This window comes from Rhinoderma darwinii (assembly GCF_050947455.1).
Source record: "Rhinoderma darwinii isolate aRhiDar2 chromosome 2 unlocalized genomic scaffold, aRhiDar2.hap1 SUPER_2_unloc_45, whole genome shotgun sequence".
Taxonomy (NCBI): domain Eukaryota; kingdom Metazoa; phylum Chordata; class Amphibia; order Anura; family Rhinodermatidae; genus Rhinoderma; species Rhinoderma darwinii.
Genome location: NW_027461713.1, coordinates 36,246 through 108,334, shown reverse-complemented (window position 1 = coordinate 108,334; position 72,089 = coordinate 36,246). Strand labels below are relative to the sequence as shown.

Here is a 72,089-nt window from a genome sequence, read left to right as displayed (position 1 = left end):
CCAGGTTTACCACCTCTAACTGGATAATTTTTATACCAGCGTCCTACTCTTCAAGTGCCTCGCTTCCAGAAGTACTGTGGCATGCGGCACTGCTAGAAGAAATCGGAGAGGCCTCCTGTGAAGGATTTGCCTGACACAGCTTCTGTGTCAATGCCCGTGGTTAATAAGCCTGCATCTGTGTCTAGGTCTGCTAGAGTGACTCGATCTGCTACCACTCAGGCTGGTAGGCTGAGGAGTGGGAGAGCCTATCGCAGCCTGGCCAGACGGTTCTAGCTCCCGCCCTTGGTCTACTTATAACTTCATTTGATGCTTGTCCTTTGCCTGTGATTCTCTTGTTTCCTGGCTCTGCTGTTTCTGCTGTTACCATTGACCTCTGCTTCATATTGACCCTGGCTTGACTGACTATTCTCCTGCTCTGCATTTGTTAACACGTACACTCCTGGTTTGACTCGGCTCATCCACTACTCTGTTGCTCACGGTTTTGCCGTGGACAACTGCCCCACTTCCCTTTGCTTTTGTGTACCCTTGTCTTGTTTGTCTGTCGTGCACATATTGAGCATATGGACCGTCGCCCATTTGTACACCGTCGCCTAGGACGGGCTGTGAAAGTAGGCAGGGTCTGAGTGGCGGATAGATTAGGGCTCACCTGTCTGTCTCCCTATCCTGACATTACACCTCCCTAAGACACTGCTTGGGCAAACAAGAAGGGGTGGAAGCAGGGCACATTCTAGCAGCAACATATTGTGTGTTAAGTACAAGGACAAGAGAGATGTCGTTGTATTGACAACAATACATGGCCATACCAGTGCCCATGTACCTGTACGAGGTACCAGTACAGAGAACCCCAAACCAGACTGCATCCTGGACTACAATAGGTGCATGGGAGGGGTGGACTTGTCAGATCAAGTCCTGAAGCCCTACAGCGCCATGCGGTGTGGTATAAGAAGCTGGCCGTGCACATCATTCAGATTGCATTGTTTAATGCGTACCTACTACATCGATGTAAAGGCCAGATGGGAACTTTCCTGGAATTTCAAGAGGTGGTTATCAAGAACCTAATCTTTAGGGACCATGAAGGGGGGCACCAAGTACTTCTGGAAGCAAGGCAACACACATCGTACCAGGGCAATACTTTCCAGGAGGAGTTCCCCAAACTGGCAAGAAGGGAAAAAGTCAAAAGAAGTGCAAAGTATGCTATAAGAGGGGGATAGGGTAAGACACAATATATCAATATGACACGTGTCCCGAAATCCAGGGCTCTGTATGAAAGTGTTTTAAAATGTATCATACATCCCTTGATTTTCAATCTACCCCAGTTTTACTTACCATGATGCACTCCGCACAGCTTATCCCCCTCATCTTTACACTCTGGGCCCTGCTGTCTGCCCAGGCAGCTGTTAACATCCACATGTAGGGTATTGCTGTACCCGTGAGAACCCACATTACTGTTTATGGGATGTATGTCTCCGGTGGCGCATGCTGGGCACAATATATCGGACACTGAAATGGCATATATGTATAGAAAATTGCAAATCTCACTCTGCACTATCTGCTGCGCATTATCTTTTACACAATACCTGTGGGGTCAAAATGCTCACTACACCTCTAGATGAATGCCTTAAGGGGTGTAGTTTTTAAAACGGGGTCACTTCTCGGGGGTTTCAACTGTACTGGTACCTCAGGGGCTTCTGCATACATGACTTAGTACCAGAAAATCCCCAGTAGGCCAAATGGTGGTCCTTTCCTTCTTAGCCCTCCCATGGGCCCAGTTTATCACACATTTTTTTTAATTCACAGCCCATTTCAAATAAATTCTGAGAATAAACTGTGGGGTCTAAATGGTCACAACACCCATAAATGAATTCCTTGAGGGGTTTAGTTTCCAAAATGGGGTCACTTCTGGTGGGTTTCCATTGCTTTGATACCTCTGGGGCTCTGCAAATTCGACATGGCACCCGAAAACCAATCCAGCAAAATCTGGACTCCAAAGAACACATAGCGCTTCTTTCCTTCTGAGACCTCCCATGGGCCCAAACGGCAGTTTATCACCACAAATGGGATATTACCGCACTCAGGACAAATTGGGCAACAAAATGGGGCATTTTCCATGCGAAAATAAGAAATTTTGATAAAAAATGACATCTTATTGGAAAACATTTCATCTTTTTAATTTCACAGCCCAATTCAAAGACGCTCTGTGAAAAAACTGTGGGGTCAAAATGGTAACAACAACCATAAATGAATTCCTTGAGGGGTGCAGTTTCCAAAATGGGGTCACTTTTGAGGGATTCCTACTTTTTTGGCACCTAAACACCTCTTCAAACCTGGCATGCTGCCTAAAATATATTCTAATAAAAATGAGGCCCCAAAATGCACTAGGTGCTTCTTTGCTTCTGGGGCTTGTGTTTTAGTCCAAGAGCACACTAGAGCCACATGTGGGACATTTCTAAAAACGGCAGAATCTGTAAAATACATATTTAGTAGTGTTTCTCTGGTAAAACCTGTGTTACAGAAAAAAATAGAATAAAATTAAATTCAGCAAGAAAAATGAAATTTGCAAATTTCACCTCCACTTTGCTTTAATTCCTGTGAAATGCCTAAAGGGTTAAAAAAAACTTTCTAAATGCTGTTTTGAATACTTTGAGGGGTCTAGTTTTTAAAACGGGAAGTTTTGTGGGTGTTTCTAATACATAGGTGCCTCAAAGCCACTTCAGAACTGAACAGGTACCTTAAAAAAAAGGCTTTTGAAATTTTCTTAAAAATATGAGAAATTGCTGTTTATGTTCAAAAAATCATGCCAATCTAAAGTAGAATTATGGGAAATGTGAACTAGTAAATATTTTGGTTGGTATAACCATCTGTTTTACAAGCAGATGCATTTTTTACTTTAGAAAAATTCTATTTTTTCTACATTTTCTCTAAATTTTGCAATTTTTCATTAATAAACACTGAACATATCAACAACATTTTACAGCTAACATAAAGCCCAATGTCTCACGAGAAAACATTCTCAGAATCGCTTGGATAGGTTTAAGCATTTCGACATTATTACCACATAAAGTTAAATATGTCAGATTTGAAAAATGGGCTCTGAGCCCTAAGTCCCGAACTAGGCTGCGTCCTTAAGTGGTTAAGCAACTATCAAATATATCAATGTTTTACATCTCCTAGCACTCTTTGTCCTAAAGTATATAATCCAGTACATATGGCGGCACGTTCCATACACTCTGTATTGTGTAAGTTGCAGCCGCGCACATAACAATTACCAGTCACACTTATGGATTGATGTTAATGATTTATTTAAGGTTTTTGTGGATCAAAATATATAATGGTAAAGATGACGGTAATACAAGATCCAGCAAAAACTACGGAATATGTCACAGTATATACTGTAGTATCAGTTAGGGGTGGAAAATCTGGATTCGACAGACACAAGAAGAGATGACATATTGTCCTGTTCTGAACCTGGTCTTCTGGGTGATATTGATGCCCTGGTGACCACATTGATGTCTCTTCTGTGACAGATGTTGTAGAAATGTTAAGTCTCGCCATTGGAATTCTTGTAAGATGGCGGATTCTGCCCTTGGTTGTTATTGGTGTTGATGTTCTGTTGATATCTGCTGACTTGTTCTGGGGGGAGAAGCACACAACCCTATTAAATATTGATCATTCAGGCTGCTTGATAAATATAGAGAGGGGACACATCCAGAGGAACTTACCTTTCTATCAGCATTGATGGTGGCTCCTCCGGTGACAGGGAGCGCTATTCTCGCCAGATGTACTGCGGAATTGATATTTATGCTGCAAGACAAATATTTGCTATTAATGTTCTATAATGTGTGTTTCTTAGCAGACACAAAATCTAGAAGACTTTTTAAGGTGATTTGAGGTAAATAAATTTCTTAATTGATCCTTGGCGTCACACTACAAACCTTGAAGATGGTTGATGCAAGCAGTGGGTCTGACCTAGAGCTGTGCTCGGTATTGGTTCAGAGTGCACAAGACCTATAGGAGGTGCACGAATAGGGTCCCAACCCAATCGTATGTAGAGAAGTATTCGGCACACAGACAAATATGATTCAAAACTTCTTTTGTTTTATTTGTATTGTATTCAAATGCCATGGGCGGAGTGCAACGTTTCGGTCCTAGAAGACCTTCGTCAGGCACTGGAACCCTGTTGGCGTGGATGTATCCTGCTGATGAGCACTGCTGTTCATATCGCGGCTTACCGCGCCAAAAACGAGCGGTAAGCCGCGATAAGAACAGCAGTGCTCATCAGCAGGATACATCCACGCCAACAGGGTTCCAGTGCCTGACGAAGGTCTTCTAGGACCGAAACGTTGCACTCCGCCCATGGCATTTGAATACAATACAAATAAAACGAAAGAAGTTTTGAATCATATTTGTCTGTGTGCCGAATACTAGAGCTGTGCTCTTCAGCATGTTACCGGAACTTTCTAATATTCCGATGTTTTATGCCCCGGAGATTGTAACTGTTCCTTAGGAGTCCTGCAAGATGCCAAGTAATGTCTTCCATCAATAGCAATGTTTCTTGTATCCATCATTTTTGCTTAGAAGCTAATGCATCATAAAATCCAGTTGTTCCATCCATTCAGATGACCGGTTCCTTTAGGAAACTCATTGTACTATACTACATACATGCTTACAGTTGGGGAAGTTGTTCCCCAAAGCCCACAACCTTCATTCAGAAATGAAAACGTGTCTAAATACAAGGAGTTGGAATTTTAAGATTGAAAATACTTATTTACACTTTAGTTAAATTAGTTGATAAAATAAATTACAGATACAGAGGAAAACCTAAGAGATGGAAGAACATTTTCACCGCAAACATAATAGACAACTACAAAGCTCTTACCTGTAAGGACATGAACAGATGCAGCTACTTTTTTTGTCCTTTCCTCCTAATGCCCGTTACATAGATTTTACGATCAAAGCGTCCACCAGCCAAGGGGATGCTGGAATGAGAAATATATTTATGTAAGACATATGATAATGTTAGCAGGTAACCACACTTTGCTTAGTTTCACATCCTATAATCCTCCAGTACTGTCACCAAGGTGTACAGCCACCTGCCCCAAAGTGTGAGCTCTGGCTATAAGGACCATGTAGTAATGACGGCTACTGAAAGTATCATACCAACAACATGGAGGAAAACATGACTTACTCATCTGAACCGGGCCTGATCTTTACTTCAAAGATGCCAAAAACAGGTCGGTGGTCTGAGGTCTTCAAAACAGGGCAAGAGTCGTATCTCAGGACTCGCACATCTCCCTCACATTGGCTTTTAAACAACACCCTGTCCTGTAGAGGTCATGAAAATAACAAATATCATTAGTGAAATCATATTATAATAGATTATTAAACTGCAAAACAACACAGACCTAAATGTTGGGCCTACTTTATTTATATTGCAAAATATTGAGACTTTATTGCATTTTAGGTTTGACTTGGTCACACAGATTTCATTAAATAAGTATCCTTGACCCATACTGGGCAACGACATATTACACTGGGAAACTGTGATGACAAACTCACTACATAAAAGTAAAATTAACTGAAAGCTTTGTTCATAAGAAATTACTCTTCCAGCTATAAAAATAACAATTCATTACATTGGGGGAGGGGATTCATTATATAATGGGTGCTCTGGCCCATGGATTCTATTGTCTCTCAAGCTCTGTAGACCTGGAAATAAGATATCTTACCGTATATGATGGAATTCTCTGCTTTGCTGATGTATCATAGGTGTCTGTGCCAATGTCAAACTTATATGTAGGAAGGAAATCAATGGTGTGCTCCTTGAACCCTAGAAATATGGACCCTTAAGTTGAAAGAAAAAAAAGTAGTCAGTATTAAAAAAAAAAAGGAGCAATTGATAATTTTAGCACTATATAAGAATTTGGGGAACATATCAACCATCATGTCAGTGATTTGTATTAATCTGTGGAAGTGGTTGTGGTATTAAAGGGGTTTTCCAACTTCTGACAACTGATGACATACTCACCAGATAGGTCATCAGTACATGATCTGTGGTGGTCCGACACCCGGACCCTGCACTAATCAGCTGGTCCGGTGCCTTTGAGCACCGGACGTACATGCCGGATGCAGTTGGCGCCGGCCACGGAATTGCAGCCGAGCTGCAGTACTGCAACTCTGCTCCTATTCAAGTGAATAGGAGGCAGACCTGCAGTTATGCATCATGGCAGCTATGCTATGTAAGGAGCCAACTGCTACCGGCTCCGTACATAGCATTGTGTGGCATAACATCCGGTGCCCGCAGGCCACTGGAGCAGCTTAACGGTGCAGCGTCCAGGTGTCGGACCCGCACCGATGATATACTGATGACCTATCCGGTGGATAGGTGATCAGTTGTCAGAAGGTGGAGAACCCCTTTAATGAAGGTTGAGGAGTGATAGAGATCTGTCTACTAGTAAATATACCATTGTTCTTGGCTTCATTCAGATGGTCGTGTTTGAGGAGACTGGACATATCTTTTCCTTCGATCTTCTGCAGAAGAGATTCCACATTTTTTCTGTCCTCTTTAAGTTGAAAATTGAGGTCTCCAAACCAAAACACCCGATCAAAGCGGCTGGTGACGTCCACTGTAGAATAAAAATAAATAAAAAAATTATAGCACATGACTGCATTAGACTCAACGGAGACAAATAGAGAGATAAAAGGATCCATAGGTTCAACCACATAAGTAATACTCACAGGCATTGGAGTTGATTCTTTCCGGAATAATTTGAGGCAGACGGAGACCCTCAGTAATGGTTTTATAGTCCTGGATCCTCTTGTTGACTGCCCCAACTGCCAACAAAAAAATACATATTAGCAGTGGCGGATGATCATATGGGCGGCCCCAATCGCATATTATTTTCAAAAAAACACATTGCAGCGCGCCACCGCCGCTAATGGAGAGGAGGGGTGGGTGTGAGGGATTATACGGCCGCACCGTCCGCCCTGCTGCCTCTCAGAGGGGGAGGCGGCGCAACTGAAACCAGCCGCCGCCACCCCCTCCTGCACTAATTGTACCTGCGTGTATCTGTATTACTGGCCACTCACAACATAGAATGAGATTGATAGATTAGAAAAAGTTTGATCAAACTGGAACAAACCTTTTATTTTTACCAAAACATTATTAGTACAGATCTCTTGATATCATCCCATATATTTCAGTTAATTATCAAATAGCAGCAATTTTATACAAAGTAAAACTGTACATGGTCATATATTAATATTGTAAATACTTACATCTCAGATGTGAATTAATAAAAAGGAAAGATGTTCCAAAGACGGTGAAGGCAACACCCAAGGCTCCTTTAGTTTTCACATGGTGGAATAGCCTGGTTGTTACATGGGTGTGCTCTACCTCTGTATAAGAAATTAAACACAAAAAGACGGGTCAGTGGTTAAGAGTACTACATGCAACAATGGAATAGAAATTATTTCCAATTAAACTATGGAAATATTACTAGAACATAATTTCATACTTTGTAACTGTGGTGTGAACTTTTAGATCTCCAATACTCAGAAGTCAAGAATCTGAGAGCCAAGCTCTTAGGCATCTAAGTCTAATAACTAAATAAGATGTTCCAGCTAATGACTACATTCAAGACTTCTTATGTAGACGTAGGAATGTGAATCTTACCTGAGCAGAACCAGATTAGTTCCCGTCGAACAAAGATGGTGAGATACAGGACTCCGAGCCCGGAGGAGTGGTATAATACATAGTGTGGTCCAAGGGTCTCCTGTAATTTTATCTCCCATTCCCGTCTACAAGAAGACACAATTTCAGATTTACATATTAATAAATGACACAAGATTAAGATACTCAACTCATCTGTATCAACACTCCATATAATAATAACCTCTGGGGATACATTTTGAAAATTAAGGAGTGATAATACAATAAGTAGAGCATTGAGAGAGAATTTGTATCAGCCGCCCTGCTGTCCATCTGCAGTCATAGGCTGGTGTAAGACAACCTGAGAAGACTTACCTGTTTGGACATCCTTCCTGAACGCCAATAACATAAATGTCTTTCGTATCATCTGATGGTAACAGCAGATCCTCCACATTTTGCGGGTAATCCTGTTCAAAATATACAAACATTAATATTGTATACAAAGAGCGCCAACTCAACTGACATAGGGTAGAATATAACCTGTCTATGTAATATTCAACTACAAACTAAAGAGACATGGTTACTGGCCCATTTCATCCAACTTGAGCTCGGGCACACTGATGGGTCACAATAAATATTGTACATTACTTCTCACCTTTCCCTCCATATTCCAGGTGGCAACATATAGTCTCAACCGTCTATCTGGGAAATAGCGATCCAGTTCTCTAGCGCCGATCACAGCGCTGCTGCCAAAGTTTCTGTGAAGATATGGGGAGAATTAAAGATCTAGTGACTGTTATACCACAGCTCTGGATATCTGAGCAATGTATGAGAATTATTAGTTACATACCTTTTACGGATATTTTTGGAGCGCAGGCGGGTCAGCAGGCTGAATGCGCTCTTCTTGGTGTTCTTTGATGTAATGTCACAATATTTGCTGTGACTAAGATCGCTGGATTTTTCATCTGCCATATCTTTGATGACAGAAAACTTCTGGAGCGAGATGTTAGGCTCCTCCATAGTTGGTATGTCTCCCATCAGATTTCCTTCATCAGGAATTTGGGAGACGTGATATTTCTTAGATTTTTTCCAAAAGGGCATGGTTGTTTAATGCCCGGGTGCAAAACTGCACCAATGTCCTTGGTAGAAAACCAGGAGACAGTCAAGATAGAATTTGACTAATCGCCTCTAGTTCTCCGAAAATAGGACAAATCGCTAACCGTATAAGCAACACAGTAAGTAACACAGTGTCAATCCAACAGCAAGACCTAGAAAGACCAGAAAACTATAAGGGAGTCGTTACTTGTGATGAAACTAGCTGGAAAAATTAGTTATTAAATAGGGTATTCCTATAACAGAATATTGTCAATCATAAGTGTCAGAGGATCACATGACTTGGGGTCTTGGACCTGGGAGCCCCTGTTGATAACATTGTATTAGGTTTGGAAGCTGAAACAATGTATTGGTTGTTAAATTGACCATATGGCATTTTAAAGGGTTGAATTTTTTTTAATATTAATTGATAACCAGAATTTAGAACCTAAGTAATTGGAGTTAGTAATAAATACTTTTTATTGTTATCTTTTTTATTGTTATTATTATTATTATTATGATTATATACATAATTATTAATTTCAATTGTTAATAAGGACACGTTTCCAGGGGATTAGCACTATCCTTCTACAATTTAGTCTGACGAATGCTATTAGGCTGTTTATTCCTGGACTTACTAATATTTTATTACTAAAAAAAATAAAAAATAAAAAAAAAGCAATACTCCTTATAATCATTTATTTATGTACATGATTCAAACATCAAATAGTTTAAATCTTGTAATAAAACCAATACTACCATAGACGCAGTAAGAAACACGGCTATCTAGACTCATCTCAAGACATCACAATAGCAGCACCTGATGTAGGTTGGTTGCATAGCCATACCAGCTAATATTCAGGATTGACCTGATATATAAATAGTATAGTCTACAGACAGAAAACCTAAAATTCATAAATATGAATTCCCTTATAAACATTTATTATGAGAATTACTGGTGTTATAAACTGGAGGGTGTGATAATAAGTTCCCAGAGATTCACATTCTTTGCTTTGTGGTTGCTTTATGAATCTACCAGCAGAATACAGACACCAATTTCTGTCTGCAATCTGCATTCTGTCTATGGAGCAGATGTGACAGGCCACAATATTGCTATTTAAGCAATTTCCTAGTGTATAAGTATGCCAAATAAAAAACACAAATAACACGACAAACACTAGAATTACATGTAAGAATCCAATATTCATAAAGAGACTGATAGATGAGACTGTTCTAGAGACGTAGCAATGATAAAGTACTTACCGTACCGATCACATCCACCTGATAAATGACAGCCCTCTGGCCAGCACTATACTTTATACCTAAGCTCGGTGACATCACAATAGATATACACTCGGTACACTACAGTATATGGCCAAAAGTATATGGACACCAATGGTTGAGACACTGATGTTGGGCAAAAAGGTCTGGCTCGCAATTGCCTTTCCAATTCACTCCAAAGGTTTTGTTGGGATTGAGGTCCGGGTTCTGTGCAGATACGCAAGTTCCTCCACATCGAACTTGTCAAACCATGTCTTTAGGGAGCCTCTTTGTGCACAGGGGCACAGTCATACTAGGACAGGAAAGGGTCTTACCCAAACTATTACCACAAAGTTGGAAGCATACAATTGTTTAAATAGTCTTATTAACCCCTACTGGAAAAATGGGGATTTAATCCAACCCCTTACAAACAATCCAGACCATTATACAAACTTCACTCCATTTTATAATAGGCACTATACAGTCCAGTAGGTAGCATTCTCCGGGCAGGCACAAAACGCAAATTCGTCCATTAGATGGCCAGATAGTGAACCGTTATTTATTACTCAACAGAACATGTTTCCCATGCTCCAAAATTCAACAGCGACGTGTTTTACACCCATCCAGCTGATTATTGGCTCAATAATTAGGAGAGGTGTCCAAATACTATTGGCCATATAGTGTAGGTGGATTACCTAACTACACTCGTTATAACTTACAGATCTTAATATGGCATTTTCAATGGCTTTTACATGTTTTTTTTATATTACTTGATCAAAATTCTGAATGTTATTACATTGTGTTAATGTGTTAATTTATGGAATTATTTTTAGGGAATTTACACTAATATAAGGACTTACTACATAACAGTCCCCTAATATGACCATACTGTAATTTATCCTTTACAATCGAGAGACAAAATAAGTTCTCAGGGCTGCAGGGAACCAAAATGATGTGCTGTTACCCTGCAAATCTATTATCGGCTGAATGTAGGCTGCCATTTCTTACAGCCTGTGTTCTTTCTATGATATTTAAGCAATTCAATTGTATAATGAAACAAAAAAAGATATTACAACCACTATTAAACCATAACTTGAAAACATGGATTCAATGTTCCTAATATAATGGATCGATCAGAGTCAGGTACAGATAGAGAAATGATAGAGAACTTACCGGTCACATCCAACTGAGTGACAGCTCTGTGACCAGCATCATTGCATATACCCAAGCTCTATGACATCACAATAGATGCTTTTATGACCTCACCCATAATTTGCATATTTCAATTATAGATTTACCATCATTAATAGTAGTGACATCACAATAGATATACCCGGCGTGAGCTGCTTTTATGACCACACACATAATTTGCATATTTCAGTATGGCTTTAACAATATTTTTAATGTTTGATTGTTATTTATATTTTGAATGTAGTTTCTATATTCATAATGTTTCCGTGGACAGACTCTTACCCAGTACTGCCAAGAAAGGAGATCAGGGATAGAATTAAAACCCATAATAAATTGTAAAAGTCGGAGATATGGTTCAGTCTTGGTGCATGGAACTTGTAATGTTCATCTCTCACAGTTGGTTTAGTGTGTGTCTAGTTATTACAATCTGGACGGATCTGCAGCTGCTGAACATCTGATAGATAATAATTTCTGTCTGTGTGACATTGAGGAAACAATTAATATTATATTAAAATACATAATCTTTGTAATAAATATGACTAAAAACCTGAAGACCCTCATAAGGTGCTGGGGCTCTGCACCAGTAAGAACATCCTACATGCTGCATCTCCTGTGCTCAGCTCTCGAGGGAATAAAGAGGTGGTAAGAATCGATCTATTCATCCTGAGAGGAGACGGTCAGACCTGATGTGAACGTATTCAGCATATATAGCTCAGAGATAACTGCACATAATCTCTGCCAGTTGCTCTCCTGTTCTAAAAAGTAGATCTGTGGCACCAGAAGGCGAATAACTTCGGGAACCAACTAAGTTGGAATAGTATATAGATCATAGGCCTCCCAAGAGGGGGTAGAAGACCAACACCCAGATGTATTCATGAAAAATGGCTGCATGATATTTTTATGGATACCACATTCTCTGCAGCATTTGAAGTCAAGAGGACCAAAGAATTCCTGCCTGGTCCCTTAATCCGGGTCACTCCTAAAACCATTGCTGGCCCATTAGGTAAACTGTAAAGACAGGGAGCGACATCAAGAAATGCTTAAGTGATTTACAAATGTCTCATGTCCTCATCATCCAATGGTTGCCAGTGAACCTCATATAACTACAGTATGTATGAAACCCATTAATACCTGAGAAATCCACAGCATGTAGAAGGTTCAAGGTGTTTCTTTTATTAGTCATTAATTAAGTGAATAATTTGTCATAATAATGTTTATCGGGCATAAATGTTTCTATATTTCTCAAGTTAGCGGTGTTATATGTGATCCCAGAAATGCACCAATTATCTTTCTAAGCCAAGCTCCGTTTTTCTGATAGAGAGTTTATTCCCTGCTTCCCTTTACACAGCTTTATTGAAATAATAAAATTCTGGGTGCCTGCAGGTACAACTAGGGCAGCTTTCTGTATATGGATTTACTGCATGTTGCATTGCACTAAGTGGAAGTTATATAAATTTATATACAGCAAACAGTACACAGAGACAGCTGCAGAAAGCAGGAATTTTATTATTCAAAGGGGTTATCTGGGTTTTTAAAACTGATGGCCTGTACTTAGGATAGGCTGTCAATATTAGAGCGGGGTGGGTTCGACTCTTGTCACCCTCGCCGATCAGCTATTTGAAGGGTCTGCAACCCTTGTATGAGAGCTGCAGCCTCTTCATTGTTTTCATGGTTTACCTTCTCATTCGTATTAGCACGTGCTGTTACATTTTTAGTGGCTGTGCACGGTATTGCACCCCTGTCCCATTAAAATTAAGGGGTCTTGTTAGTAATTGAATTATAAAAGCTGTAAGGTTTGGAATCTTAATTTATATAGGAGTCCTGTTTAAATTCTGAATTTATATAGGGGTCTGGTCTGGGGTATGAATTAATTCTTGTTACTTAAAATGCTGGGAATTGCTGCAGAAGCAATCGGCCAAAATAGTCTGGGCAGCAGACTCTGCATTTATTATGGCAAGTCGTCATAACAATCTTGGCTGGAAAGGGAAGAAAAGGAAAGAGAACGTCTACAATCAGCGAAGACGTCACCTGTGAGTCACTGGATTTAATGAGGACATGTCAATCCTCCAAACATGTCTATTTTAGCAAATGTTTGTATGCTTTTACCTATCCAAGCGATTGTAAGATTCTTCTCTCGTGACACATTGGACTTTGTTACTGGTAAAACTTGGTAGATACATTCAGTATTTATTTGTGAAAAACACTAAAATTTTGCGAAAATTGCGAATTTTTACAAATTTCTATGTATCTGTTTGTAATACATATGGATATACCACACAAAATAGTTACTAATTAACATTTCCCATATCTCTATTTTAGATTGGCATAGTTTTTTGAACATCCTTTTATTTTTCTAGGACGTTACAAGGCTTAGAACTTTAGCAGACATTCTCACACAAATTTCAAAAGGCTGTTTTTACAGGGACCAGTTCAGTTCTGAAGTGGCTTTGAGGGGCCCATACAATACAACCCCCCATAAAGCACTCCATTTTAAAAACAGTACCCCTCAAAGTATTCAAAACAGCATTTAGAGATTTTCTTAACTCTACAGACCTTTCACAAGAATTAGAGCAACGTAGGGGTGAAATTTACAAATTTCAGGTTTTTTTGCAGAAATACATTTTTAATCCTTTTTTCTCTGTAACACGGAAGGTTTTACGAGATAAACACAACTTAATATTTATTGCCCAGATTCTGCAGTTTTTAGTGTGCTAATTTACTGAAGCACAGGCCTGAGAAGCAATATAGTGCCTAGAGGATCTTGGGGCCTTCTTATTATTAGATTATATTTTATGTACCATGTCAGGTTTGAAGAGGTGCGATGCCAAAACAACGGAAACACCCCAAAAAAGTCCCCATTTTGGAACCTACACCTAACAAGGAATTCATCTTGGCATATAGTGAGCATTTTGACTAGAGATGAGCGAACCGGGACAACCGAACCCGGTTTCGGTCCGAACTTCTGGAAAAGTTTGGTTCGCAGCGAATCCGAACTTCACCGGGTTCGGCCGAACCCGTTTTGACCGAACCCGGTCAAAAATATTATACAAATCGGCAGCCACTTGTCTCTATCAATCACTGATAGAGAAAAGAGGCTGCTGATTAAAAATAAAATAAAAAGCATTTCATACGTACCTGGTCGTTGTCTTGGGGACGAGTCCCTCTTCTTCCTCCAGTCCGACCTTCTTTTCTGACGCGGCATCCTGTGATTGGCTGCAGCGCTCACATGGGCTGTATCGTCATCAAGGAATGTCGTGCCGGATGTCGAGAGGGACGCGTCACCAAGGCAACGGCCAGGAGACCGGACTGGAGGAAGCAGGGAGTTCCCGGTAAGTTTGAACGTCTTTTTTTTTACAGGTTACTCTATATTGTGATCGGTAGTCACTGTCCAGGGTGCTGAAACATATACTGCCGATCAGTTAACTCTTTCAGCACCCTGGACAGTGACTATTTACTGACGTCGCCTAGCAACGCTGTCGTAATGACGGGTGCACACATGTAGCCACCCGTCATTACGGGGCCTCATGCACACGACCGTAAAAACACCTGTTATTACGGGTCGTAATTACGACCCGAAATAGCGGGCCCATAGACTTCTGTTAGCCACGGGTACCTTCCCGTTTTCTCACGGGAAGGTGCCCGTGCCGTTAAAAACATAGAACATGTTCTATTTTTTCATTTTACAGGCCGTGCTCGTAATTACGACTCGTAATTACGAGCACGGCCGGGCACGGCCGGCCACGGGCAGCCGGCCGCTTTTGCGAACCGTGCTGTCATTATAATTATAGCAGCAAGGCCCGTAAAATAGAACATGTTCTATTTTTTTTAATGGAACGGGCACCTTCCCGTGAGAAAACGGGAAGGTACCCGTGGGTAACAGAAGTCTATGAGCCCGTTATTGCGGGTCGTAATTACGACCCGCAATAATGGGTGTTTTTACGGTCGTGTGCATAATGGGAGCACGGCTCGCAAAAACGAATGGCTGCCCGTGGCCGGCCGTGCTCATCTCCTGAAATACTCTGTGCTGCCTTAAACTTTGTGGACAGGTCAGGATCCTGTTTCTTTTAAATGCTGCTAGGCAACCCGCTCGATCCACTATATAAGGCTGCGCTACAGTGCAGCATTTAAAAGAAACAGGATCCTGACCTGTCCACAGAGTTTAAGGCAGCACAGAGTATTTCAGGAGATGAGCGTGCAGATTCAGTGCTGCTGTGAACTCTGCTCTTACCATTACGTAGCTCTCAGTCTGTTACCTCTCCTCCACTACTGTCCTCAATAACACCTTCATGATTGGCAAGTCACCACGTAACGGTAAGAGCAGAGTCCACAGCAGCACAGAATATTTCAGGAGATGAGCGTGCGGATCTTGTGCGGGGTGGTGACTTGCCAATCATTTAAAGGTGTTCTTGAGGACAGGAGTGGAGGAGAGGTAACAGACTGAGAGCTACGTAATGGTAAGAGCAGAGTTCACAGCAGCACAGAATATTTGAGGAGAGGAGCGTGCAGATTCTGTGCTGCTGTGAACTCTGCTCTTACCCTTACGTAGCTCAGTCTGTTACCTCTCCTCCACTCCTGTCCTCAATAACACCTTCACATGATTGGCAAGTCACCACCCCGCACAAGATCCGCATGCTCATCTCCTGAAATACTCTGTGCTGCTGTGAACTCTGGTCTTACCATTACGTGGTGACTTGCCAATCATGTGAAGGTGTTATTGAGGACAGGAGTGGAGGAGAGGTAACAGACTGAGAGCTACGTAATGGTAAGAGCAGAATTCACAGCAGCATAGAATCTGCACGCTCCTCTAATGAAATACTCTGTGCTGCTGTGAACTCTGCTCTTACCATTACGTAGCTCAGTCTGTTACCTCTCCTCCACTCCTGTCCTCAATAACACCTTCACATTATTGGCAAGTCACCACCCCGCACAAGATCCGCACGCTCATCTCCTGAAATACTCTGTGCTGCTGTGAACTCTGCTCTTACCATTACGTGGTGACTTGCCAATCATGTGAAGGTGTTCTTGAGGACAGGAGTGGAGGAGAGGTAACAGACTGAGAGATACGTAATGGTAAGAGCAGAGTTCACAGCAGCACTGAATCTGCACGCTCATCTCCTGAAATACTCTGTGCTGCCTTAAACTCTATGGACAGGTCAGGATCCTGTTTCTTTTAAATGCTGCACTGTAGCGCAGCCTTATATAGTGGATCGAGCGGGTTCCCCAGCAGCATTTAAAAGAAACAGTGTGTGTGTTTGTGTATGTGTGTGTTTGTGTATATATGTGTGATTGGGTATGTGTCTTTGTCTGTTTTTGTTTTTATATGTGTGTTTGTGTATATGTGTGTGTGTATTTATGTGTGTTTGTGTATATATGGGTGTGTTTGTGTATATGTGTTTGTGTATATGTTTGTGTATATGTGTGTGTATATGTGTGTGTATTTATGGGTGTATTTGTGTATATGTTTATGTGTAGATGTTTGTGTGTGTGTGTTTTTGTATATGTGTGTGTTTGTGTATATGTGTGTATATGGGTGTGTGTTTATGTGTGTGTGTTTGTGTATATATGGGTGTGTTTGTGTATATGTGTTTGTGTATATGTGTGTATTTGTGTATATGTGTGTGTTTGGGTATGTGTGTTTTTGTTTGTATATGTGTTTGTGTATATGTGTTAGTTCGTGTATATGTGTGTGTTTGTGTATATCTTGTTGTGTTTGTGTATAACTGTGTATATGTGTTTGTGTATATGTGTGTGTGTGTTTGTGTATATGAGTGTGTTCGTGTATATGTGTGTGTTTGGATATGTGTGTTTTTGTTTGTATATGTGTGAGTTTGTGTATATGTGTGTGTGTTTGTCTGTTTATGTGTGTGTGTGTGTGTGTGTGTGTGTGTGTATCTTGTTGTGTTTGTGTATATATGTGTGTGTTTGTGTATGGTTGTTTGTTTGTGTGTGCGTGTATATATGTGTGTAGGTGAGTAGAAGTATTGGTATTGTTCACATTGATAACTGTTTTTTTTATGTTGTTGCAGATTTTGATGTACCGATTGGACTACATCTTCGATTCGTTGGACTACTGCGTAGATCTACGTTTTTTCAAATTTTAATAAAATGGTTAACGAGGGTTTTGTTGGGGATTTCTTATTTCAATAAAAAAGAATTGTCTTTGTGTTTTTTTTAAACTTTATTAGTGCCTAGATAATGGCAGTTGGCTGATTGACAGCGTCCATTATTAAGGCGGTACTTAGTGTTAGCCGGTGCAGAGGCTAGCACTAACCACCTATTATTACCCCGGTACCCACCACCACCAGGGGTGCCGGGAAGATCTTGGTACGATCCAGTACCCGACCATCTGTTGTGATGGTCGGGTACTGGGGCGGCCGTAGGCTGGTATTATGAGGCTGGGAAGGGCCAAAAACAGTGGTCCTTCCCACCCTTGTAATGCTAGGCTGCTGCTGCTGTGTTGTATCGGGCTGGTTATAAAAATGGGGGGGACCCCCACGTCGTTTTTTTTTTTAATTTAACAAATTTAACAATAGACGGGTCCCCCACATTTTTAATAACCAGCCATATACAAGGCCGCAGCAGTCTAGCATTACATGGGTGGGAAGGGCCACTGGGTTTGTCCATTCCCAGGCTAATAACACTGTTGTATGTGGCTGGTTATGATAAATTGGGTGGAACCCCACGTCTTTAAAAAAAAATAAAAAATTAAAAAAAATGACGTGGGGTCCCTCCCACTTTTATAACCAGCCAGATACAACACAGAAGCAGCAGCCTAGCATTACAAGGGTGGGAAGGTCCACTGTTTTTGGCCCTTCCCAGCCTCATAATACCAGCCTGCGGCCGCCCCAGGGCCCGGCCATCACAACAGATGGTCGGGTACTGGATCGTACCTGGCTCTTCCCGGCACCCCTGGTGGTGGTGGGTACCGGGGTAATAATGGTGGTTAGTGTTAGCCTCTGCACCGGCTAACACTAAGCCTCGCCTTAGTAATGGATGTTGTCACTCAGACAGCGGCCATTACTAAAGTGGTAGTAATAAAATTTGAAAAGAAAAAGACAAAGATATAGATAAAATATTTTATTGAAATAAAGCACCCCCAACACAACCCTCATTAACCATTTTATTGTAGAAAAAAAAACCGTCATCTAAGTAGTCTTCGAAAACGACGTAGTCCAAACACCAAACCTGTCAGGCTTAGATTCAGTTTAATGTGTGATACTGACGGTTATACCATGTATAGAAGCCTGCCGCGAAGTTGACTTAGATACAGGGCGCCAGCAGACAGTATCATACATGGCCATACAGACATATATACAAACAAACATACATGCAAACATACATACATACATGCATATATACAAACATACATACAAGCATGCACATATATACATGCAAATATACATACATGCAAACATACACACATATATACATACATACATGCAAACTATCATACATACATACATGCATACACACACACACACATGAAAACATACATACATACAAACAAACATACATACATGCATATATACAAGCATGCACAAATATACATGCAAACATAAATACATGCAAACATAATTACATACATGCACATATATATATAAACATACATGCAAACATACATGCAAAAAAAAAATGCAAACATACATACATTCACATATATACATACATACATGACAACATACATACATACATGCAAACATACATACATGCAAGCATACATACATGCAAACATACATACATGCATACATACATGCAAACATACATACAAACATGCAAACATACATACATGCAAACATACACACATGCAAACATACATACTTACATGCAAATATATACATGCAAATATACATACACACATGCACATATATACATACATGCCAACATACATGCACATATATACATACATACATACATACATACATAACAACATACATACATACATACATACATACATGACAACATACATACATACATACATACATGCAAACATACATACATGCAAACATACATACAAACATACATTCATGCAAACATACATACATGCAAACATACATACATGCAAATATATACATGCAAATATACATACACACATGCACATATATACATACATGCCAACATACATGCAAACATACATGCACATATATACATACATGCATACATGACAACATACATCCATACATACATACATACATACATCTATGACAACATACATACAAACATACATAAATGCAAACATACATACATACATACATGCAAACCTACATACATGCAAACATACACACATGCAAACATACATACATACATATATATTCATGCAAATATACATACAAACATGCACATATATACATACATGCAAACATGCATGCACATATATACATACATACATACATGACAACATACATACATACATACATACATGCAACCATACATGCAAACATACATTCATGCATCATTGGGGTACAAACTGTATTCTGCAGATGATTTGCACCTAAATGGAAGGGGGTCCGCTGTGCTGGGGGAGAGAATTCTAGCTGGGGTGGCGGAGTATTTAAACTAGGGCTGAGGAGGGAGGCCAATGTAGGAAATAAAGGGGTAGTTAGGTTAGAGAGGGGTCAGACTATATTGGTGGGGGGAGAAACAGACGGTGGGGAGAGGACTAGGCAACAAGATAAGGAGATCCTTTCGTTACAAAACAGCAGTGAAAATAAAAAGGCCCAAATGTCAAATAATCACATTTCTGATACTGAAAGTGAAACATTTAAAGGCAAGTTAAAGAGGCTCTGTCACCAGATTTTGCAACCCCTATCTGCTATTGCAGCAGATAGGCGCTGCAATGTAGATTACAGTAACGTTTTTATTTTAAAAAAACGAGCATTTTTGGCCAAGTTATGACCATTTTTGTAGTTATGCAAATGAGGCTTGCAAAAGTCCAAGTGGGTGTGTTTAAAAGTAAAAGTCCAAGTGGGCGTGTATTATGTGCGTACATCGGGGCGTTTTTACTACTTTTACTAGCTGGGCGCTCTGATGAGAAGTATCATCCTCTTCTCTTCAGAACGCCCAGCTTCTGGCAGTGCAGATCTGTGATGTCACTCACAGGTCCTGCATCGTGTCAGACGAGCGAGGACACATCGGCACCAGAGGCTTCAGTTGATTCTGCAGCAGCATCAGCGTTAGCAGGTAAGTCGATGTAGCTACTTACCTGCTGATGCTGCTGCAGAATCATCTGTAGCCTCTGGTGCCGATGTGTCCTCGCTCGTCTGACACGATGCAGGACCTGGGGAAGTGACGTCACAGCGTGATCTCTCGAGAACACGCTGTGTCTGCACTGCCAGAAGCTGGGCGTTCTGAAGAGAAGTGGATGACACTTCTCATCAGAACGCCCAGCTAGCAAAAGTATTAAAAACGCCCCGATGTACGCCCATAATACACGCCCACTTGGACTTTTACTTTTAGGGTATGTTCACATGAGGGCATCCGTTACGGCTGAAATTACGGGGATGTTTCAGCCTGAAAACATCCCCGTAATTTCAGCCGTACCGGCATGTGCAGGCGCTTGAATGCCGTGTCCATTACGGCCGTAATTAGCGCTGCTATTCATTGGAGTCAATGAATAACGGCTCCAATTACGGCCAAAGAAGTGACAGGTCACTTCTTTGACGCGGGAGTCTATTTACGCGCCGTCATTTGACAGCGGCGCGTAAATATACGCCTCGTGTGAACAGACAAACGTCTGCCCATTGCTTTCAATGGGCAGATGTTTGTCAGCGCTATTGAGGCGCTATTTTCAGACGTAATTCGGGGCAAAAACGCCCGATTTACGTCCGTAAATAGGCCGTGTGAACATACCCTTAAACACACCCACTTGGACTTTTGCAAGCCTCATTTGCATAACTACAAAAATGGTCATAACTTGGCCAAAAATGCTCGTTTTTAAAAAATAAAAACGTTACTGTAATCTACATTGCAGCGCCTATCTGCTGCAATAGCAGATAGGGGTTGCAAAATCTGGTGACAGAGCCTCTTTAAAGTGTATGTTCACAAATGCCAGAAGTCTAGCAAGCAAAATGGGGGAGCTGGAGGCCTTGATACTGGAAGAAGATATAGATATAGTTGGTGTTGCTGAAACATGGCTGGACTCTTCACATGACTGGGCTGTAAATCTACAGGGTTTTACACTGTTTCGGAAAGACAGGGCAAATAGGAAAGGCGGTGGTGTATGTCTGTATGTGAGAAGCGATATGAAGGTGAGTGTAAATGAGACATTAGAGGGTGAAGACTGTGAGGAGGTTGAAACCTTGTGGGTGGAATTACAAAGGGAAGTAAACACTGAAAAAATTACTTTGGTGTAATCTATAGACCCCCCAATATAACTGAAGAGATAGAAGGTCAAATATATAAACAAATGGAGCGGGCTGCACAGGCGGGTACTGTTGTGATAATGGGAGATTTTAATTATCGGGATATTAATTGGTGTCATGGTTCGGCTTCAACTGCAAAGGGGAGACATTTCCTCAACCTGTTGCAGGAAAATTTTATGTGCCAGTTTGTGGAAGACCCGACTAGAGGTGAAGCTCTGTTGGATCTGGTCATTTCTAATAATGCAGAGCTTGTTGGGAATGTCAATGTTTGTGAAAACCTTGGTAACAGTGATCATAATATAGTTATATTTTACCTATACTGTAAAAAACAAACGCAGGCTGGGAGGGCAAAAACATTTAATTTTAAGAAAGCCAATTTCCCCAGGATGAGGGCTGCAATTCAGGATATAGACTGGGAAGAACTAATGTCAAATAATGGGACAAATGATAAATGGGAGATTTTCAAATCTACTTTGAGTTATTATAGTGCAAAATGTATTCCTACAGGTAACAAGTATAAACGACTAAAATTAAACCCCACATGGCTTACACCTTCTGTAAAAAGGGCAATACATGACAAAAAAAGGGCATTTAAAAAATACAAATCTGAGGGTACATCTGCAGCCTTTGTAAAATATAAAGAGCTTAATAAAATCTGTAAAAAGATAATAAAATCAGCAAAAATACAAAATGAAAGGCAGGTGGCCAAGGACAGTAAAACAAATCCTAAAAAATTCTTCAAGCATATAAATGCAAAAAAGCCCAGGTCTGAACATGTAGGACCCTTAGATAGTGGTAATGGGGAGTTGGTCACAGGGGATCAAGAGAAGGCAGAGTTACTAAATGGGTTCTTCCGCTCTGTATATACAACAGAAGAAGGAGCAGCTGATGTAGCCGCTGCCGGTGCTGTTAATATATCAGTTGATATACTGAATTGGATGAATGTAGATATGGTCCAAGCTAAATGAAATAAAATAAATGTACACAAGGCCCCGGGACCAGATGGGTTACACCCTAGAGTTCTTAAAGAGCTTAGTTCAGTTATTTCTGTCCCCCTCTTAATAATATTTAGAGAGTCTCTCATGAGTGGTATAGTGCCAAGGGACTGGCGCAGGGCAAATGTGGTGCCTATTTTCAAAAAGGGCTCTAGGTCTTCGCCGGGTGATTATAGACCAGTAAGCTTAACATCAATTGTGGGGAAAATGTTTGAGGGGCTATTGAGGGACTATATACAGAATTATGTGACAATAAATAGTATTATAAGTGACAGCCAGCATGGTTTTACAAAGGACAGAAGCTGTCAAACCAACCTGATTTGTTTTTATGAAGAGGTAAGCAGAAGCCTAGACAGAGGGGCCGCTGTGGATATAGTGTTTTTGGACTTTGCAAAGGCATTTGACACTGTCCCTCATAGACATCTAATGGGTAAATTAAGGACTATAGGTTTAGAAAGTATAGTTTGTAATTGGATTGAGAATTGGCTCAAGGACCGTATCCAGAGAGTTGTGGTCAATGATTCCTACTCTGAAGGGTCCCCAGTTATAAGTGGTGTACCCCAGCGTTCAGTGCTGGGACCACTATTATTCAACTTATTTATTAATGATATAGAGGATGGGATTAATAGCACTATTTCTATTTTTGCAGATGACACCAAGCTATGCAATATAGTTCAGACTATGGAAGATGTTTGTGAATTGCAGGCAAACAAACTAAGTGTTTGGGCGTCCACTTGGCAAATGAAGTTTAATGTAGATAAATGTAAAGTTATGCATCTGGGTACGAAAAACCTGCAAGCATCATATGTCCTAGGGGGAGCTACACTGGGGGAGTCAATTGTTGAGAAGGATCTGGGTGTACTTGTAAATCATAAACTAAATTTCAGCATGCAGTGTCAATCAGCTGCTTCAAAGGCCAGCAAAATATTGTCGTGTATCAAAAGAGGCATGGACTCGCGGGACAGGGATGTAATATTACCACTTTAGGCTATGTTCACACGGGGTCTTTTGCCGAGTTTATTGACGCGGAAACCGCGTCGCAAAACTCGGCAGAAACTCCCCGAGAACGCCTCCCATTGATTTCAATGGGAGGCGTCGGCGTCTTTTTCCCGCGAGCAGTAAAACTGCCTCGCGGGAAAAAGAAGCGACATGCCCTATCTTCGGGCGCTTCCGCCTCCGACCTCCCATTGACTTCAATGGGAGGCAGGAGAAAGCGTGTTTTCTGCCCGCGGCGCTCAATGGCCGCGGGCGAAAAACGGCGCGATCATTGCTATTCACACGGAGTATTTTGGGGGAGGAATATCTGCCTCAAAATTCCGTTTGGAGCTTTGAGGCAGATATTCCTCCCCCAAAATACTCCGTGTGAACATAGCCTTACAAAGCATTAGTGAGGCCTCATCTAGAATATGCAGTCCAGTTCTGGGCTCCAGTTCATAGAAAGGATGCCCTGGAGTTGGAAAAAATGCAAAGAAGAGCAACGAAGCTAATAAGGGGCATGGAGAATCTAAGTTATGAGGAAAGATTAAAAGAACTAAACCTATTTAGCCTTGAGAAAAGACGACTAAGGGGGGACATGATTAACTTATATAAATATATGAATGGCGCATACAAAAAATATGGTGAAATCCTGTTCCATGTAAAACCCCCTCAAAAAACAAGGGGGCACTCCCTCCGTCTGGAGAAAAAAAGGTTTAACTTGCAGAGGCGACAAGCCTTCTTTACTGTGAGAACTGTGAATCTATGGAATAGTCTACCGCAGGAGCTGGTCGCAGCAGGGACAGTAGATGGCTTTAAAAAAGGCTTAGATAATTTCCTAGAACAAAAAAATATTAACTGCTATGTGTAGAAATTTTTTACTTCCCCTTTCCCATCCCACTTCCCCTTTCCCATCCCTTGGTTGAACTTGATGGACATGTGTCTTTTTTCAACCGTACAAACTATGTAACTATGTAACTATGTAACTATATGCAAACATACATACATGCAAACATACATACAAACATACATTCATGCAAACATACATACATGCAAACATATATACATACATGCAAATATATACATGCAAATATACATACACACATGCACATATATACATACATGCCAACATACATGCAAACATACATGCACATACATACATACATACATACATGACAAAATACATACATGCAAACATACATGAATGCAAACATACATACATGCAAACATACATACATGCAAACATACACACATGCAAACATACATACATACATATACAGTGAAGGAAATAAGTATTTGATCCCTTGCTGATTTTGTAAGTTTGCCCACTGTCAAAGTCATGAACAGTCTAGAATTTTTAGGCTAGGTTAATTTTACCAGTGAGAGATAGATTATATAAAAAAAAATAAAAAAAATAACATAGTCAAAATGATATATATTTATTTGCATTGTGCACAGAGAAATAAGTATTTGATCTCCTACCAACCATTAAGAGTTCAGCCTCCTCCAGACCAGTTACACGCTCCAAATCAACTTGGCGCCTGCATTAAAGACAGCTGTCTTAAATGGTCACCTGTATAAAAGACTCCTGTCCACAGACTCAATTAATCAGTCTGACTCTAACATCTACAACATGGGCAAGACCAAAGAGCTTTCTAAGGATGTCAGGGACAAGATCATAGACCTGCACAAGGCTGGAATGGGCTACAAAACCATAAGTAAGACGCTGGGTGAGAAGGAGACAACTGTTGGTGCAATAGTAAGAAAATGGAAGACATACAAAATGACTGTCAATCGACATCGATCTGGGGCTCCATGCAAAATCTCACCTCGTGGGGTATCCTTGATCCTGAGGAAGGTGAGAGCTCAGCCAAAAACTACACGGGGGGAACTTGTTAATGATCTCAAGGCAGCTGGGACCACAGTCACCAAGAAAACCATTGGTAACACATTACGCCGTAATGGATTAAAATCCTGCAGTGCCCACAAGGTCCCCCTGCTAAAGAAGGCACATGAACAGGCCCGTCTGAAGTTTGCAAATGAACATCTGGATGATTCTGAGAGTGATTGGGAGAAGGTGCTGTGGTCAGATGAGACTAAAATTGAGCTCTTTGGCATTAACTCAACTCGCCGTGTTTGGAGGAAGAGAAATGCTGCCTATGACCCAAAGAACACCGTCCCCACTGTCAAGCATGGAGTTGGAAACATTATGTTTTGGGGGTGTTTCTCTGCTAAGGGTACTGGACTACTTCACCGCATCAATAGGAGAATGGATGGAGCCATGTACCGTCAAATCCTGAGTGACAACCTCCTTCCCTCCACCAGGACATTAACCCCTTCCCGACATTTGACGTACATGTACGTCATGGAAAGCATTGACTTCCCGCAAAATGCCGTACATGTACGTCAAACGTTTGGCACCGGCTCAGAAGCTGAGTCGGTGCCATCATCGTCGGATCTCAGCTGTATCTTACAGCTGACATCCGACTGTAACGGCGGGGACCGAAATTAGCTTCGATCCCCGCCATTAACCCCTTAAGTGCAGCGCTCAAACGCGATCGCTGCACTTAAGGTGTTTGCAGCTCATCGGAGCCCCAGCAATGAAATTGCCGGGGTTCCGGTGGCTGCAATGGCAACCGGAGGCCTAATACTGGCCTCCCGGTCTGCCTAGCACCGAAGCCGGTCAAGATCCGCCCGGCGGCGGAGCCTGATCGGCTTCCGTAGCTGCCGGCAAGATGGCGCCGGGTCAGGAGCTGATCCGGCGTCATCAGCGGTGGAGGTCAGCTGTACTGTACAGCTGACATCCACCTGTAATGGCAGGAACCGGAGCTAGCTCCGATCCCTGCCATTAACCCCTTCGATGCAGCAATCGAAAGCGATTGCTGCATCGTAGCGGTTACAAGCAGATCGCCAGCCCTGACAGGCAATCGGGACTGGCGACTGCTGTTATGGCAACAGGAGACACAATGGTCTCCTGCTCTGCCATTACGGAAGCCGAATTAGGCCCCGCCGGGAGGCGAAGCCTGAACGGCTTGCTGTCAGTGAATGACTGACAGATCTAATACATTGCACTACATAGGTAGTGCAATGTATTAGAAAAAAAAAAATCTGACCGTTGGACCTTCAAGTCCCCTAGTGGGACTTGAGAAAAAGTGTAAAAAAAGTATAAAAAAGTGTAAAAAAAAGTGCACAAAATAAAAGTTTGAAAACAATAAAAGTTTCAAGTAATCAAATAACACACAATCCCCCTTTTACTCTTATCAAGTCCTTTATTATTGAAAAATAATAATAAACCATATGTATTTGGTATCGCCGCGACCGTAACGACCGGAGGTATCAAAATATTATATCATTTATTGCACGCGGTGAACAGCGTAAAAAAAACCCGGAAAAAACGTTACCAGAGTTTCTGTTTTTTGGTCACTTTGCCCTACAAATATTACAATAAAAAGTGATCAAAAAGTCGCACGTATCCAAAAATGGTACCTATAAAAACTATAGCTCGTCCCGCAAAAAACAAGCCCTCATACAACTCAGTCGACAAAAAAATTAAAACGTTATGGTTCTCACAACTTGGCGACAGAAAAAATACATTCTTTTTACAAAAGTAATTTTATTGTGCAAAAAGTTGTAAAACATAAAAAAGTGCTATAAAATAGGTATCGCCGGAATCGTACTGACCCGCAGAATAAAGTTAACATGTAGTTTATAATGCGTGGTGAACGCTGTATAAAAAAAAACAAAAAAAGCTGTGCCAGAATTGCGTTTTTTTGTTTACCTGGCATCCCAAAAAATAGGATAAAAGGTGATCAAAAAGTTGCATGTACCCCAAAATGGTACCAATAATAACTACAGCTCGTCCCGCAACAAACCAGCCCTCATACCGCTACGTCTATGAAAAATAAAATTAGTTATGGCTCCAATAAGTCAGGAAATAAAAAAATATGCAGTTGTGCCCGAGGGGAACATTTCTTCTGTTTGAAGAGGCGATTTATCAAGGACCTAAAATTAGGGAACCAGGAAGGGGAGGGCCCAAACATATACGCTGGAAGCGACGGTGCCCGTATTATACCAGGATAATACTTTCCCAGCAAAATTCCCCAAACTACAAAGGCGCGGAGTGTGGACCAAAAGGGGGATAAGAAATGACACCATTTATCAGTGCGACACTGGCCTGTGCGGAAAGGATTGCTTCACAGCGTAACACACATCTATGGATTATTTTTATTTTTTATACCACCTGACTATGCCCCTTATATACTCCGCCCCGCTTACATGTACCCCCACATTATAAAACACCAGCAATACTCAAACAAATATAGTACCAAGCAAAATCCGCTCTCCAAAAGCCAAATGGTGCTCCCTCGGCCCTGAACCCTACAGCGTCCCCAAACAGCAGTTTCCTTCAACATATATGGCATCGTCATACCCGGGAGAACCCTTTTAACAATTTTTGGGGTGTGTGTCTCCAGCGTCATAAGCTGGGCATGACATATTTGCCACTGAATGGCATATCTAGGGAAAAATATTAATTTTTAATTTGCACCATCCGCAGCGCATTCATTTATGGAAAAGACCTGTGGGGTGAAAATGCTCACTTCACCCCTTAATTAATGCCTTGAGGGGTGCAGTTCCATAGTGGGGGTCACTTATCAGGGGTTTCTTTTTATTATTTCACATCTGAGCGTCTGCAGTTGTGAACCAATACTTAGTAAATCGCCAAATTAGGCCTCCACTCCGCATGGTACTCTTCACTTCTGAGCCCTGTCATATGTCCAGACAAAAGATTAGTGCCCCATGTAGGGTGTTTCTAAAACCGGGAAACACCGCATAATAATTAGAGAGCTGTCTTGTTATGGTGGCACAAGCCGGGCACCACATATTGTCATATCTATGGAAAAAAATCCCATTTTCACTCTGCAACATTGAGCGCACACTAATTTCTACAAAACACCTGCAGGGTTAAAATGCTTACTACACCCCTTGGTAAATGCATTGAGGGGTGTAGTTTCCAAAATGGGGTCACTTCTGGGGGGTTTCCACTGTTTTGGGCCCACAGGTGCCCAGAAACCAATCCAGCAACATCTGCACTCCAAATGGCGGTCCTTCCCATCTGAGCCCTGCGGTTTGCCCAAACAGCAGTTTATGACCACATATGGGGTATTGCCGTACTCGGGAGAAATAGCTTTACAAATGTTGGGTTCTTTTTTTCCTTTATTTGTTGAGAAAATGAAAAAATTTGCGCTAAAGCTACGTCTTATTGAAGAAAAAGGACTGTTTTTATTTTCACTGCCTAATTCTAATAAATTCTATGAAACATCTGTGGGGTCAAAATGCTCACTACACCCCTAGATGAATTCCTCAAGAGGTGTAGTTTCCTAAATGGAGTCCCTTTTTGGGCGTTTTCATTGTTTTGTCCCCTCAGGGGCTTTGCAAATGTGACCTGGCCTCCGCAAATCATTCCTGCTAAATGTGATCTCAAAAAGTCAAATAGTGCTCTTTCCCTTCTAAGCCCTGCCGTGTGTCCAAACAGCCGTTTATTACCACATGTGGGGTATTGTTTTACTCGGGAGAAATTGCTTTACAAATTTTGTGGTGCTTTTTCTCCTTCAGTCCTTCTGGAAATGAGAAAAAATTAGCTAAACCTACATTTTCTTTGAAAAAATGTAGATTATTATTTTCAGGGCCTACTTCCAATAATTTCTGCAAAAAAACTGTGGTGTCAAATCGCTCACTATACCCCTAGATAATTTCCTCAATGGGTGTTGTTTCCAAAATGGGGTCACTTGTGGGGGGTTTCCACTGTTTTATCCCCTCAGGGGCTTTGTAAATGTGACATGGCCTCCGCAAACCATTCCTGCTAAATTTGAGTTCCAAAAGCCAAATGGCGCTCTTTCCCTTCTCAGCCTCGCCGTGTGTCCAAACAGCCGTTTATTACCACATGTGGGGTACTGTTTTACTCGGGAGAAATTTCTTTACAAATTTTATGGTGATTTTTCTCCTTTAGTCCTTGTGGAAATGAAAAAAAATTAGCTAAACCTACATTTTATTTGAAAAAATGTAGATTTTCATTTTCACAGCCTACTTGCAAAAATTTCTGCAAAAAACCTGTGGGGTCAAAATGCTCACTATACCCCTAGATAATTTCCTCAAGGGGTATAGTTTCCAAAATGGGGTCACTTGTGGGGGGTTTCCACTGTTTTGTCCCCTCAGGGACTTCGTAAATGTGACATGGCCTCCGCAAACCATTCCTGCTAAATGTGAACTCCAAAAGCCAAATAGCGCTCTTTCCCTTCTCAGCCACGCCGTGTCTCCAAACAACTGTTTATTACCACATGTGAGGTATTGTTTTACTCGGGAGAAATTGCTTTACAAATTTTGCGGTGCTTTTTCTCCTTTAGTCCTTGTGGAAATGAGAAAAAAAATCGCTAAACCTACATTTTCTTTGAAGAAATGTTGATTTTAATTTTCACGGCCTACTTCCAATAATTTCTGTAAAAAACCTGTGCGGTCAAAAATGCTCACTACACCCCTAGATAATTTCCTTGAGGTGTCTAGTTTCCCAGACTTTTGGGGGATTTTGACTGTTTTGGCACCGCAAGAGCCCTTCAAACCTGACATGGTGCCTAAAATATATTCTAACAAAAATAAGGCCCCAAAATCCACTAGGTGCTCCTTTGCTTCTGAGGCCGGTGCTTAAGTCCAGTAGCATGCTACGGCCACATGTGGGATATTTCCTAAAACTGCAGAAACTGGGCAACAAATATTGAGTTGCATTTCTCTGGTAAAACCTTCTGTGTTATAAAAAAAATTGTATTAAAAATGTATTTCTGCAGAAAAATATGAAATTTGTAAATTTCACCTCTACTTTGCTTTAATTCCTGTGAAATGTTTAAAGGGTTAAGACATTTTCTAAATGCTGTTTTGAATACTTTGAGGGGTGAAGTTTTTAAAATGGGGTGACTTTTTTTGGGTTTCTAATATATAAGGCCCTCAAAACCACTTCACAACTGAACTGGCCCCTGTAAAAATAGCCTTTTGAAATTTTCTTGAAAATGTGAGAAATTGCTGCTAAAGTTCTAAGCCTTGTGAGGTCATAGAAAAATAAAAGGATGTTCAAAAAACGATGCCAATCTAAAGTAGACATATGGGTGATGTTAATTAGCAACAATTTTGTGTGGTATAACTGCCTGTCTTACAAGCAGATACATTTAAATTGAGAAAAATGCTAATTTTTGCAATTTTTCGCTAATTTTTGGTGTTTTTCACAATTAAATACTGAACATATCGAGCAAATTTTGCCAGTAACATAAAGTCCAATGTGTCACGAGAAAACAATCTCAGAATCGCTTGGATAGGTGAAAGCATTCCGGAGTTATTACCACATAAAGTGACACATGTCAGATTTGAAAAATGAGGCTCTGTCAGGAAGGTCAAAAGTGGCTAAAGAGGGAAGGGGTTAAAAATGGCTCGTGGCTGGGTCTTCCAGCACGACAATGACCCGAAACATACAGCCAAGGCAACAAAGGAGTGGCTCAAAAAGAAGCAAATTAAGGTCATGGAGTGGCCTAGCCAGTCTCCAGACCTCAATCCCATCGAAAACTTATGGAGGGAGCTGAAGATCCGAGTTGCCAAGCGACAGATGATCTGCAAAGAGAAGTGGTCCAAAATTCCATCTAACTTGTGTGCAAACCTCATCATCAACTACAAAAAACGTCTGACTGTGCTTGCCAACAAGGGTTTTGCCACCAAGTATTAAGTCTTGTTTGACAAAGGGATCAAATACTTATTTCTCTGTGCACAATGAAAATAAATATATATAATTTTGACAATGTGATTTTCTTTTTTTTTTTTTTATATAATCTATCTCTCACTGGTAAAATTAACCTAGCCTAAAAATTCTAGACTATGTAGAAATATCCGGCACACAAACAAATGTGGTTCAATTTTCCGATTTTATAAAATTTGATGCCATGGGCAATGTGCGTGCAACGTTTCGGTTCAACGACCTTCGTCAGGCACTAGATCCCACTTGGCGTATGATTCTTGAGTTATATCGAGCTGCAGTCAGTATGGCGGCTTGCCGCTTTGTTTTGAGCGCCAAAACAAAGCAGCAAGCCGCCATACTGACTGCAGCGCGATATAACTCAAGAATCATACGCCAAGTGGGATCTAGTGCCTGACGAAGGTCGTTGAACCGAAACGTTGCACGCACATTGCCCATGGTATCAACTTTAATAAAATCGGAAAATTGAACCACATTTGTTTGTGTGCCGGATATTTCTACATATACAGTTGGGTTGGGACCCTATCCGTGCACCTCCTTCTATCTTGTGCGCTCTGAACCAATACAGACTAAAAATTCTAGACTGTTCATGTCTTTGACAGTGGGCAAACTTACAAAATCAGCAAGGGATCAAATACTTATTTCCTTCACTGTATATACCTGCAAATATACATACAAACATGCACATATATACATACATGCCAACATACATGCAAACATACATGCACATATATACATACATGCATACAAGCGCCTCATGACTTACACACTATCCCTCCATGTTTCACACACTTGCATCCCATTATTCATTTATTTTTTAGGCACTTTACTCATTACTGCCCCCTATATTTCACTTACATTATTACACTTGCACATACACTATTCATTTATTATTTCTTACTACACATCCCATGCACCACATACCACTCCCCTCAAGACTAGTGGGAGTGGCTATTATTATTTAAAGCACCTGCTCACTCGCCTTCATCAGCGATTCTGACCTGGCTGTGTCCATTTGTAAGTATGGCCCTTTTCTGTGTTTTTGCATAAATGTCCTTGTTTTTATCTGTTTTGTCTGTACATCAGGAGCTTTTCGCTCCAGTTAGGGACTCGCAAGTCTGGGGATCCTTGTCGTGGATTGCGAGCTTGCGTCCTTTTGGCCAAAATGATCACTAATACCCCAGGTATTTTTCATTATTACTTATATTCGCTTCTTTTGGACACAGCCAGGTCTTTGATGCTGGGAGAGCATGGTGTGTTGTTGTTTGGCCTAGCAAGCAGGGTAGCCCGCTCTATGAATTATCAAGGTGTCACAAATAGGCTTCTACCTGGCTAGACACGTTGCGCCTCATGACTTACACACTATCCCTCCATGTTTCACACACTTGCATCCCATTATTCATTTATTTTTTAGGCACTTTACTCATTACTGCCCCCTATATTTCACTTACATTATTACACTTGCACATACACTATTCATTTATTATTTCTTACTACACATCCCATGCACCACATACCACTCCCCTCAAGACTAGTGGGAGTGGCTATTATTATTTAAAGCACCTGCTCACTCGCCTTCATCAGCGTTTCTGACCTGGCTGTGTCCATTTGTAAGTATGGCCTTTTTCGGTGTTTTTGCATAAATGTCCTTGTTTTTATCTGTTTTGTCTGTACATCAGGAGCTTTTCGCTCCAGTTAGGGACTCGCAAGTCTGGGGATCCTTGTCGTGGATTGCGAGCTTGCGTCCTTTTGGCCAAAATGATCACTAATACCCCAGGTATTTTTCATTATTACTTATATTCGCTTCTTTTGGACACAGCCAGGTCTTTGATGCTGGGAGAGCATGGTGTGTTGTTGTTTGGCCTAGCAAGCAGGGTAGCCCGCTCTATGAATTATCAAGGCGTCACAAATAGGCTTCTACCTGGCTAGACACGTTGCGCCTCATGACTTACACACTATCCCTCCATGTTTCACACACTTGCATCCCATTATTCATTTATTTTTTAGGCACTTTACTCATTACTGCCCCCTATATTTCACTTACATTATTACACTTGCACATACACTATTCATTTATTATTTCTTACTACACATCCCATGCACCACATACCACTCCCCTCAAGACTAGTGGGAGTGGCTATTATTATTTAAAGCACCTGCTCACTCGCCTTCATCAGCGTTTCTGACCTGGCTGTGTCCATTTGTAAGTATGGCCTTTTTCGGTGTTTTTGCATAAATGTCCTTGTTTTTATCTGTTTTGTCTGTACATCAGGAGCTTTTCGCTCCAGTTAGGGACTCGCAAGTCTGGGGATCCTTGTCGTGGATTGCGAGCTTGCGTCCTTTTGGCCAAAATGATCACTAATACCCCAGGTATTTTTCATTATTACTTATATTCGCTTCTTTTGGAAACAGCCAGGTCTTTGATGCTGGGAGAGCATGGTGTGTTGTTGTTTGGCCTAGCAAGCAGGGTAGCCCGCTCTATGAATTATCAAGGCGTCACAAATAGGCTTCTACCTGGCTAGACACGTTGCGCCTCATGACTTACACACTATCCCTCCATGTTTCACACACTTGCATCCCATTATTCATTTATTTTTTAGGCACTTTACTCATTACTGCCCCCTATATTTCACTTACATTATTACACTTGCACATACACTATTCATTTATTATTTCTTACTACACATCCCATGCACCACATACCACTCCTCTCAAGACTAGTGGGAGTGGCTATTATTATTTAAAGCACCTGCTCACTCGCCTTCATCAGTGTTTCTGACCTGGCTGTGTCCATTTGTAAGTATGGCCTTTTTCGGTGTTTATACATGCATACATGACAACATACATACATACATACTGCATACATACATACATGACAACATACATACATGCCAACATACATACATACATGCCAAAAAAAAAAAAATACGTTCATACTTACTTTCCTCCTGTCCGGCCTCCAGCGATGATGTTTCATCCATGTCGCCGCTGCAGCCTGTGATTGGCTGCAGAGGCGGTCACGTGGGATGAAGCATCATCCTGACGTGCGTGACCGCCACTACAGCCTGTGCAGCGGCGAAAGGGATAAAACGTCATCGCTGGAGTCCGGACAGGAGGAAAGTAAGTACGAACGTATTATTTTTATTTTTTTATTACATTAAAATTGTATTTTCCGCGCGCCGAGCATGTACTGTCAAGGTTGCTGAAAGAGTTAGTGCAGCCCATTAACTCTATCAGCACCCTGGACAGTAGCATGCTCGGCGCACGGAAGTGACAGGTTTGGTCCGAACTAGTTCGGTCCGAATCGAACTTTTTAGTGAAATTCGGCGAACTAGCCGAACCGAACTTTTGATAAGTTCGCTCATCTCTAATTTTGACCCCACAGATTTTATTAGAATTTGTATGTCAAAATAAAAAATGCATATTATTTTCCAATAAGATGTTATTTAGCTAAAAAGAAAATCAATTTCCACAAGGAATAAAGAAGAAAAAGCCACCAACATTTGTAAAGCAACTTCTCCAGTATGGAAATACCCCATATGTCGTCATAAACTGCAGTTTGGGCACATGGCAGGGCTCAGAAGGGAAGAAGCGCCATTTGGCTTTTGGAGTGCAGATTTTGCTGGATTGGTTTCTTGGTGCCATGTCGCATTTGCAAAGCCCCTTAAGGTAACAGTACAATGGAAACTTCCCAAAAGTGACTTCATTTGGGAAACTACACGCCTTGAGAAATTCATCTAGCATTTTTACCCCAAAGGTGCTTCATAGATTTTGTTAGAATTTGGACGTGAAAATAAAAAACTAATTTTTTTCCAATAAGATGTCATTTTCGCTGAAAAAAAAACGAGGAAGGAATAAAGAAGAAAAAGCCCCCAAGATTTGTAAAACAACTTCTCCAGAGTATGGAAATACCCCATATGTGGTAATAAACTGCTTTTTGGGCAGATAATATGCATTTTTATTTTTCCAAAGCCCCTGTGGGACCAAAACTTTGGAAACTTCCCAAAAGTGACTCCATTTTGGAAGCTATACCCCTTGACGAATTTATCTAGGGGTGTAGTGAGCATTTTGACCCCAGAGGACTTTTATAGATTTTATTAGAATTGGACAGTGAAAATAAAAATTTAATTTTTTTCCAATAAGACTTAGATTTAGCGCAACATTTTTATTTTCTTAACGAAAAATGGAGAAAAAACACCTCAACATTTGTAAAGCAAGTTCTCCCGAATATGGCAATACCTAATATGTGGTAATAAACTACTGTTTGGGTACATGGTAGAGGTCAGAAGTGAAGGAGCACCATTTGGCTTTTGGAGTGCAGATTTTGCTAGATTGGTTTCGGGACGCAATGTCGCATTTGCAAAGCCTCTATGGTACCAAAACAGTGGAAACCCACCAGAAGTGACCTCATTTTGGAAATTACACCCCTCAAGTTATTCACCTAGTGATGTAGTCAGCATGTTAGCCCTGCAGGTGTTTTCCAGAAATTAGTGTACACTCAATGTTGCAGAGTGAAAATGGCAATTTTTCCATAGCTATGCCAATATGTGGTACCCAGCTTGTGCCACCATGAAAAGACAGCTCTCTAACTATTATGCTGTGATTCCCAGATTTAGAAATATCCTACATCTGGCCCTAATCTTTTGCTTGGACATTCGACAGAGCTCAGGACGGAAAATGTACAATGCAAAATTGAGGCCTAATTTGTCGACAAAGTAGTGAGCATTTTTACCCACAGGTCTTTTCTATAAATTAATGCGCTACAAATGGTGCAAAGTAAAATTGCAATTTTTCCCTAGATATGCCATTTCAGTGGCAAATATGTTGTGCCCAGCTTGTGCCACTGGAGACACACAACCCAAAAATTGTTAAAAGGGTTCTCTCGGGTATATTTGTGTAAGTAAACTGCTTTTTGGGCACACTGTAGGGCTCAGAAGGGAGGGAGCGCCCATTTGGAGTTTTCTTGGTAGTAGTTTTGTTTGGAGTATTACTCGTGTTTCAGTTTATAACGTGGGGGTACATGAAAGCTGTGCGGAGTACATCAGGGCATAATAATTGGGTAAAAAAGAAAAAAACAATAATCCATAGATGTGTGTTACGCTGTCAAGTAATCTTTTATGCACAGGCCAGTGTCGCACTGATAAATGGTGTCATTTCTTATCCCCATTTTGGTACACACTCTGCACCTCTGCAGTTTGGGGAATTTTGCTGGGAAGTGTTCTGGTATAATGCAGGTGTCCTCGCTTCCAGAAGATATGTTTGGGCCCTCCCATTCCTGGTTCCCTAATTTTATTTTACTTTTATTAGAGACGTAGTGGATGAGGGCTGTTTTGTTGCGGGACCAGCTGTCATTTTTACTGCTACCATTTTGAGGTACATGAGACTTTTTGATCACTTTTTATCCTATTTTTGGGAGGCAAGGTGACCAAAAAACAGCAATTCTGGCAGAGTTTTCTAATTTTTTTTATGCAGCGTTCGCCATGAATTATAAATTACATGTTACGTTTATTGTGCGGGTCAGTACGATTCCGGCGATACCAAATTTATAGCACTTTTTTTCTGTTTAGTAAAAATATTTTTTCTGTCACCATGTTCTGAGAGCCATAACGTTTTCATTTTTTCGTTGATGGAGCTATATGAGGGCTTGTTTTTTGCAAGCTGAGCTATAGTTTTTATAGTTTTCATATCATTTTTGCATAAATGCGGCTTTTTAAGCACTTTTTATTCCAATTTTTGGTAGGCAAAGTGACCAAAAAAAAGCAATTCTGGCATTGATCTTTATGTTAATTTTTTACGGCATTCACCACATAGAATAGATAGAAACAAATCAGCAGCACAGGACAATAATTTCTCTCTTAGGTCACAGTCCAAGAGTGACCCCTCAGTCAGGATAGGAAGAAATTGAGACAGCACTCCAAAATATTCAAAAAATAAAGATCCTTTTATTCCACGTGTGTGCAACGTTTCAGCTCAGTACGAGCCTTTCTCATGCTTGAGAAAGGCTCGTACTGAGCTGAAATGTTGCACACACGTGGAATAAAAGGATCTTTATTTTTTGAATATTTTGGAGTGCTGTCTCAATTTCTTCCTATCACCACATAGAATAAATAACATAATATTTTTACAGTTCAGGCCGTTACGGACGCGGCGATACAAAATATGTATGGTTTATATATTTTTTCAATAATAAAGGACTTAATAAGGGAAAATAGGCTATTGTGTTTTATTTTATTACTTGAAACTTTTATTTTATTTTTTACAACTTTTTTTTAACTTTTTTTACATTTATTTTTAGACCCACTATGGGACTTGAAGGTCTAATTTCTGATTTATCTTCTAACACATAGCACTACCTATGTAGCGCAATGTATTAAAACAGTCAGTCGTTCATTGACAGCAAGCCGATTAGGCTAACACCCACGACTGATGACGCAGGCTCAGCTTCTGAGCCAGCTCTTTCTTCCCATCAGTACCGGAAGCCATTTAGGACCCGCCTCCAGGTGGGGCCTAGGAGTCTTCCGTACTAGGCAGATCGGGAGGCCAGTGTTAGGCCTCCGGTTGGCATTGCAGCCATCTGCCCCCTGGCAATTTCGCCACCTGGGGAGGCAATTGGCTACAAACACCTTAAATGCAGCGGTCACTTTTGACTGCTGCATTTAAGGGGTTAACGGCGGACATCAGAGCTAATTTTGGTCCCCACCATTATATCAGGGTGTCAGCTGTAACATACAGCTGACGATAGCACTGACTCAGCTTCTAAATCCGTGCCATCCATTTGTCATATGGATATGGCAATTTGCGGGAAGCACTGGCTTTCCATAACGTATCCATACGACAAATGTCGGGAAGGGGTTAAAGCTGTGATGATTTGGCAATATGGTAGGTATGTGAGAGATGTTGGTAGACTCTTGTCTTGATGTGGACACCTGAGATAATGCTGCACAGACTTTGTAAGTAGGCAGAGCTAATTCTATAAAAGGAGGTGATTTAGTGTGTGCCATGCTTCATTGTTGTTGTTGGCTGCAGAGAGCACGTCAGTGGAGAGTGATGGTCCTTGATTGAGAGAGTACAGTGGAGCATTCTGTCAACTGTGAGGATGAAATACTGCATGGGACTGGCGGCGGAACCGAAACAGCAGAAAGGATTTTGGAAGGAGTTAGTTGTGCAAGCTTTTATTGCTGTTAAGATCCTGCTGGGCGGTATGCACCAGTAACCTTGACCAAAACCGGCTGATCCGAGTGACTTTTGATTGGGAGATCTTGTGTCTGCTGCATGTGGTTACGGACCTCCTCCTAAGGGAAAGAGCTCCTGAACTAAGGCAGGTGGAGGCTGTGGATACTTGTCGAATAGAGAGTGGCCAGAAGCTCAGTCAAGGAGAATGTCTCACGTGTCGTGAGTCTGTGTAACGAAAATGAAATGAGTTGCGCCGTGCGCATTTACAGTTCAAAAACCGCCTGTACCACTTTGAAACTGTAACCGCCAAGGTCCGTTCCAGCTAAAAGACTGCAACCGATAAACCTGGTCCCATTTGTGTATTTAACTATAGTAACCCCATTTGGGAAACTACACCCACAAGAAATCTATCCAGGGATATAGTGAGCACCCCACATGTCTTTTGCAGAATTTATTGGAATTAGGTCGTGAAAATGTAACTCTACACTTTTTCCACTAAATTGTAGAATTTCTTCATTTTTACAATCCATAAAGGAGAAAAACCTCCCACACATTTGTAAAGCAATCTCTCCCTAGTACGGAAATACCCCATATGTGGTTTTAAACTGCTGTTTGGACACACGGTAGGGTACAGAAGGGCAGGAGCACTATTTTTCCTGCAGATTTTGCAGGATTGTTTTTTAGGCGACATGTCATATTTGCAGAACCATTGAGGTACAAGTACAGTAGAAAACACCGAGAAGTCACTCAATTTTTGAAACTACACTCCTCAGGGCATTCATCTAGGGGTGTAGTTAGCATTTTGACCCCACAGGTGTTTCCTAGGTTGATTAGAATTAGGCAGTGAAAATTTAAATTTTTATTTTTTCCAAAAATATCTAGATTTAGCTCCTAATTTTTCCTTTTCACAAGGGGTAATAGGAGAAAAACACCCCAAGATATGTTACGCAATATCTCCCGAGTATGGCAGTAGGGCACATGGCAGGGCTCAGAAAGGAAGGAGTGCTATTTGGCATTTGGAGCTCACATTTTACTGGATAGCTTTCGAGCGCCATACAATATTTTCAAAGCCCCTGAGGTACCAGAGTACAGTGATAAAAGCCCCGAGAAGTGAGCCAATTTTGGAAACCACACCGCTGAAGGCATTTATCATTTGCCTAGAAGTATGACAGGGCTCAGAATTGAAAGAACACCATGCACATTGGAGTTCTTTATTGGTTATTTTCACAGCAATGTTCCACAATTTCAGGGATCCGAGGTCAAATAGTAAAACAAACCCCCAAGAAGTGACCCAGTTTCGGAAACTACTCCCCTCTTGGCATTTATCAAGTAGGCATTAATGCGTAGCAGATAGTGCAAAGTGAAAATGGCCACTGATTCCATTTAAGTGCACAATATGTTGTGCCCAGTTTGTGCCACTGAAGTCAAATACTTCATAAACTATTAATCGGGTTCTCCCGGGTATGGCGATTTAATATATGTGGACGTAAACTGATGTTTGGGCACACTGTAGGGTTCAGAAGGGAGGGTGCACCATTTGGCATTTGGAGTGCAGATTTTGCTTGGTAGTTGTTCTGTTTGGAGTTTTTCTTTTTTGAAAAATCTCTTTTTATTAAACAGTAAATAATACATAACAAAAAGTTATTATTGTGCATGACCAGAAGCAGATAAACAAAGATTGCAAACTTTACATTGTTTAGCATGTGGGTAAAGACAAAAGAATAATAAATCACCAGTCGGTGACGCGAAGGCAATAGAATCCTGACAAACAAGACTACCCTCATGAAATTTACTAAATCTTGCACTTTACGAATATTAATAATCTAATAACTGTGAGTGACAGCACATACAATTCATTAAACAATGAATAACAAATGAATAACAATTAAATAACAATTCCAGTACTACAGCACCTTTAATCAATTCTGTATAAAGGAAAACTCACTTCATGCTTCATGCTACCCCAAGATTCAGCATATCGGCCCGGCAAATGACTTACGGAAGGGATGGACATTAGATGTAAAGAAATGTGGAGAGTTGTCTAAACATTACGTAGAACCCGTCTTGCCTATGCACTGGGACAGCCATGGGCTCCACACTTTTAGAAAACGGTCCCTGGTTTGAGTTACCCAAGCTGCCAACTCCTCCATGCGGCAAATATGTTGCATTTTATCCGACCATAGTTCTTCTGTAGGTGGGTTAGTCTGTCTCCAAAATGTGGGAATGAGCAATTTAGCTGCCGAGATCATCTGTGTCGGCAAGTTGTATATGGAGGGTGTAAAGCCAGGCTGAGGCAGCCATAAGAACACTAACTCTGCCGTTAACTTAATCTGCGTAGAGCAGATAGTGTTGATAGCACTCTCAATCCCCTTCCAGAAACTAATTATTCTAGGACAGCTCCACCATATATGTGGGTAAGAACCTGGCCCCTCATGACATCTCCAACAGGTATTGACATTCACTAGACCTATAGAGGCAAGGGATTCAGGCGTCCGATACCATCTCATGACAAGTTTGTAAGAATTCTCCTGTATACGCACACATCTGGAGAAACCGTGAGCATGTTTCAATACATATTCCAATTCAAGTTTGGAAAAGAATTTCCCCAATTCCCTCTCCCAAGCCCCCAAATAATGGGGTTTCTGTTCAGACTTACCCATTAGAAGACCTCTATATAATTTGGACAGAATCTTTGCAGGGGTAGTTGGTAATAGGATGTAATTTTCTAACCATGTCGGATCAGCCTGAGGCGTCCTGGAGACAGCCTTGAACATATCTGTTGTTGCTACATAATCCGCAACTTGTAATGCATTCGGACGCCTCAACCCCTGTTCCTCAAATAGCTGTGCAAGGCTTGGAGGACCCAATGGGTCCAAGAGAACCGATATCTTGACGTTGTTCAGCCTCCTCCAAAAGTCTGCCGTTCTATCAGACTTTCTACCCAGGAAGGACGGTAGAACACTCAGTGGCGCCAGTGGGGAGAGGAGTTTCCCCGTCATGTTCAGAGCTCCTGCAGTATGACATACACGAACCATCCCCTTAGTGATAGGACTCAAATCCCCCCTTTTAGATAACTGCGTCCATCGTGAGAGATGATTAGCATAGAAATACAGTTCCAAGTCAGGAAGCGAAATACCTCCCTGTTCTCTTTTCTGTGAGAGAAGGCTATAGGCTAGTCTGGGGCGTTTAGGATGCCATAAGAAGGATGTAAACAAGGATTTAAAGTTCCGAAAGTAGCTTCTCGGGACCCCAATGGGCAAGGAAGTCAGCAGGTACATGATCTGTGGAAGTATATACGTAGTCAATAAGTTTTTCCTACCAAACCACGAGAGGAATGGCAACTTAAGGGACCCTATTTGTGAACGAATTTTGATAAAGAGGGGTTTGTAATTAATGGAGAACAATTCCCCAAGGTCAGCTGGGATCATAATCCCCAAAAATTTTATGGCTTTGGGAGGCCACTTGAATGGAGTGCAACTTTGCAGTTGTGAGATAGTCTGCGACGAGACGTTAATGTTAAGTGCTTCTGATTTACTAAGGTTAATTTTAAAATTTGATATAAAACCAAATTTGTCAAATAGAGCAACTATATGGGGTATTGCTGATAGTGGGTTAGAAATTAACAAAAGGAGGTCATCAGCAAAAGCCACAATTTTATGTTCTACATCTCCTACTTTTAATCCTCTGACTTCATCAATTTGTCTCATAGTCAACAATAGAGGTTCCATCGTCAGTATGAAAAGAGCTGGGGAGAGCGGGCAGCCCTGACGAGTGCTGTTTTTTATAGAGAAGGGGTCAGACAACAGTCGAAATCAGTCGAAATCAGAATCTAACACTAGGTTCAGATCCCCTCAAACCACCTTCTCCAAACCTCTTAAATAAACGTAGAACCTTTAGCAGCCAGGCTATTTGTTTGTCGTTAGGAGCATACAAACTGGCAATGGTCATTTTTGTATTGCATAGGGACCCTTTCAGGAAGACATATCTGCCCTGTTGATCAATTTTCGAGGACTCTACCTGAAAAGGTAGGTCTTTTTGAATACCTATGGAGACCCCCCTCGAGGCAGATGTGTGAGTGCTGTGGAACCATTGACTGTATGTGGACCTAGGCAAAGTGGGTACAAGGTTGTGTCTAAAGTGTGTCTCCTGAAGCATTAATACCCCTTGCGTATCCTGTCTCAGCATAGAGAAGACCTGGGACCTTTTTTGGGGTGTGCTAAACCCATTTACATTAAGCGTCAAGTAAGTAAGTGGTGACATATTACCCGTCTGACCTTGTCAGCTACTGATCGTGGTGAAGAGAGTAGTACCGGACACAAATAAAACATACAATCAACTATATACATAGAGAACTTGAGAGAAGAAAGTGAGGCTGCACCATATCCTGTGAAATGTGGTATAAATAATGCGCCTCTTATCCCATAGAGGCCGCTGTTCAAGCCATTACATGACAGCCCACGAGTGACATAGTGGGGGGGGGGGAGTAGGTACCCAGCCTTTTGAGATAGGTATGGAGAACACTGACTTCTATGTATAAGTGAATATAGAAATTAAATGAAAACATAACAATATAGCAATATAGCGGTAAAGCAATATATGGAGGGATGAGAGCAGAGAAAAGTGACCCAGAAGGGACCCACACAATACTAAATTGCAACAGATAACGTCCCCGGTGATGAGCACATAACAACAAACCCGTCCGAGTCTTGAAGCTTCTCCCATTACCATGTGGGAGGAATCCCACCACAGGAATGTAAACTGCATTTTCAGTGCATCAATCGTACATCACCAACGCTGAAAATAATATCAATGAGGTAGTCCCATTTCAAGGAGCTCCGGGTATGCAATTCAATCCCCAGACTGAGGTACCGTTCTCTTCCTGCTGCGCGGGGCTTTGAATTTCTGGGGTTTTTGCCACCCATGTGGGTCGGGTACCTTTAGCGAGAGAGTGTCCCTTTGTATCGGCATCCAATCTGGTACAACAATTTTCTCCATGTCCAATTTGGACCAGGCCTTATCAAGATCCTCCGGAGTGCGGATAGTAATTTGCCTTCCCTCTTTTAAAATTGCCAATCCAAATGGGAACAGCCAACGAATGGGAATCTTCTGCAATCTCAGGGCTTCGGTCAGGGGTTTCAACATTCGTCGCTTGGCCAAGGTACTAGCCGCCAAATCCTGAAAGACCATGATCTTGTGGTCCGGAAATTTCAGGTCCGAAGACCCTCTCGCAGCCGTCAAAATGGCCGCCGTATCCAGAAAATTAAGCAGCCCACATATAACATCTCTAGGCGGTTCTTCCTTTGCCGGTTTAGGTCTCAGTGCTCTGTGAGCACGCTCAATTATAACTTGCGCTGCCTTGTCTTGTCCCAATAACAACGTAAATATGTTTCTCACTGTGGGTAAAATATCCTCTGCAGTGATAGACTCCGGAATGCCGCGCAGCCTGATATTCTTCCGCCTGCTGCGGTTTTCCTGATCCTCTAACTGCAAGTATGCCTGGTTCATGTGGGTGAACTGCGAGGCCACTACGGTCTGTAAGGCATCTGCCTGCTGTATAATGGCCGACTGAGTGTCCTCCAATATCGCTACCCTCTGCCCCACGTGTTGAATGTCCATCTTAATAGAGAATAATTATTTCAGGATCGGAGACATTGCACTGGCCAGGGCTTTTTTGAAAAAGGTTCTAGTGATAGGGAGAGGGTCTACCCTGCCTGTGGCATCAGATTGCGTACCTGAGCTGTCTTCATCAGAGTCCTCTCCCCTGATCTCTTCTGACGGGTTCAGCGGTGCCGGCACCATCTTGCTTTTACCCGCCGGGGAAGCATGTTTCTTTTGGAGAAATCTCTCCATCTCCGCTTGAGATTTTCCGACTTTCGGTATCCCCCGGGGTTCACACGACTTTTCTCTATTCGTACGGACCATTTTGTGCAGTTTAATCGCCCTCCAGCTGTAGAAGTCAGTGTCTCTGTGAGGAGCTCCGGGATCAAGCGACCATCACAAAGCACAGCTAGCTCCGCCCCCCTGTTTGGGGTTTTTCTGACATTTCATTTTATAATGTGGGGGCATATGTGAGCTGTGCGGAGTACATCAGTATATAATAAGAGGGTATAATAATGCAGTAAATAAATAATTCATAGATGTTTGGCCAGTGTCGCACTGATAAATGGTGCCCGATCTTATCCGCTTTTGGAATATACTTTGCACTTTTTGTGTCTTCATATTCTGGGAGCCAGAACTTGTTTATTTTTTCTCCACCGGGCTGTGTGAGGGCTAATTTATTGTGGGTCAATTTGTGGATTTCACTTGTACCATTTTGGGGTACATGCGATTTTTTTGATCAGTTTTTATTTAATTTTTTGCGAGCAAGGTAACCAAAAAATGGCAATTCTGGCAATGTTTTTTATTTGTTTTTATGGCGTTCACCATGAGCTATAAATGACATATTAACTTTATTCTGCGGGTTGATAGGATTACGGCGATACCATGTATATCGGTTTTAATGTTTTACAGCGTTATCACATAAATCGTATCTTTTTTAGGCTGCCATATTCTAAGAGCCATAACTTTTTTATTTTTTCATCGACAAAGCTGTGCAAGGGCTTGTTACTTGCGGGACAAGCTGTAGTTTTTATTGGGCTACATGTAACTTTTTGATCACTTTTTATAAAAAAAATTTGGTTTGCGACGTGAGGCTTTAACTGCGTTAGAGAAGAAGCAAAATATAATTTTAAAAGCATCCGATAAGGGTGGGAATATCGTGATTATGATTAGGGAGGATTACAAAAAAGATGTGTGAGGACATACTACTCAACTCAAAAAGTAATGCACTGATAAATCCCAGTGAACTTATTTCCAACTATGGCATGTTTCAATAGTCTATCAAAAATCCACAAGGGTTATCCCCCGTTACGTGGTAGGCCTATTGTGTTAGGCATTAATAATCTAACCCAGGATGTCAGCACATATATTGATGTAGTCCTGCGTCCTTTTGTTTTTAGTCTGACATCTTATGTACGTGATATGATGGACGTACTTAAACAAATTGATGGTATTACTTTGGAAAGAGGAACTATGCTGGCAAGCTTGGATGTAGAGGCATTATATTCCTCGATACCACATGGGCTGGGCTGCCAAGCAGTGGGCTATTTTCTTATGTAAAGAGGCACTCAATATGTGGCTCAAAATGACTTTGTCCTTCAACTACTGCACTTGGTGTTGGAAAGGAACATGTTTGTCTTCGAAGATCGAATTTTCCATCAGCAGCGGGGTACGGCGATGGGGAGTCCAGCAGCACCTACTTATGCTAATCTGTACCTCGGCTGGTGGGAGGACACTCTGGTCATGGAACATGGTTGGACCGGAAGGTTCTGGGCACATATAGATGTGGGGGTTGCACAGCCTGTAACTTTATTCAGACTTGTAAGAAATTCCAAAGTGTCGCCACCTTAACCGGTTAAGGACTAGGCTGTTTTACAGCTAAATGACCAGAGCAAATTTCACAATTTTGCTATGCGCTTCTTTAGATGACTATAACTCTGCAGGTGAATAAAGTTCATCTTTGAATTTTACACTCTTTTTAAAGGACAGATAGGGCTTTGTTTTAGTGGCATTTGTCAGTATATATCATTTTTATTTTTTTCTCTAAAGTGGGCAAAATTGGAAAAAAATGCAAGAATTTAGCAATTGCGCCAGTTTATGCTTGCATTTTTCACACACGGTATGGACCACGGCCAAAATTCATCTCCTTTCACGTTCTTCCACTTCTCCCGTGCATGGGGATACCAAATATGTGTGCCTTATTCGCTGTGCGGGCATGTACCAGGGCTTGGCATAAAAGGAGGCTTTTTGGCCTTTTCGGTCCAGGAATTTTGCATTTGATTTTATAGCCGTATACTGTTTTCTGGGGGGCGTAATGCTGCTGAAACATTAGAAACACCCCATAAATGACTTCATTCACACAAGTAGACCCCACAAGTTTTCCTTCAAGGGGTTTATCATATTTTTAGCAAGTCCAGTTTTCTTCTGAAAGTTTCTTGAATAAGATGGAACAAAATAAAATCAGGACTTTTTTAGCAAATGCGTCAGTTTAGGCTAGTATTTTTCACACACGGTATAGACCACAGCCAAAATTCATCTCCTTTCACGTTCTTCCACTTCTCCCGTGCATGGGGATACCAAATATGTGTGCCTTATTCACTGTGCGGGCATGTGCCAGGGCTTGGCATAAAAGGAGGCTTTTTGGCCTTTTCGGTCCAGGAATTTTGCATTTGATTTTATAGCCGCATACTGTTTTCTGGGGGGCCTAATGCTGCTGAAACATTAGAAACACCCCATAAATGACTTCATTCACACAAGTAGACCCCACAAGGTTTCCTTCAAGGGGTTTATCATATTTTTAGCAAGTCCAGTTTTCTTCTGAAAGTTTCTTGAATAAGATGGAACAAAATAAAATCAGCACTTTTTTAGCAAATGCGTCAGTTTAGGCTAGTATTTTTCACACACGGTATAGACCACGGCCAAAATTCATCTCCTTTCACGTTCTTCCACTTCTCCCGTGCATGGGGATACCAAATATGTGTGCCTTATTCACTGTGCGGGCATGTGCCAGGGCTTGGCATAAAAGGAGGCTTTTTGGTCCAGGAATTCTGCACTTGATTTTATAGCAGCATACTGTTTTCTGGTGGGCGTAATGCTGCTGAAAGATTAGAAACACCCCATAAATGACTTCATTCACACAAGTAGACCCCACAAGGTTTTCTTCAAGGGGTTTATCATATTTTTAGACAGTCCAGTTTTCTTCTGAAAGTTTCTTGAATAAGATGGATCAAAATAAAATTAGCTTTTTTTTTTAGCAAATGCGTCAGTTTATGCTAGCATTTTTCACACACAGCATAGACCACGGACAAAATTCATCGCATTTCACATTCTTCCTCTTCTCCCGTGCATGGGGATACCAAATATGTGGCCTTATTTATCACATAGAGATGTAGGAGGGCGGAGGATAGAAGAAGATTATTTCACATATCGCTTTTTTTCAAAGCTGGTTTTACAAAACTCAACAGAGTTTCTATAACACTTCCAAAATATCTGCTCTTGAAGCAGAAATCCCAAAATATTCATCTAGGGGTATAATGGGAATTTATTTTTTGGGGTTTTCTAAAATAAGAAATTTCAGGTTAATGCAAATGGAGCTCTCTAGCAGATGAACTTTAGAGAATATGCAAACATGACATCCACCCCCCACCCACCCATTCCCTCCCTCACCCTTGGAGTAAAATCATGGGAAAAATAAAAACGTAATGTAGGGCAAATATATTTTCAACAAATTAACTAAAATCTAATAATTCAGAACAGTGTGGTATTTTTTAAAACATGGCTCAATGCACAGGCCTGGTTGCGAGGGACATGAGGGACAGAAATATCGGGAATCTTTGCGGTGCCCGTCTTTTCTGCAGACGCGGCACTTTTTCTGGGGGTTGCTTCTGGTTGCTGTTGGGGGAATGCGACTGATGAAGTGTCTTTCAGTCAGTCGCGTGACATCCTCAGACTGGGGGCATTCTCGGGTGTCCTGAACATCAAAAATGAGGCCTTCAATAATTTTTTCCTGGAAATCCAGGTATGTGTCTCTGCCTCTGTTTTTTTTATACAGCACAAATGAATTGTGGATGGCCACCTGTAACAAATAAATGGCCACCTTTTTGTACCAGGTTTTAGTTTTGCGTTTTACTAAATAGGGCTGTAAAACCTGGTCGCTTAAATCCACCCCCCCCATGTACTTGTTATATTCGGACACGCTCACTGGTTTGTGCTTGTCCGATGTTGCCCCCCTTTCCCTCACTGCCACTGTTCCTGCGGTATGAATCGTGCTTAGCACATACACATCTTTGCGATCCCTGAACTTGACCGCCAGCAATTCTTCAGATGCATAAGCACAGGAGTCCCCCTTTACCATGCGCTTCCCCACTAATTGCTGTGGAAAACCAATTCGGTTTTTGCGCATGGTACCACATGCCCCAGTCCTTGCAGCATGCAAATGCCTAAACAGGGGCACACTAGAATACAAATTATCACAGTACAGGTGGTACCCCTTGTGAAGCAGAGGCTGCATTATCTCCCACACGATCTTACTGCTGGTGGAAAGATCAGGGGGGCATCCAGGAACATTTATTGTGCGGTCCCGCCCTTCATAAATCCTGAAGGCGGTGGTATATCCTGACCCGCTTTCACACAATTTGTAGAGCTTAACGCCATATCTTGCCCTTTTGGAAGGTAGATATTGGCGAAAGCTAAGTCTGCCATGAAAGTTGAGGAGGGATTCGTCCACACTTACATTCTGCTCAGGGGTGTAGAGTTGCAGAAATAAATTATTCAGGGAATTTATTAGCGGTCTTATTTTGAACAACCGATCCCGGTTTGCATCGGTACTTGGGGGGGCCTGTGCGTTGTCATTGAAGTGGAGGAACCTCATTATTGTCTCATAACGAGACCTGGGCATTACTGCAGAATATACTGGGGTGGCTTGGGCGGGTCTTGTTGACCAGTAAGACCTAATGGAGGGCTTTTTGACAATACCCATATTTAGGGTGAGCCCCAAAATTTTTTTTAATTCCTGCAAATTGGTGGGCGTCCAATCTCTGGCATGGGTGGATGAAGGTTTCTGCCTTATATATTGCGTGGCATATAAATTTGTTTCGTGGACAATCTGATTTAGGATGTCGTCCGTTATAAATAAATGGAAGTAATCCATTTGGACAAAATTTGTATTGTCCACGGTTATGCCAGGAGTGGCCGTAAATCCGTGGATTCTAGGCCCAAAAGATGGGGCAGGTGCCCATACAAGAGCCTGGACTGGAGGGACCAGGCTCTCCCGTGCCACAGCGCTACTTGGCCCTGCGCTTTCATGTTCTGCAGTTTCGACTGCATCAGGGACAACGTCCCCTGAAGATGAACCTGAAGTGACGCTGTCATCGTCACTACCTAAAACAGGTTCCATCTCGGATGCCATCTCTGATGCGGTCTCCGACTCAGACCACAGCATGGCGTATGCCTCCTCGGCGCTAAACAACTTCCTCGCCATAACGTAACTAACACTAACACTAACTAAACAAATTTTTTTTTTTTTTTTTTTTTTTATAAAACACACAAACTAACTGCTATATATATCTACACTACCGCTAACAAAAAAATAAACCGCTATTGCTATATATATTATATATATGTGGATATATATATAATTATATACTCCCTACCTGCCTATTCTAATAGAATAAAAGAAAGAAAGGTAGATAGATAGAAAAAAAGATAGATGGATAGATAGATTGTATAGATAGATAGAAATCTATCTATACAGAGAATGTTTTAGAGTGTAACTGTATTTTTTTGTAACTGTAACTGTAATCTTCTGGCAGCAATTCTCCCGAGTCTCTTCTTCTCCTCAAACTGAAACAATGTTTGAGGAGAAGAAAAGAGGCAGGAGATTTACTGCCAGAAAAGTCAAAATAAAACAAATGTGGTCGCTGTGATAGGTTTTCACAGCGACCACATGTTCAGGGACCATCAGATTGGTCCCTGATACTCTGCCCAGTGCCCAGAGCTGTTGGTAACAGCGAGGGCACAGGGCTGTGTGCACGCGATCGCGTGCACACTGTTTTATAAGCAGGAATGCATGTGATCGCTGTGATTGGTTGTCACAGCGACCACATGTTCAGGGACCATCAGATTGGTCCCTGATACTCTGCCCAGTGCCCAGAGCTGTTGGTAACAGCGAGGGCACAGGGCTGTGTGCACGCGATCGCGTGCACACTGTTTTCTATGCAGAAATGCATGTGATCGCTGTGATTGGTTGTCACAGCGATCACATGTTCAGGGGCCAAAAGATTGACCCCTGACATTCTGCCCAGTGCCCATGGCTGTTAGCAACAGCCAGGGCATAGAGCTGTGTGCACGCGATCGCGCGTGCACAGTCTCTGAAGTGCGGCCGTATATATACTATACGCCGGACTTTAGAGACCCTGACCGCTGGCCGTATATTTACGGCCAGCGGTCGGGAACCTGTTAATTGAATACGACATTCAGGACTTTGTTAATTGTAGAACAGCGGGGGTTGTGTATTTGATCACGTGTCCATGCCCACTGAATTATGTAGGTAAGACCATTCGGCAATTTCATTGGCGTATTAGAGAACATGTAGGGCACGTGAAAAATACAAGTGATACCCCCGTATCCAAACATGTACATGAGAAAAATCAAGGAAACGCTGAATGTCTTCATTTTCAGGCAATAGAATTGGTGTGTCCACCTAAACGAGGTGGGGATTGGGACAACTTGATCCTGCGAAAAGAAGCCCAGTGGATCTATAGGTTAGCATGTATACAACCAGATGGGCTAAACGAGCAGATAAATTATACATGCTTTATCTAAACTCATATCTATATGAGTCCAGTCATTTATATATTTGCCTATCCTTCTGTATTGGTTTTGGGGCTTTATCTATGTCTATCTTCTAGGTTCCCCAATACTAGTGGTTAATCAACTTGTGATTAATCTACTGGTGGTCAATTTAATACCTTTCTTAATTCACTTCCTATAGTGCCGGATTACTTATGCATGGATTATAGTGGTGTGCCAGGACGCTGTCTGGAGCTGGGCAGCGTCCTTTGTTCCCATAGGAATAGGTTACTCCTCCTTCTAGATAGGAAAGGCTTGAGGCTGCAGCCAGATACGCCCCGTTCCCCTACTCTGCGCATGCGTGTATGGTGGATGTGTATGGTGGGCATGTCACATGACGCGCCCGGCATTAAATATCCGCAAGTCACTGCTTGCGCATGTGACGATGATTGGTCGATATGGGGGCTTGGCCTCAGCATAGGGGGCGGAGTATAAGTTATATATACTCCGAGTCCAGAGAGAAGCGTGCCGCTAATATGAATGTGAGTACGCTTTGTGTTTGTGCATATGGAATGAAATGTTTGCACAATTTAATGTTGCTGGCTTAGTAGCTAGCTCTATAATGAATAAGACCCCTGATGAAATGTTGAGATAGAAACATGTAGGTTCAATATGAGAAGGGGAATTTAGCGTAGGTGGCAGTGTTATCGATATCTTTACCCTGACACTGTGGTTCTCAGGAATCCTTTTCCTGGTTACTCCAGTACATGTCTGGGAGTGATTCACTGTTACACCAATGTTTAAACGTTCTAACACCATATATCATACGAAAATATTCATTTTGCAGGGTTTACAATAGAATCAGTGAATAAAATATAAAATCATTTTCAAATAAATTTTTGAGCACATTGGGCTTTTGTCACGGTGGTGAATGTACCCCTGATTTTAGCGAGATATTAATAAAGTATATACATTTTACTCTTTAGTCACAATCAGTGAATTGGGTGGCGAGCTGATCTGTGATTCTGGCATTCTTTTCTATAAAAAAAACTTATGGCGTTCACCATGCAGGAAAATGAATGTTAAAGTTTTATAGTTGGGGACGTTAAGGAAGCGGCGATACCAAATACGTGTACTTTTTTAATGTTTTCAATTTTTTCCTATAATAAAACTTTTATTATGGGAAAAAAGGCGTTTTTTTAGTTTATGCAACTTTAAACTATTTTTTTTCAAATATTTTTTTCTACTAGGGGACTTGAAAGCCTGAAGACCTGATCGCTATTCGAATACACTGCACTACATACATAGTGCAGTGTATTAGACCTGTCAGTCATAAACTGACAGCAAGCTTATTAGGTCCCGCATCTAAGCAGGTCCTAATAGGCTTCTGTACTTGGCAAGCAGTAGGCTATTGTTAGGCCTACAGTTGCCATAGCAAACATCGCCACCCCCGCAATTGCGTCACATGGATCCAGATAGCGTACAAACCAACCAAATGCTGCAGTTGCAATTGACCGCATCATTTAGGGAGTTAATTGCCGGAGATCAGACCTCAGTCTGGTCCCTGCCGCTACAGGAGAGTTTCAGCCCATTGGTTATGGTGCAGGCTCAGCTCCATGTGTGCTGTACGTAGAATATATGGTCCAAATCCTTCATCTGCCACGATGAGAAATGGGGCAGGAGGTCCAGTAGATCCAGGCAGTTGTCTCGGTTCTGGAACGGAGAGCTGTTTGGACTGAAGCCGTTCACCCATTCTGGAAGCCCTGAAGATGCCAGTATCTGAAGAGCTCCCATAGGCCCCTATATCTACAATTACAAACTGGTAGTTGCTGTCAGCCAAGGCGAACAGCATCACCAATAAATACTGCTTGTAATTGAAATCTAGGTACCATGAGTGAGGTGGCTTCTTCACACTAATGTGTTTACCATCCAGTGCGCCAACACAGTTGGCAAACTGTGATTGTTGGTAAAAGCCCTCGGCAATCCGAAACCAGTCTTGTGCCTTGGGCTGTGGCATCATCGTCGCTCTCAGTCGCTGCCAGATGACTTCGCAGGTAAGACAGATGATCTGTGAAATGGTGGAACACCCAAGTAGAAATTCAAAATGCAGTGATGCAAATGAGCTCCCTGTTGCCAGGAATCTGTGAAAAAAATATTTCGAATAATTAGTGCTAGCAGTACCAGGGTGACATGGTGGCAATGGGCAAAGGCTACAACCAGGGTTATATAGTACTTGTAGCAGAGTGACATGGCGGCAATGGGCACAGGGGCAACTACGGTTATATACTACTTGTAGCATTATGACATGGCGGCAATGTGCACAGGGGACAACTACAATTATATACATACTACTTGTAGCAGGGAGACATGGCGGCAATGGGCACAGGGGACAACTACGGTTATACTACCTGTAGCAAGGTGACATGGCAGCAATGGACAAAAGGGACATTTGGTGTTCTTACCTGAGAGAAACGATGAGCCGTTCCTCCGAGATGCACCGTCGGTCAAAGCTGGAAATCGACATGTAGCAGAAGTTGTGAAACTTGTCCGGGTGCTGCCGCAGGTCTGCATACAGGGTATGGAAATGCACCTTTCTGGGCTGTTGGGAGACAATGGGGTGAACCCAGTACCTCCTCCTCCTCTTCGGTTCTTCTTCCAGCATAGCTTACTGTCCGAATCGCCGAGAGACGAGCCAGTCCAGAAGAGCATGAGAGCATGAACCACACGTGGGTAGTGCATCCTTGCAACGAAAGAAATGCCAGAAACCAAAGTTATATCAGCCGAGGATTCCAACAGAGCTCTCACAAAGCACAAATGCCAGAGAAAATGGTGCCAGAGCGATCATGTGACCTTTTCAAGGGGTTGCGACATAGTGGTGACATCATTTGTAGACTCCCATTTCTTTTTTTTTGCGGATCCGTAAATGCGGATGTACTAAGGATGCATGACGGTACGTATTTGCGGACAGCGTGCCTATATGCGAATGAGTCGCAGATGACTTTGGATGACTAGGGATCCGTATTTGAGTAGAATAAAAGCCATTACAGTCGTGTGCATGAGGCCTTAGAGTCCATGCTGTTTAGTTTACAGACGATTGCTTAGGCTGGATACAATTGTAGCATATTACTATCCATGAGAAGTATTTGGCTTCTTTGGGTTTTCACTCCGTGTTTTCATCCCATTACAGCAAAGGTTAAAACAGAAATTTTAGCACAAAGGATATTATAAAGTTGTATAACATTTTTTATTTTACAGTGATCAAGGTTTATTTGCAGAGAACCCCTTTAATACTTACACCCATATTGTCCAAGATTCATATCCCTACATCAAGAGAATTAGAAATTCTACAAGTTTCAGTGTACCAACTATTCCTGTCCAATAGTGGAATGAGATGAACTGGACTTTACTAAATATATCACGCCATGAATTATTACTTATGTTAACTATAACCTCATATTTAACCCCTGACTTTTACAGTTATTTTTGGTTTTTCATTTTCGCTCTTTCCTCCCCAACTTCCAGAAGCCATAAGTTTTTATTTTTTGGTCCCAAAAAAACGTATGAGGGATTGTTTTTTGAAGGACAAGTTGTACTTTTTCACGGCACCATTTATTGTACCATATTATATACTGGGAAACGTAAAGAAAATATTTGCTTAATCGTATTGTCGCCGCTTGTAAAGGGAGTCTAATATTACATTTTAGGAAACTGATGCTTAACCCCTTCGCGCTCAGCGACGTACTATTCCTTCGTGCTAAGTGCATCGTTCGCGCTCAGCACTGGAATAGTATGTCGCGGGAGGAACGGCCATTTCGGCCGTCTTCCCGACACATACAGGAGCTGCAACAGCTGCTAACTCGTACAGCAGTCGCCGCAGCTCCTTCTGCGGAGACTGATCGCTGTGTCCCCGCTGATTAACCCCTTGGAAGCCGCTTTCAGTAGCGATAGCGGCTTATAGGGGTTAAGCTGCCATCATCGGCCCGCTACACGATAGCGGCTGGCGATGGTGGCTATAGCAACCGGACGCCTAACAATGGCATCCAGCTATGCCATTTATGGAAGCCTTGCTGTCAGTGAGTAGCTGACAGCTGTAATACACTGAACTCCGCATATAGTGCAGTGTATTAGAATAGGGATCAGGGCCTCCTGCCCTCAAGTACACTAGTGGGACAAAGTAATAAAGTTAAAAAAAGTTAAAAAAAAGTTGTGTAAAAATAAGAAAATAAAAGTTTTAAAAGTAACAAAAGTAAAAATCCCCCTTTTTCCCTTATCAGTCTTTTATTATTAATAAAAATAAATAAATAAACAAATAAACTATACATAATTGATATCGCCGCATCCGTAACGGCCTGAACTACAAAAGTATTTAGTTATTTATCCCGCGCGGTGAACGCCGTAAAAGAAAATAATAATAAACCATACCAGAATCACAGTTTTTTGGTCACTTCACTTCTCAAAAAATGGAAAAAAAAGAGATCAAAAAGTCGCATGTACCTAAAAATGGTACTGATCGAAACTACCATTCGTTACGCAAAAACAAGTCCTCACACGGCTTTCCTGATGGAAAAAAAGACAAAAACTGTATGGCTCCTAGAATAAGGCAACACAAAAAGTAAATGATTTTTAATAAAAATTATTTTATTGTGCAAACACCATAAGACATAAAAAAAAACTATAAACATTTGGTATCGCCGTAATCGTATCGCCATGCTGAATAAAGTGAATATGTCGTTTATAGCGCACGGTGAACGCTGTAAAAAAAATAGAATAAAAAACAATAGAAGAATTGCTGCTTTTTAGTCACCACGCCTCTTAAAAATAGAACAAAAACTGTATTCTAGTAGTGCTGTATATCCCTCCGCCTTATTCTAGCACTGTACTGAAACGAGTTACGGAGAAACTCTCCAGGTGGCCTGAGGTACCGCTAATCGTGATGGGGGATTTTAATGCAGTGATGTCTGAAGGGTTGGATAGGTTTCATAGGGGAGGAGGGGGCAAAGAGGAGACCTGACTGCCTTTGGAAGATTAATGGAGGAATTGGGTCTGCGGGATATTTGGAGAGATAAACTTCCAGGGGTGAGGTAGTACTCGTGTGCATCATCCACATTTCAGTCACTTTCGCGAATGGACTTGGTAGCATGCTCAGCTTCAGCAGTGCCGTACATAGCGCAAATTGAATACCTACAGAGGGCGTTGTCAGACCACTCTCCGATGGCGGTGACGATGGAAGTGGGTGTAAGGCATACCAGGAACCCCGGGAATTGGAAGCTGAATGCGTTTTGGCTAAGATTGATAGATGGCGGGGAAATACGGAACCTGGTTAAAGAATATTTAAATTTTAATACTGAGTCAGTGCTGCGAGGGGTGTTATGGGATGCCATGAAAGCATGGTTGAGGGGAGTATTCATTCAACATATTAAACAAATGAAAACTAAATCTAGGCAATTGGGAGAAAGTTTAGAGGTTCGGGTGACAGAAACAGAAGGGAGACATGTAGAAGAGGGGTCCGAGGAGACACTTAGACATTGGGTGGAGGCACAGACGTTGTTAAAAAATCACCAACTAACAATGGTGGATAATAAACGATTATTCCTTAAACAGAAATATTATGAAGAAGGGGAAACGACAGGGGAGAATACTCGCTAGGATGGCAAAGCCGCATGGGAGTAATAATTTCATTCATGGCCTTAGGGGGGAGGGGGGAGGGTGGAGACACACACGGGGCAAATCTTGCAAATATTTCAGCGGTTTTATACTGACCTGTATACATCCAAAGTGCATTACGACACACAGCAATTGGACGAGTACCTGGGAAACATTAATTTGCCTACCTTGGGCCGGGAGGACTGTGAAAGCTTGGAGGCACCTATTTCACTGGAGGAGTTGGAACAGGCGATAAGGGATATGGCAAATGAGAAAGCTCCGGGTCCAGATGGGTTACCGGGGGAAATCTATAAGGAATATGGGACGGAACTAGCGCCAGAATACTTGAGTACTTTGCAGGATAGTTTTGACAGAGGTAAAATACCAGACTCCCTATATGAGGCTACGATAGTGGTTCTCCCAAAAGAGGGGAAAGACAGTCAATTACCGGAGTCCTACAGACCAATATCCTTGTTGACATCGAATGTCAAGATTTTGGCAAAGATATTGGTCCTGCGGCTGAACAGGGTGGTACAGCATGTTGTGCATGAAGACCAATCGGGGTTCATGCCCTCCAAATCGACGGCTGTCAACCTCAGGCGGCTGTTTTTAAAACTTCAGGCGACACTGGATGATCAAGGAGGAAGGGCGGTGCTAACGTTAGACGCCGCAAAAGCGTTTGACTGCGTAGAATGGGGGTACCTATGGCGAGTAATAGAAAAGATGGGATTCGGCCCTAACTTCGTGAAGTGGGTACAGTTGTTGTATGTGGCCCCTAAAGCCCGCATACGGGTAAATGGTGCAATGTCCGAGAAATTTTCACTGGCCCGGGGTACGCGCCAGGGGTGCCCACTGTCACCATTGCTATTCGCCTTGGCGGTAGAGCCACTGGCGTGCCTCATAAGGCAGGAGGAGCATATAAGAGGCTTGCAATATGGAGAAATGGAGGAAAAAATTTCACTATATGCAGACGATATTTTAATATATATGACGGACACTGAGAATACACTGAAGGTAGTAATGGATACGATCACAAGGTTTGGGGAGTTCTCGGGATTAAATATTAACTGGACCAAGTCTGCTCTGATGCCACTTGACACGGTGAATATGGTAGATACTGGAGTGGGACCCCGGATTCCGATAGTCTCTGAATTTACGTACCTAGGGGTTAAGGTGACGGCTAGGGTCCAAGACTATATGTCTTTGAATGTTTCACCACTGCTGCTCAAGGTGAAACATAAGGTGGATGCCTGGAACAGGCTCCCGCTCTCTGCTCTGGGGAGGACTAATCTAATCAAGATGATCCTTATGCCTCAAGTTTTATATATTCTTCATAACTCCCCAGTATGGATACCTAAGCACTGGTTCAGACGATTGCACAATCTCTTTCGGGATCTGGTCTGGAAAAAATGGGTTCCAAGGATTAAATTGGAGAAATTGCAATTGCCTAAAGACGAAGGGGGGGGTAGCGCTGCCAAATGCCTGGATATATTACCTGGCTGCCCAGAGCCAACAATTTAAGGGGTGGGAGGACACAGAGACCTGGGGCTCCAGTGCACGTTTATTGTCATATTTGGGGGGAGGACTCAACCCACTAGAGGGTCTGGAAGCGCATACCTTTAAGAGATTGGCGAGTGCTAAACCAACGTTACTCCTGATACATAAAATATGGTGGCAGTGCAAACAGATACTGGGAGTGGGAATGTGTACCAAATATACTCCCCTATGGCATAATCCGGTCTTGTGGGAATTATACCAATTAGAGGGCATGCAAAAATGGGAATCGGCAGGGGTTAGGCGATTACAACACCTGTATGATGATAACGGGCTGAGATCATTTCAGCAGTTGAAAGACCTATTTCCACTGGAGCACAATATGTTTTACCAATATTTGCAGATCCATCATGCCCTACAGGCGCAGGCGCATGTGGTGGACCTGACGGTCTGTGCTCTTGGGGTCCTAGAGTATGTGGGACGGGCTGACACGACCAAAGGCCTGATCTCAATGGCGTACAGGAGCTTACTGTCCAAACACTTGGGAAACCCAATGGTGCTGGTAAAAGCGAAATGGGAACAGGATGTCGGTCCATTGACCGAGGAGGAGTGGGAGGAGATATTAGCGTCCACATGTCACTTAACGCTCAGTCTGGCGCAGAGGAGATCACAACTCTTCCTGATACACAGAGTGTACCGCACCCCGTGGGTATTAAAACAGATGGGTATTAGAGCGGATGCTAAATGTCCTAGGTGCACGGAGGAGAAGGCAGACATATTGCATATGTTTTGGTCATGTGAGGCCCTGAGGACCCTATGGGGGGAAATATTGGACCTGATAAAGCAGGTGTATGGTCGGGAATTGGCGGCAGACCCTAAAGTTATGTTGTTGGGAGCGGTGGGAGAATTGGAGAGTGACAGAATGGCAAGCCTGGCAATTGCCAAGATATTATATCAAACGAGGAAATGCATTGCTAAACACTGGCTGGACGCGGAGCCACCAAGGATGAGGGAAATTGTAGGAATGTTGAACTATAATATCCTGATGGAGCATAAGATATTTTCTAAAAGGGGCACGGAAAAAAAAATTGAGAAACAATGGAGCAGATGGTTGGCCTGTCCTGAGGTGCTGTCACCTGAACTGAGCAGACTAAGTGCGAGAGTCGTCTGAGGAACTGGAGGTGATAGAGTCTGGAGCAAAGAAGGGGTGGTGGGGAAACTTGATAAGAGACATGTACTCTGACCAGGAATGGTACTAGAAACAAAGGGCGGAGATATAGTGGGGGGCTGTGCAGGGAGGGGGGAAAGGGGGGAAGTTGGGGATTTCCTGATATGCTGTCACTATTGTATACGATGTTGGAAAATTGTAATGTGAATGTTAATGTGTTATTTCATTTCTGTGTTCGTATCAATAAAATTGGATTGTTTTAAAAAAATAAAAAAAATAGAACAAAAACTGATCAAAAAGTCACATGCACCCCATGAAAACTACAACGAATTCCTCAAGGGGTCTAGTTTCCAAAATAGTGTCACTTTTGGGGGGTTTCCACTGTTTTGGCACCACAAGACCTCTTCAAACCGGACATGGTGCCTAATAAAAAGGAGGCCCCATAATCCTCTAGGTGGTTCTTTGCTTCGGAGGCCGGTGCTTCAGTCCATTATCACACTAGGACCACATCTGTGATATTTCTCTAAACTGGAGAATCTGGGCAATAAGTATTGAGTAGTGTTTCTCGGGGTAAAACCTTCTGTTTTACAGAAAAAAAAGGAATAAAAACAATTTTCTTACAAAAAAACAGAAATATGTAAATTTCACCTCTACTTTGCTTTAAATTCTTGTGAAACACCTAAAAGGTTAATAAACTTTCTGAATGCTGTTTTGAATATTTTGAGGGGCCTAGTTTCTAAAATGGGGTGTTTTATAGGGGTTTCTAATATATAGGCCCCCCCAAAGCCACTTCAGAACTAAACTGGTAACTAAAAATAAAAAAAAAGAGACTTTTTCTTATACCATACCCCAATGTACTGTATGGCCGTGTCCAGGATGCGTTATGAGGCAATACTTCGCTTCTAACATTATACTGATAATGAGCAGCGCCCACCCCGAGATGACCCCAGTTTTGACCGTTTGTATAAACGGAGACCCCTATTAGACCATTTTAGTGCCCGGTTTTCCAAAGCATACACCCCCGAGAATTGTATTTCTATTGATGAGTCCCTGGTCCATTTTAAAGGGAGGCTTCAATTCCACCAGTACCTGCCGTGTAAGAGGGCAAGGTATGGCGTGAAGATGTATAAGTTGTGCGAGAGTGCATCAGGGTATACTTACAAGGACAGCAGTATTCAGCCCTTAGAATGCCTCCCCTTACTGGGAGTTAACGCAAAAATTGGGTGGGATTTGGTGCACCCACTGCTGGACCAGGTTTACCACCTCTAACTGGATAATTTTTATACCAGCGTCCTACTCTTCAAGTGCCTCGCTTCCAGAAGTACTGTGGCATGCGGCACTGCTAGAAGAAATCGGAGAGGCCTCCTGTGAAGGATTTGCCTGACACAGCTTCTGTGTCAACGCCCGTGGTTAATAAGCCTGCATCTGTGTCTAGGTCTGCTAGAGTGACTCGATCTGCTACCACTCAGGCTGGTAGGCTGAGGAGTGGGAGAGCCTATCGCAGCCTGGCCATACGGTTCTAGCTCCCGCCCTTGGTCTACTTATAACTTAATTTGATGCTTGTCCTTTGCCTGTGATTCTCTTGTTTCCTGGCTCTGCTGTTCCTGCTGTTACCATTGACCTCTGCTTCATATTGACCCTGGCTTGACTGACTATTCTCCTGCTCTGCATTTGTTACCACGTACACTCCTGGTTTGACTCGGCTCATCCACTACTCTGTTGCTCACGGTTTTGCCGTGGGCAACTGCCCCACTTCCCTTTGCTTTTGTGTACCCTTGTCTTGTTTGTCTGTCGTGCACATATTGAGCGTATGGACCGTCGCCCATTTGTACGCCGTCGCCTAGGACGGGCTGTGAAAGTAGGCAGGGTCTGAGTGGCGGATAGATTAGGGCTCACCTGTCTGTCTCCCTATCCTGACATTACACCTCCCTAAGACACTGCTTGGGCAAACAAGAAGGGGTGGAAGCAGGGCACATTCTAGCAGCAACATATTGTGTGTTAAGTACAAGGACAAGAGAGATGTCGTTGTATTGACAACAATACATGGCCATACCAGTGCCCATGTACCTGTACGAGGTACCAGTACAGAGAACCCCAAACCAGACTGCATCCTGGACTACAATAGGTACATGGGAGGGGTGGACTTGTCAGGTCAAGTCCTGAAGCCCTACAGTGCCATGCGGTGTGGTATAAGAAGCTGGCCATGCACATCATTCAGATTGCATTGTACAATGCGTACGTACTACATCGATGTAAAGGCCAGGCGGGAACTTTCCTGGAATTTCAAGAGGTGGTTATCAAGAACCTAATCTTTAGGGACCATGAAGGGGGGCACCAAGTACTTCTGGAAGCAGGGCAACACGCATCGTACCAGGGCAATACTTTCCAGGAGGAGTTCCCCAAACTGGCAAGAAGGGAAAAAGTCAAAAGAAGTGCAAAGTCTGCTATAAGAGGGGGATAAGGTAAGACACAATATATCAATATAACACGTGTCCCGATAAACCAGGGCTCTGTATGAAAGTGTTTTAAAATGTATCATACGTCCGTTGATTTTCAATCTACCCCAGTTTTACTTACCATGATGCACTCCGCACAGCTTATCCCGCTCATCTTTACACTCTGGGCCATGCTGTGTGCCCAGGCAGCTGTTAACATCCACATGTAGGGTATTGCTGTACCCGTGAGAACCCACATTACAGTTTATGGGATGTATGTCTCCGGTGGCGCATGCTGGGCACAATATATCGGACACTGAAATGGCATATATGTATAGAAAATTGCAAATCTCACTCTGCACTATCTGCTGCGCATTATCTTTTAAACAATACCTGTGGGGTCAAAATGCTCACTACACCTCTAGATGAATGTCTTAAGGGGTGTAGTTTTTAAAACGGGGTCACTTCTCGGGGGTTTCAACTGTACTGGTACCTCAGGGGCTTCTGCATACATGACTTAGTACCAGAAAATCCCCAGTAGGCCAAATGGTGGTCCTTTCCTTCTTAGCCCTCCCATGGGCCCAGTTTATCACACATTTTTTTTAATTCACAGCCCATTTCAAATAAATTCTGAGAATAAACTGTGGGGTCCAAATGGTCACAACACCCATAAATGAATTCCTTGAGGGGTTTAGTTTCCAAAATGGGGTCACTTCTGGTGGGTTTCCATTGCTTTGATACCTCTGGGGCTCTGCAAATTCGACATGGCACCCGAAAACCAATCCAGCAAAATCTGGACTCCAAAGAACACATAGCGCTTCTTTCCTTCTGAGACCTCCCATGGGCCCAAACGGCAGTTTATCACCACAAATGGGATATTACTGCACTCAGGACAAATTGGGCAACAAAATGGGGCATTTTGTTCCATGCGAAAATAAGAAATTTTGATCAAAAATGACATCTTATTGGAAAAAATTTCATCTTTTTAATTTCACAGCCAAATTCAAAGACGCTCTGTGAAAAAACTGTGGGGTCAAAATGGTAACAACAACCATAAATGAATTCCTTGAGGGGTGCAGTTTCCAAAATGGGGTCACTTTTGAGGGATTCCTACTTTTTTGGCACCTCAACACCTCTTCAAACCTGGCATGCTGCCTAAAATATATTCTAATAAAAATGAGGCCCCAAAATGCACTAGGTGCTTCTTTGCTTCTGGGGCTTGTGTTTTAGTCCAAGAGCACACTAGAGCCACATGTGGGACATTTCTAAAAACGGCAGAATCTGTAAAATACATATTTAGTAGTGTTTCTCTGGTAAAACCTTCTGTGTTACAGAAAAAAATAGAATAAAATTAAATTCAGCAAGAAAAATGAAATTTGCAAATTTCACCTCCACTTTGCTTTAATTCCTGTGAAATGCCTAAAGGGTTAAAAAAAACTGTCTAAATGCTGTTTTGAATACTTTGAGGGGTCTAGTTTTTAAAACTGGAAGTTTTGTGGGTGTTTCTAATACATAGGTGCCTCAAAGCCACTTCAGAACTGAACAGGTACCTTAAAAAAAAGGCTTTTGAAATTTTCTTAAAAATATGAGAAATTGCTGTTTATGTTCAAAAAATCATGCCAATCTAAAGTAGAATTATGGGAAATGTGAACTAGTAAATATTTTGGTTGGTATAACCATCTGTTTTACAAGCAGATGCATTTTTTACTTTAGAAAAATTCTATTTTTTCTAAATTTTCTCTACATTTTGCAATTTTTCACTAATAAACACTGAACATATCAACACAATTTTACAGCTAACATAAAGCCCAATGTCTCACAAGAAAACAATCTCCGAATCGCTTGGATAGGTTTAAGCATTTCGACATTATTACCACATAAAGTTAAATATGTCAGATTTGAAAAATGGGCTCTGAGCCCTAAGTCCCGAACTAGGCTGCGTCCTTAAGTGGTTAAGCAACTATCAAATATATCAATGTTTTACATCTCCTGTCACTCTTTGTCCTACAGTATATAATCCAGTACATATGGCGGCACGTTCCATACACTCTGTATTGTGTACATATGATACAATGTCCTGTCACCTACCACTGGATTAAACGCGATGTCACACAAATAGCGCTGTGAAGGGTCGGTTAGGTGAAATGTATACACTGTGTTAAGTTGCAGCCGCGCACATAACAATTACCAGTCACACTTATGCATTGATGTTAAAGATTTATTTAAGGTTTTTGTGGATCAAAATATATAATGGTAAAGATGATGGTAATACAAGATCCAGCAAAAACTACGGTATATGTCACAGTATATACTGTAGTATCAGTAAGGGGTGGAAAATCTGGATTCCACAGACACAAGTAGAGATGACATATTGTCCTGTTCTGAACCTGGTCTTCTGGGTGATATTGATGCCCTGGTGACCACATTGATGTCTCTTCTGTGACAGATGTTGTAGAAATGTTAAGTCTCGCCATTGGAATTCTTGTAAGATGGCGGATTCTGCCCTTGGTTGTTATTGGTGTTGATGTTCTGTTGATATCTGCTGACTTGTTCTGGGGGGAGAAGCACACAACCCTATTTAATATTGATCATTCAGGCTGCTTGATAAATATAGAGAGGGGACACATCCAGAGGAACTTACCTTTCTATCAGCATTGATGGTGGCTCCTCCGTTGACAGGGAGCGCTATTCTCGCCAGATGTACTGCGGAATTGATGTTTATGCTGCAAGACAAATATTTGCTATTAATGTTCTATAATGTGTGTTTCTTAGCAGACACAAAATCTAGAAGACTTTTTAAGGTGATTTGAGGTAAATACATTTCTTAATTGATCCTTGGCGTCACACTACAAACCTTGAAGATGGTTGATGCAAGCAGTGGGTCTGACCTAGAGCTGCGCTCTTCAGCATGTTACGGGAACTTTCTGATGTTCCGATGTTTTATGCCCCGGAGATTGTAACTGTTCCTTAGGAGTCCTGCAAGATGCCAAGTAATGTCTTCCATCAATAGCAATGTTCCTTGTATCCATCATTTTTGCTTAGAAACTAATGCATCATAAAATCCAGTTGTTCCATCCATTCAGATGACAGGTTCCTTTAGGAAACTCATTGTACTATACTACATACATGCTTACAGTTGGGGAAGTTGTTCCCCAAAGCCCACAACCTTCATTCAGAAATGAAAACGTGTCTGAATACAAGGAGTTGGAATTTTAAGATTGAAAATACTTATTTACACTTTAGTTAAATTAGTTGATAAAATAAATTACAGATACAGAGGAAAACCTAAGAGATGGAAGAACATTTTCACCGCAAACATAATAGACAACTACAAAGCTCTTACCTGTAAGGACATGAACAGATGCAGCTACTTTTTTTGTCCTTTCCTCCTAATGCCCGTTACATAGATTTTACGATCAAAGCGTCCACCAGCCAAGGGGATGCTGGAATGAGAAATATATTTATGTAAGACATATAATAATGTTAGCAGGTAACCACACTTTGCTTAGTTTCACATCCTATAATCCTCCAGTACTGTTACCAAGGTGTACAGCCACCTGCCCCAAAGTGTGAGCTCTGGCTATAAGGACCATGTAGTAATGACGGCTACTGAAAGTATCATACGAACAATATGGAGGAAAACATGACTTACTCATCTGAACCGGGCCTGATCTTTACTTCAAAGATGCCAAAAACAGGTCGGTGGTCTGAGGTCTTCAAAACAGGGCAAGAGTCGTATCTCAGGACTCGCACATCTCCCTCACATTGGCTTTTAAACAACACCCTGTCCTGTAGAGGTCATGAAAATAACAAATATCATTAGTGAAATCATATTATAATATATTATTAAACTGCAAAACAACACAGACCTAAATGTTGGGCCTACTTTATTTATATTGCAGAATATTGAGACTTTATTGCATTTTAGGTTTGACTTGGTCACACAGATTTCATTAAATAAGTATCCTTGACCCATACTGGGCAACGACATATTACACTGGGAAACTGTGATGACAAACTCACTACATAAAAGTAAAATTAACTGAAAGCTTTGTTCATAAGAAATTACTCTTCCAGCTATAATAATAACAATTCATTACATTGGGGGAGGGGATTCATTATATAATGGGTGCTCTGGCCCATGGATTCTATTGTCTCTCAAGCTCTGTAGACCTGGAAATAAGATATCTTACCGTATATGATGGAATTCTCTGCTTTGCTGATGTATCATAGGTGTCTTTGCCAATGTCAAATTTATATGTAGGAAGGAAATCAATGGTGTGCTCCTTGAACCCTAGAAATATGGACCCTTAAGTTGAAAGAAAAAAAAGTTGTCAGTATTAAAAAAAAAAAGGAACAATTGATAATTTTAGCACTATATAAGAATTTGGGGAACATATCAACCATCATGTCAGTGATTTGTATTAATCTGTGGAAGTGGTATTAAAGGGGTTTTCCAACTTCTGACAACTGATGACATACTCACCAGATAGGTCATCAGTACATGATCTGTGGTGGTCCGACACCCGGACCCTGCACTAATCAGCTGGTCCGGTGCCTTTGAGCACCGGATGTACATGTCGGATGCAGTTGGCGCCGGCCACGGAATTGCAGCCGAGCTGCAGTACTGCAACTCTGCTCCTATTCAAGTGAATAGGAGGCAGACCTGCAGTTATGCATCATGGCAGCTATGCTATGTAAGGAGCCAACTGCTTCCGGCTCCGTAAATAGCATTGTGTGGCATAACATCCGGTGCCCGCAGGCCACTGGAGCAGCTTAACAGTGCAGCGTCCAGGTGTCGGACCCGCACCGATGATATACTGGTCTACTAGTAAATATACCATTGTTCTTGGCTTCATTCAGATGGTCGTGTTTGAGGAGACTGGACATATCTTTTCCTTGGATCTTCTGCAGAAGAGATTCCACATTTTTTCTGTCCTCTTTAAGTTGAAAATTGAGGTCTCCAAACCAAAACACCCGATCAAAGCGGCTGGTGACGTCCACTGTAGAATAAAAATAAATAAAAAAATTATAGCACATGACTGCATTAGACTCAACGGAGACAAATAGAGAGATAAAAGGATCCATAGGTTCAACCACATAAGTAATACTCACAGGCATTGGAGTTGATTCTTTCCGGAATAATTTGAGGCAGACGGAGACCCTCAGTGATGGTTTTATAGTCCTGGATCCTCTTGTTGACTGCCCCAACTGCCAACAAAAAAATACATATTAGCAGTGGCGGATGATCATATGGGCGGCCCGAATCGCATATTATTTTCAAAAAAACACATTGCAGCGCGCCACCGCCGCTAATGGAGAGGAGGGGTGGGTGTGAGGGATTATACGGCCGCACCGTCCGCCCTGCTGCCTCCCTGAGGGGGAGGCGGCGCAACTGAAACCAGCCGCCGCCACCCCCTCCTGCACTAATTGTACCTGCGTGTATCTGTATTACTGGCCACTCACAACATAGAATGAGATTGATAGATTAGAAAAAGTTTGATCAAACTGGAACAAACCTTTTATTTTTACCAAAACATTATTAGTACAGATCTCTTGATATCATCCCATATATTTCAGTTAATTATCAAATAGCAGCAATTTTATACAAAGTAAAACTGTACATGGTCATATATTAATATTGTAAATACTTACATCTCAGATGTGAATTAATAAAAAGGAATGATGTTCCAAAGACGGTGAAGGCAACTCCCAAGGCTCCTTTAGTTTTCACATGGTGGAATAGCCTGGTTGTTACATGGGTGTGCTCTACCTCTGTATAAGAAATTAAACACAAAAAGACAGGTCAGTGGTTAAGAGTACTACTTGCAACAATGGAATAGAAATTATTTCCAATTAAACTATGGAAATATTACTAGAACATAATTTCATACTTTGTAACTGTGGTGTGAACTTTTAGATCTCCAATACTCAGAAGTCAAGAATCTGAGAGCCAAGCTCTTAGGCATCTAATTCTAATAACTAAATAAGATGTTCCAGCTAATGACTACATTCAAGACTTCTTATGTAGATGTAGGAATGTGAATCTTACCTGAGCAGAACCAGATTAGTTCCCGTCGAACAAAGATGGTGAGATACAGGACTCCGAGCCCGGAGGAGTGGTATAATACATAGTGTGGTCCAAGGGTCTCCTGTAATTTTATCTCCCATTCCCGTCTACAAGAAGACACAATTTCAGATTTACATATTAATAAATGACACAAGATTAAGATACTCAACTCATCTGTATCAACACTCCATATAATAACCTCTGGTGTTGAATTTTGAAAATTAAGGAGTGATAATACAATAAGTAGAGCATTGAGAGAGAATTTGTATCAGCCGACCTGCTGTCCATCTGCAGTCATAGGCTGGTGTAAGACAACCTGAGAAGACTTACCTGTTTGGACATCCTTCCTGAACGCCAATAACATAAATGTCTTTCGTATCATCTGATGGTAACAGCAGATCCTCCACATTTTGCGGGTAATCCTGTTCAAAATATACAAACATTAATATTGTATACAAAGAGCGCCAACTCAACTGACATAGGGTAGAATATAACCTGTCTATGTAATATTCAACTACAAACTAAAGAGACATGGTTACTGGCCCATTTCATCCAACTTGAGCTCGGGCACACTGATGGGTCACAATAAATATTGTACATTACTTCTCACCTTTCCCTCCATATTCCAGGTGGCAACATATAGTCTCAACCGTCTATCTGGGAAATAGCGATCCAGTTCTCTAGCGCCGATCACAGCGCTGCTGCCAAAGTTTCTGTGAAGATATGGGGAGAATTAAAGATCTAGTGACTGTTATACCACAGCTCTGGATATCTGAGCAATGTATGAGAATTATTAGTTACATACCTTTTACGGATATTTTTGGAGCGCAGGCGGGTCAGCAGGCTGAATGCGCTCTTCTTGGTGTTCTTTGACGTAATGTCACAATATTTGCTGTGACTAAGATCGCTGGATTTTTCATCTGCCATATCTTTGATGACAGAAAACTTCTGGAGCGAGATGTTAGGCTCCTCCATAGTTGGTATGTCTCCCATCAGATTTCCTTTATCAGGAATTTGGGAGACGTGATATTTCTTAGATTTTTTCCAAAAGGGCATGGTTGTTTAATGCCCGGGTGCAAAACTGCACCAATGTCCTTGGTAGAAAACCAGGAGACAGTCAAGATAGAATTTGACTAATCGCCTCTAGTTCTCCGAAAATAGGACAAATCGCTAACCGTATAAGCAACACAGTAAGTAACACAGTGTCAATCCAACAGCAAGACCTAGAAAGACCAGAAAACTATAAGGGAGTCGTTACTTGTGATGAAACTAGCTGGAAAAATTAGTTATTAAATAGGGTATTCCTATAACAGAATATTGTCAATCATAAGTGTCAGAGGATCACATGACTTGGGGTCTTGGACCTGGGAGCCCCTGTTGATAACATTGTATTAGGTTTGGAAGCTGAAACAATGTATTGGTTGTTAAATTGACCATATGGCATTTTAAAGGGTTGAATTTTTTTTTATATTAATTGATAACCAGAATTTAGAACCTAAGTAATTGGAGTTAGTAATAAATACTTTTTATTGTTAGCTTTTTTATTGTTATTATTATTATTATTATTATTATTATTATTATTATTATTATTATATACATAATTATTAATTTCAATTGTTAATAAGGACACGTTTCCAGGGAATTAGCACTATCCTTCTACAATTTAGTCTGACAAATGCTATTAGACTGTTTATTCCTGGACTTACTAATATTTTATTACTAAAAATTTTTTTTCAAAAAAGCAATACTCCTTATAATCATTTATTTATGTACATGATTCAAACATCAAATAGTTTAAATCTTGTAATAAAACCAATACTACCATAGACGCAGTAAGAAACACGGCTATCTAGACTCATCTCAAGACATCACAATAGCAGCACCTGATGTAGGTTGGTTGCATAGCCATACCAGCTAATATTCAGGATTGACCTGATATATAAATAGTATAGTCTACAGACAGAAAACCTAAAATTCATAAATATGAATTCCCTTATAAACATTTATTATGAGAATTACTGGTGTTATAAACTGGAGGGTGTGATAATAAGTTCCCAGAGATTCACATTCTTTGCTTTGTGGTTGCTTTATGAATCTACCAGCAGAATACAGACACCAATTTCTGTCTGCAATCTGCATTCTGTCTATGGAGCAGATGTGACAGGCCACAATATTGCTATTTAAGCAATTTCCTAGTGTATAAGTATGCCAAATAAAAAACACAAATAACACGACAAACACTAGAATTACATGTAAGAATCCAATATTCATAAAGAGACTGATAGATGAGACTGTTCTAGAGACGTAGCAATGATAAAGTACTTACCGTACCGATCACATCCACCTGATAAATGACAGCCCTCTGGCCAGCACTATACTTTATACCTAAGCTCGGTGACATCACAATAGATATACACTCGGTACACTACAGTATATGGCCAAAAGTATATGGACACCAATGGTTGAGACACTGATGTTGGGCAAAAAGGTCTGGCTCGCAATTGCCTTTCCAATTCACTCCAAAGGTTTTGTTGGGATTGAGGTCCGGGTTCTGTGCAGATACGCAAGTTCCTCCACATCGAACTTGTCAAACCATGTCTTTAGGGACCCTCTTTGTGCACAGGGGCACAGTCATACTAGGACAGGAAAGGGTCTTACCCAAACTATTACCACAAAGTTGGAAGCATACAATTGTTTAAAAGTCTTATTAACCCCTACTGGAAAAATGGGGATTTAATCCAACCCCTTACAAACAATCCAGACCATTATACAAACTTCACTCCATTTTATAATAGGCACTATACAGTCCAGTAGGTAGCATTTCCCGGGCAGGCACAAAACGCAAATTCGTCCATTAGATGGCCAGATAGTGAACCGTGATTTATTACTCAACAGAACATGTTTCCCATGCTCCAAAATTCAACGGCGACGTGTTTTACACCCATCCAGCTGATTCTTGGCTCAATAATTAGGAGAGGTGTCCAAATACTATTGGCCATATAGTGTAGGTGGATTACCTAACTACACTCGTTATAACTTACAGATCTTAATATGGCATTTTCAATGGCTTTTACATGTTTTTTTTATATTACTTGATCAAAATTCTGAATTTTATTACATTGTGTTAATTTATGGAATTCTTTTTAGGGAATTTACACTAATATAAGGACTTACTACATAACAGTCCCCTAATATGACCATACTGTAATTTCTCCTTTACAATCGAGAGCCAAAATAAGTTCTCAGGGCTGCAGGGAACCAAAATGATGTGCTGTTACCCTGCAAATCTATTATCGGCTGAATGTAGGCTGCCATTTCTTACAGCCTGTGTTCTTTCTATGATATTTAAGCAATTCAATTGTATAATGAAACAAAAAAAGATATTACAACCTCTAATAAACCATATCTTGAAAACATGGATTCAATGTTCCTAATATAATGGATCGATCAGAGTCAGGTACAGATAGAGAAATGATAGAGAACTTACCGGTCACATCCAACTGAGTGACAGCTCTGTGACCAGCATCATTGCATATACCCAAGCTCTATGACATCACAATAGATGCTTTTATGACCTCACCCATAATTTGCATATTTCAAGTATAGATTTACCATCATTAATAGTAGTGACATCACAATAGATATACCCGGCGTGAGCTGCTTTTATGACCACACACATAATTTGCATATTTCAGTATGGCTTTAACAATATTTTTAATGTTTGATTGTTATTTATATTTTGAATGTAGTTTCTATATTCATAATGTTTCCGTGGACAGACTCTTACCCAGTACTGCCAAGAAAGGAGATCAGGGATAGAATTAAAACCCATAATAAATTGTAAAAGTCGGAGATATGGTTCAGTCTTGGTGCATGGAACTTGTAATGTTCATCTCTCACAGTTGGTTTAGTGTGTGTCTAGTTATTACAATCTGGACGGATCTGCAGCTGCTGAACATCTGATAGATAATAATTTCTGTCTGTGTGACATTGAGGAAACAATTAATATTATATTAAAATACATAATCTTTGTAATAAATATGACTAAAAACCTGAAGACCCTCATAAGGTGCTGGGGCTCTGCACCAGTAAGAACATCCTACATGCTGCATCTCCTGTGCTCAGCTCTCGAGGGAATAAAGAGGTGGTAAGAATTGATCTATTCATCCTGAGAGGAGACGGTCAGACCTGATGTGAACGTATTCAGCATAAATAGCTCAGAGATAACTGCACATAATCTCTGCCAGTTGCTCTCCTGTTCTAAAAAGTAGATCTGTGGCACCAGAAGGCGGATAACTTCGGGAACCAACTAAGTTGGAATAGTATATAGATCATAGGTAGAAATGAGCGAACCGGGACAACCGAACCCGGTTTCGGTCCCAACTTCCGGAAAAGTTCTGTTTGCAGCGAATCC

General features: G+C 41.6%; 1 protein-coding gene and 2 long non-coding RNA genes across 3 annotated transcripts; all 3 read right to left on the bottom strand.

Annotated features, from left to right (window-relative positions):
• Positions 1–3,282: 3,282 nt before the first annotated feature.
• Positions 3,283–3,791, bottom strand: LOC142677669 (uncharacterized). The gene is made up of 2 exons (XR_012852611.1): positions 3,720–3,791; positions 3,283–3,630 (listed from the first exon to the last, which is right to left on the bottom strand). It is a non-coding gene; the product is annotated as an uncharacterized LOC142677669 (long non-coding RNA).
• Positions 3,792–63,819: 60,028 nt separating this feature from the next.
• On the bottom strand, positions 63,820–65,033 carry LOC142677668 (uncharacterized). Its single transcript, XR_012852610.1, has 3 exons — positions 64,949–65,033; positions 64,247–64,328; positions 63,820–64,157 (listed from the first exon to the last, which is right to left on the bottom strand). It is a non-coding gene; the product is annotated as an uncharacterized LOC142677668 (long non-coding RNA).
• Positions 65,034–65,253: 220 nt separating this feature from the next.
• Positions 65,254–68,838, bottom strand: LOC142677670 (phosphatidylinositol polyphosphate 5-phosphatase type IV-like). The gene is made up of 9 exons (XM_075847280.1): positions 68,481–68,838; positions 68,286–68,388; positions 68,006–68,097; positions 67,658–67,782; positions 67,261–67,380; positions 66,721–66,816; positions 66,447–66,608; positions 65,799–65,914; positions 65,254–65,394 (listed from the first exon to the last, which is right to left on the bottom strand). Exons 1-9 carry the CDS (start codon positions 68,729–68,731, stop codon positions 65,254–65,256), a joined length of 1,206 nt encoding a protein of 401 aa, XP_075703395.1. The 5' UTR covers positions 68,732–68,838.
• Positions 68,839–72,089: the final 3,251 nt, after the last annotated feature.

Coding starts and splice junctions, on each gene's coding strand:
- LOC142677670 (XM_075847280.1), bottom strand. CDS start 68,731: ATGCCCTTTTGGAAAAAATCTAAGAAATATCACGTCTCCCAAATTCCT. Junction 65,915..66,446: donor GAATGAAGCCAAGAACAATG/GTATATTTACTA, acceptor TTTCAACTTAAG/GGTCCATATTTCTAGGGTTC. Junction 65,395..65,798: donor AGAGAATTCCATCATATACG/GTAAGATATCTT, acceptor TGACCTCTACAG/GACAGGGTGTTGTTTAAAAG.